The 72089-nt window shown below is 41.9% G+C and overlaps 1 protein-coding gene across 1 annotated transcript; it reads left to right on the top strand.

Moving 5' to 3' along the window:
- Nucleotides 1-30381: 30381 nt before the first annotated feature.
- LOC119914475 (protein jagged-1a-like) lies at nt 30382-64756 on the top strand. The gene is made up of 26 exons (XM_038733793.1): nt 30382-30716; nt 33125-33427; nt 43147-43204; nt 46392-46649; nt 47664-47724; nt 48942-49072; nt 49780-49899; nt 50153-50266; nt 50359-50472; nt 52095-52208; nt 52609-52655; nt 54064-54237; nt 55450-55600; nt 56346-56510; nt 56704-56817; nt 56899-57012; nt 57325-57438; nt 57519-57635; nt 59130-59157; nt 59685-59770; nt 60020-60133; nt 60401-60510; nt 61066-61296; nt 61716-61847; nt 62220-62370; nt 63275-64756. The coding sequence occupies exons 1-26, from the start codon at nt 30639-30641 to the stop codon at nt 63808-63810; spliced, it is 3735 nt and encodes a 1244-aa protein (XP_038589721.1). The 5' UTR covers nt 30382-30638; the 3' UTR covers nt 63811-64756.
- Nucleotides 64757-72089: the final 7333 nt, after the last annotated feature.

Here is a 72089-nt window from a genome sequence, read left to right as displayed (position 1 = left end):
AGGATGTGGAAAGTATTCCACTATCCTCATTTTGTATGGTTAGTTTATAAAATGTTATTTTGAGTTTATTGTGTAGAGTCCCAGATTAACAGTAAATAGTAGTATGTTTTTGTGACGACCAAAAGAACTAAAGGCTGCTCTGGTCTGTGCTCATGTAGGTGGAAAGTGTGAAAGCAACATAAAGAGTGAATGTTTCCAGTTGAGGAAGAGTGGTCATAGTCACTTAAATAATCAGGGCAACTTGCTCTTTTATAAAGTTGGGCAATAGAGAAGACAGATTCAAAAAGAATGGTCAAATTGAAGCAGCAGAGGTTGAGGTATCCTGATTTTTAGTCTATTGTTTGGTCGATCCTCAAAACCACTGGATTCCACATTTCCCATGATGCAATTCAATAGTCTCTTCATTAAATACTCCCAGCTTGTACAGGACATTTCAAACTCCATGCAGTTTGTAACACAGGTACAAAGAAGACATTATGTCAGTAGTGTCAAACAATATTTGCATTTTCTTTCAACAGCGCAAACTGATAAATTGGTCATTCAAATTTTTGAGAAGCAGCTGGATCATGATCCCTGTGTAAGATCACTTTAGTTTTTCGCTGTGCTTTATGCATGCAATTTAGCCAATAAAGACACAGCAATACAGTTGCACTTAACCTGCCAGTGTAGTCAGACCACATCTGGATTTTGGATGGTCGAACACCCCCCACCACACACATATTTTTCAGTTAGATCATGATATATTATGTGTTGAATATTAACATTATGTCCTTAAGTTACTAGAATCAAAAGCCTGGGAACATGTGTGCACTCAGTAAATTTCATGACAATCTGACCGTGAGATTTTCACATTTTGAGTTAATGGTTGCAGTAATGGAAAGGTTGACATTTAGGAAAATACGCGTATTAGCCTTCTTGCTAAATGTTAGATGAGAAGATTGATTTGACTCTCTTGTCTGTACGCTACATATGAAGCCGTCAACAGCCGACTCACTTAACGTAGCATAAAGACTGGAAACGGGGAAACAGCCAACCTGCCTCTGTCAAAATGTAACATAACCCACCATCCAGCACCGCTAAAGGTCTCCGATTAACATGCTATATCTTGTTAGTTTCATCTGTACAAAAACCAAAGTGAAAAATTGACAAATCAACTTTTTACAAGGGGGTTCCACCTTTAGCAGGGCAAAAAAGTACAGTTAAAAATGTACAACAAAATGCACAAAAAAAGAAAGAAATCTGTGATGAGATGTTGAGGAATGGGGCGGGGGTGCAGCCTCATGGATCATCCTGAGGAATAATTTAAAGTCTCTTCAGACAATAATGACTCTATTCTCCTCCCTGGGGATCGGTGATATGATGCCAGGCTCCCAACCCTCTGCTATTACACTGTTTGTTGTTGTGGAAAAACCACCTAACTGCAATATTGTGGTTTCACTTTTTCCCTCCTCAAAATAAAAGCTGACATGATGTGTTGACTGAGTTGTATGAAACTTATCGTGCCCATTGCATAGTGATTCAAAAATTCAATGAGAAAATACATATTAGATCCTTCATTCTTTGCTAATTGTACTGTGAACACACTGCATATGAGGTGTTTGTCTGACAGCAGTGCTTTGTCATTGTGCAGCTGTTTGAAGTTATGTGGGGGCTCTGGGCTCTGTTTGAGAAGACTGAACATGTTAAAATGAACAAATATGGTTTAGTTGGGCTTACTGCCAGCCGTCCCCCTCCCCCTTCTTCATCACCACAAGAACCACCCAAAACATTTGGCTGTATTCCCAAACCTTGTCCCAGCCATGCAATACATTTCTATCATGTAGGAATGCCACAAAGTCCCCCAGCAATCTCCTCCAATTAGAGTTAGATATTGGATGTGGTACAATACAGGGATGCTAAAAGAAAAATGTGATCAAGATGTGCAGCTGTACAGTAAAGATTCATGAGTGGAAAATCAGTCAAGTGTAGAAAAGACTTTTGTCATGTGAGATAGAGTCGCCTTTGAACAGCGTTGTTTGGCTGTGTGCTAAAAACTCTGTATGCTAAGAAAATGATTTATGTTGTGACACAATCTGCAATAATATAGTTTAAAGAGCTTGGGAATGGTTGAAGATTGTGGTCATGCTATCGATTTGTTTTTCTTTCCTCACATATTGCAGAAACCAGTCCACTGTGCGTGCCTTGTTGTTCTGTTCTTTACTAATCGAGAGACATGTAGGAGCTTGTTAAATGTCTGCCAAAAAAGATTATTTTCATACAGGGAGTGAATCATTGCACATACAAGAGGATGTGTCCAAAAAGGAAAAATGATACCCACAAAATGTTTTGCTTTCTAATGTGGCCTTGTGATTGAGGACTTTTCAGGACAAGAGACGAGCGGCCGTTTGTCTTTTCTGCTTTTCTTTTCTCTGAAGCTCAAGGCTCTGAAATACTGTCTGAGCTGAGCTTTAAATCTTAATATACACAGTGTCATGTTTTAGCAATCTGACTCACTGCCTCACTCAACCAGGCCAACCAGGAAACACCTGTGTGTGTTCCCCTGGTTTTTAGGGTGTTGGCTAAACAGCTAAAATGTTATTTTAACTCATTCTTCATGTTCTAACATAGCTTATTTTACACAGACAGTGAATGAGTGATATGATCAGTGTATGTAATGGGCTCATAAATTAAAATATTATATCAGTACTACAAGTTGTACCTGGATTATTTTTATGATTTGTCTTATTTCTTCCTGTATGGAGGACTGATCCTGACAAATTCAGAAATAAATACAGAAATAAATAAATGCTCAATAAATAAATAAGCATCCGATTAAATGCACAAAAAAATTAAATAAATGTTGGCAGTAATTAAATTATACAAGGAGACATACATGTTTATATCTATTTTAATTAGCTTCTTTACTTATTCACCTTTGTAATAGTTACCTTATTTATTTATTGTCCATTATAATCTTCAACTTTATTAATTAATTATGTTTAATGAATATATACACTACCGTTCAAAAGTTTGGGGTCACATTGAAATGTCCTTATTTTTGAAGGAAAAGCACTGTACTTTTCAATGAAGATAACTTTAAACTAGTCTTAACTTTGAAGAAATACACTCTATACATTGCTAATGTGGTAAATGACTATTCTAGCTGCAAATGTCTGGTTTTTGGTGCAATATCTACATAGGTGTATAGAGGCCCATTTCCAGCAACTATCACTCCAGTGTTCTAATGGTACAATGTGTTTGCTCATTGGCTCAGAAGGCTAATTGATGATTAGAAAACCCTTGTGCAATCATGTTCACACATCTGAAAACAGTTTAGGTCGTTACAGAAGCTACAAAACTGACCTTCCTTTGAGCAGATTGAGTTTCTGGAGCATCACATTTGTGGGGTCAATTAAACGCTCAAAATGGCCAGAAAAACAGAACTTTCATCTGAAACTCGACAGTCTATTCTTGTTCTTAGAAATGAAGGCTATTCCATGCGAGACATTGCTAAGAAATTGAAGATTTCCTACAACGGTGTGTACTACTCCCTTCAGAGGACAGCACAAACAGGCTCTAACCAGAGTAGAAAAAGAAGTGGGAGGCCGCGTTGCACAACTGAGCAAGAAGATAAGTACATTAGAGTCTCTAGTTTGAGAAACAGACGCCTCACAGGTCCCCAACTGGCATCTTCATTAAATAGTACCCGCAAAACACCAGTGTCAACATCTACAGTGAAGAGGCGGCTGCGGGATTCTGGGCTTCAGGGCAGAGTGGCAAAGAAAAAGCCATATCTGAGACTGGCCAATAAAAGAAAAAGATTAAGATGGGCAAAAGAACACAGACATTGGACAGAGGAAGACTGGAAAAAAGTGTCGTGGACGGATGAATCCAAGTTTGAGGTGTTTGGATCACAAAGAAGAACGTTTGTGAGACGCAGAACAAATGAAAAGATGCTGGAAGAATGCCTGACGCCATCTGTTAAGCATGGTTGAGGTAATATGATGGTCTGGGGTTGCTTTGGTGCTGGTAAGGTGGGAGATTTGTACAGGGTAAAAGGGATTCTGAATAAGGAAGGCTATCACTCCATTTTGCAACGCCATGCCATACCCAGTGGACAGCGCTTGATTGGAGCCAATTTCATCCTACAACAGGACAATGACCCTAAACACACCTCCAAATTGTGCAAGAACTATTTAGAGCAGAAGCAGGCAGCTGGTATTCTATCGGTAATGGAGTGGCCAGCGCAGTCACCAGATCTGAACCCCATTGAGCTGTTGTGGGAGCAGCTTGACCGTATGGTACGCAAGAAGTGCCCATCCAACCAATCCAACTTGTGGGAGCTGCTTCTGGAAGCGTGGGGTGCAATTTCTCCAGATTACCTCAACAAATTAACAGCTAGAATGCCAAAGGTCTGCAATGCTGTAATTGCTGCAAATGGAGGATTCTTTGACGAAAGCAAAGTTTGATGTAAAAAAGGTCTTATTTCAAATACAAATCATTATTTCTAACCTTGTCAATGTCTTGACAACATTTTCTATTCATTTCACAACGTATGGTGGTGAATAAGTGTGACTTTTCAGGAAAACACAAAATTGTTTGGGTGACCCCAAACTTTTGAACGGTAGTGTAAATATATGTTTTATTCTTCCGTTGCATTTTCTACCCTATTTATTTCCCCAATTGAATTTATTTCTGCCTGTCCTTTTTACATTTCTCTATGCATTTCTGCCTCATTATGTAAATGAGAAGGGGCTGTGTCTCAAGGGGTCATCTACTCTGCTATTGGTAGACCAGTCAGATGGGAGAGCTCTAGGCCTACTCTGCCTGCACACATCAACAAGCTGCTCCTCACACAGTCAGATGGCTTCCTTCAGTGCGCTGAGGTGTTTAGAAACTCTGAAGATAATACTACCAGCCATGTCTTCTTCCCTTTTCGTGTGGACGACCACTCACACCCACACCTAAGGACAATTTTGGGTCACCAATTACCCTAGTCTGCATGTCTTTGGATGGTGGGAGGAAGCCGGAGCACCCAGAAAGAACCCATGCAGACACGGGGAGAACATGCAAACTCCACACAGAAAGGCCGGGTCAACCGGGGTTTGAATCCGAGACCTTCTTGTTGTGAGGTGCTAACCACTGCATCACCGCGCCGCCCCAGGTGAATAAGTAAAGAAGCTAATTTAAATAGATGTATACATGTATGTCTCCTTGTATAATTTAATTACTGCCTACATTTATTTATTTACTTTATTTTTTTGTGCATTTAATCAGATGCTTATTTATTTATTGAGCATTTATTTCTTTCAGTATTTCTTTCTGAATTTGTCAGGATCAGTCCTCCATATCCCTGCACTCTGCACACTAAACTATAGCAACGTCACGCCATGGTGCTGAGCACCTGCAGTCAGTTTTAAAAGAGTAGATTTGTAAGTTCAGAAAGTTTATCTGAAGCTGACAGGAAGCTGTTTGTGGACACTTGCCATCAGATACACTGAAAGACTAATCACTGAGACACTCCAATACCAAGATGATGATATGATTTTGACAACGTCAAAATGATGGTTTGGATTTCTACATCTTGAAACAAGAGTGGAATTGAAATCCAGACACATTTTATCCTCTTTCTTTCTTGTTTAATTGCTCATTTTTAGCAATTCAGAAATGTCATAAGAAATCTGAGAAAAATAATTATGTAAATTGACTTTTTCTTTCATTACATCTTTTGTTCTTATGATACACTGGATGTTCCCCTCTTCATACCTCTACAAATCCTGTCAATGAGACAATCGTCGAAGGGACACTCTCACGTCTGAGGCCATAATCTGTGATGAGGAGTCACAAGATGGGTAAAATCATTGAGAACAACTGATCCGTCCAGTTCAGATCTTTAACCCAGGCGAGTCCAATTCCTTGACCCAAATAAAAATGGCAGTCAAACAAGTAAGCAGGCTTCCTTCTCCTCTTGTTACACTGTGGCATTTACAAAACTGATGTCTTTGCCTCTGAGTTTTCTTTTCCTGGATGTGAACACAGTTGCCTGCTGAGATTGTCTGTGACACATTTTTTAGAGTGTGTTCGTGTGTGAGTTGTGCAGATTCCAGAAGCCAAACATCTGGTGGTAATTAGCAGAACTCGCTGCAGACGATCATGTTCATTCTACAGAGTCTCAGTGGAAAACAGGAAAACTAAGTGTTTTCCGCTGGAAAGAGGGACTCACGTTTCTAATAGCATCAGGAGTGATGGAGGATGGACGGATCGGATGGTTGAAAATGGTAAGGTGCTTGGAGGTTTTAAGTAGGTCATTAATTTTGAAATCTTAAACTTAAAGTAGATTCAATTCAACTCATTAAAGCTTTTTGAAGTCTAAAATAATTTGTAGTCCGAGTAATATTGACAAATCAAGTTAGGCAGGCTATGGTTGCATGCCAACCTGTTCTTACTCCCAAGTCGTTACATATGGACGCAATGTCAGACCCTTTGGCGTCAGTTTGTATCGCACTGGGTATACACTTAGCGCCATAGTTTAATGCATTCGGGAAAGTCCTGTAGCCTTGTTTTGAACGCTAAATGTATGTGTATAATATATAACAGTAAAGACCAATCCAAGTAAGGAGGTGGTTTGGGTGGATGGGTAGGCCAGAAACTGGACTTTCATGCAAGAGACTGGTTTTGGTTTCCTTTCTGACACAAAAGTCAAAATTTATTGTTTTTATTTGTTACTAACATTGTTATTTTAAGCCAGACCATGTTGTTTTTCTAAACCTAACCAACTAGCTACTTTTGGTGCCTAAACCTAACCAACTGTGACATTTGACTTATGTTTCATAACAATAACAACATTCCCTTTCACAACATTAACCACTAGTTTTATTTTAAAAGGCTTAACAGAGGTAGCATATTTATTATAAGTAACTTGACCATGGAGCCCTACACGTGCAAAAACAACACTAAAGGGGCACCCAGGGTGTTAAAAAGCGACGCCAAGGGGTCTTGACCAAGGCCCTGCCTACACGAATACGGGTTTTTTCAAAACCTTGACTTTTTCTATGCGGTTTGGCCGTTCATCCACGCGGAAATACAGTATCGGGTCACTGAAACTGAATTTTTGAAAACTCCTGCCAGGGTGAAGATTTTAAGAAACTCTGGTTGCAGTGATGTCGTGTAGACAGTAAAACCGGAGTTTTTGACCTGCGACGTTGTCTGCTGTGTTTACAATTTTAGTAGGCTCTGATTGGCCAACGTGGCTTCCTGGTTAGGGTCATACCGCCGCCTGGTGGTTTGGTTGCTTGATAGCATGTTTTTGTGTTTTCACATAGACAGAGCTCTATGTCCAGTTATAAAAATACCCGTGTCCGTGTGGACTAGGTGTCTATATGTGAAGAGTTGGGAGTATCTTTTTTAACATTCATCTGCATAATAATGCTTTTAAACATTTTAATATCCTTTGTGGGGTTCATAAATGGTGATAAATAATCGAAGTATGTATTTTATGAATTTTTAGAGTCGTTAATATTTTATTAAACTCAGTAGAAGTAGTCTAGCATTCATTGAGATTCAGCAAAAATATGCATGACAACCCTGTTTGATCAGTGTGCAGAGCAAAGTATCTGAAAAGAACCTTTAAGAGGTGAATGCATAATTCGGCATAACAGATGATGAAGGCTACCTGCCGAGATTTGAATCCACCTCTTTTCTCAGCACAAATGAGCGTTACCAGCCGCGAGGAACATGAAATTCTTGGCCGGCATGCTTTTTTTTTTGCCTTTTTCGACAAAGGCACAAACCACCTCAAGCAAGCGTAAAAACTTTTTTGCGAAATTAAGGATTTTTTTTTAGAATTTTGCCACTTTTCTAATGCGCATTAAAAAACGTTGATGCAAACACGGCTATGGTTTCTCTTACGGTTTTTCACTGGTACTCCCTCTATTGTTCTTACTCACCTGTTCTCACTCTACATATTTCTCCGGGTTCTTTCACAGTTGTCACTCTGTTTTGTCTCATGTTGTTTTCATTCACTGGTTCAATCTTTGGTTCTCTCTCTGGTTGTCTCATTGATTCTCTCACTGGTTCTCATTCTGGTTCTTGCTCCCTGTAGTTCTTGTTCTCATTCTAACTAAATTACTCTTGGTTTTCTTATTAGTTCTTTAGTCTCTCTTTTTCTATGGTTCTAATTAACCGGTTCTCCCTCTGCTTCTCTCACTCTCTTTTGTTCTCAGTCACTGGTTCTGTCTTGCTCTTGTTCTGACTCTTGCAGGTTCCCTCACTTGTTCTCTCTATAGTGTTCTGTCTGGCATTTTGCTCTCTCTTCAGCTAGAAGAATCATGTCCTCAAGATCCCGAGAGAATCAGATGGTGGCCTGGTGGTTACAGAGTCAAACATGTAAGCGGACTACAACAAGTTTCTGTAACTTATCAGAGGTTTTGTAAAAGGCATTCTGGGAAACGTAGGAAATAGCTAACTGCAGTTTAGTTAGACGAGACAGGATGAAGGTCCAGAAAATGAAGGTCCTTCAGACACAGAGTCTGTCTGTTCAGGTTGTTCCTATGCTAGTGTGTCTGCAGTCCTCAGTTCCCACGCCATCGTCCATCATGTGATTCCTGATGGTGGGAACGCCGACACAGAGAGAAGGCTTGTGTCTGCTACCACAGTGCATTGTGGGAAGGATACGCATCTTCAGGGAGGACAGAAGGTTGATTCTCCCCTTTTTATTAAGTTAACATTTTTTTCCTTCCACTCATCTTCGGCATACTTGGAGTCAGGAAGGTGTGTGTTTGAGTGTCTGTGTTGCTTGTGGGAACCTCAAAGACAGGTTTGGTTATGATTCAGAAGAAATTATCAACACAGCAAACAGCTGACTGTCAACTGATACATTAATCTCCAGCATGTCTGTGTTTTTTAGCATTAAAAAACTACAACTTATTTCAGTTCGTCAGCATTTCCTCTGCACTGACTGCTCTGAATGTCACTCATGTTCTCACCTGAAACTCCTTCAGGACATTATTGTTCATTCCATTTACGCCTGTCAGAGATAGTTAGGGATGGGAATCCAGAATCGCTATCACTTTGGAAATGTGTCAAAATGGCAGAATTCCCAAGAATGGTTCAGTTACAACACAGTCAACCGAGCCCAGTCTCATCCCAGGGCATCTAATAACGACGCTTTGAGAGAGCCTGTCAAAGCGTCCGTATGAGAGTCAAGTCACTTAATGTACTTATTTCAACTCAAAACACAGTGTTTTCCTAAACCTAACAAAGTAGTTTTGTGTGCCTAAACCTAACCAATCTGCATATACCACATAATAAAAAAGGAATGTCTTACAGACGCTGAAGGGTACCTTGTGCATAAAGATATGAGGTACATTTTGACACTTTGTCAGGCTTTCTCAAAGCGTCAGTGTTTGACACCCTGAGATAAGAGCGTGTTGGTCAATTTGGCTTTATCAATCTGTGCAATAAATAACCTTCACTTACTTCAAATACTTCTCTTTCTTCCCCAGAGTCAGATGAGAGTAAGAATATTTGTTTCATCTCAGTAGTCCGTCCTGTAGTCAGCTGGTTTTGTTGACCTTAGAACAGAGCTCAAACCTGACATCCCCACTGTGAGTTCAGGACTTCAGAGTCAACAAATCGTTCCAACGCTAAATGCTGCTGAAACCAAAATCTCTCCTTTTTACATTTATATTTCTGCACCCGTCAATGGAAGATACTTTTTTTTCTTTGATGGAGCAAGGCTTGCAGTTTCCCCCTGCTTCCAGTATTTGTGCTAAGCTATAGGCTAAATACATCCCACACAGCTCCACACTGGATGCACAGAGATGAAACTGATTTGCATCTTCAAATCTTTTTGTTTGGAGAGGGCAGTGAACTACCTAAAATGTTCGTAGAATGTTTTAGTGTTTCTTTATTGATGAATATACGTTCAATAACTTTGTACAACCTGAGTCCAGCAGTTTTTTCTAAATTAGATGAAAATGACAAAATGAAAGCCTGATTACAAGAAAGGCTGGCAAAGAGAAGTCTGTCTTATCTCAAGCTATTGTCAGGAAAAGGTTCCCCTTGTCCGTTCTTGATGGGCAAGAGGAGGAATTCATATTTTACAGCAACTCTAACAATCTTTTTCATCCATCTGTGTTCATCCACATTGGACTGACAGATCCTGTACTGGTTTCGTCGCTTGCCAGCTGTGAGTCCCGCCAACCAATCTGGCCTTCTTCCAGCTGTTACATTCAGTTCCGCACTTTCATTTAACCACAGCACCTCTGGGGTTCGTGGGACTGTCTTTCCAGTGAGATTGCAGAATTATAATCGTACTTGCTGCCAAAATAAAGCACATAACAAAGCAAAAAAAGAACCTGTGGTATTCTGAGAGCATAATATACAGATTGAGCAATCACTGATCATTGTGTGCAGTTATTCTTTTTATGATGGAGGATAGGTTCAGTCAGAGTCGGGCCAAAGGGATTGCCAGTGATTGCTTTAAATGAAACAGCAGCTGTACTTAATACTAAGAGTTCCCTGAATGAATCAAAGCAGATCTGAGAGCATCTTGTTAATATACAACAAAAACATGATCCTTCACCGGCTTCCCACCAACCATCACTGAGTGTTGAATTCCCTAGAAAGTCCCAAAAGTACTGGGACACCCCTGTCCTAATAGTTTTGGTAGGGGCTGTTTTTTCATGGTGTGGCCTTGGTGAAGGAAATCTAAATGCTTAGACAATTGTTCTTCCAACAGTTTGTATTTGATCTCCATAAAGAAATGTTTTTTGGTGTGGAAGAACTTGACCAGCCCACTCAGAGCCCTGAACTCAAACCCTATCCAACACCTTCAGGTTGAACTAGAACGGAGATTGGGAGCCAGGCTCTCTCGTCCAACATCTGTCTGACTGCTCTTCATAATGAATGGGCAAAAACTCCCACAGTCAAACTCCAAAATCTTGTAGAACACCTTTCCTAGAAGAGTGGAAGCTGTCAGAGCTGCAAAGGGCGAACCAACTCTATATTAATGCCTTTGGATGTAGAATAGGATGTCATAAAAGTGATGTGTAGGTGTCCCGATACTTTTGTCCATAAAGTGTATGTACACACACACTGTAGTATATAGACTGAGTTTATTTAATTTTATTGTAATTTAAGTTTCCTACAGGTCTACTCTTTTCTGACAGTTCAGTTCACAAAAACTTGAGCCGTGAAAGAGGGACAGCTAACACAAGACAGACTCCCTCTTGTTGATAATGCAGGATGAACACAGTGTGAGAGCTGCCGATGACTCAGCAGGTGCTGAAATACAGGAAATGAAGCGTCTTATGGGAGTCAGCGCTAATATTAGCAAGATAGGCCAACTAGCTTCTACTTTCAGAGCAGAATATGAACTCGATGAGATGATGAATGTTATAAAGGGGCAGCCATCTTAAACTGACAGTGGTAAATAACCAATCCTATGTGGGTTGACTAAAAAAAAGAAAAGAAACTCCTTATCTGAACATTCTTCACAGTGTGATGTTCTCAATCAATCAATCAATAGTAGTAATAGTAATAGTTTTAAAATTTTTTGTAAATATGTAAATAGTTGAAGTTTAATTATTTTTTATATACCTTTCAGAAAAAGCAAGGATAATTCAAATTTCAGTTTGGCATTAATCTGAATCTTGTAATATTAAATTGACGTAGACAAACTTGAAGTATCTGTATTGCATTCATGTTTAAAGAGAAAGGGTGTGAGAAGAGAAAAAAATCACCACATTCTTGCACAAACAAACCTCAAAGGAAAATAGCAGCTGATCAACAGGTCAATGGTTCAAGAGCTGAAAAGGGAGAAGTGAAGAAGAAGCAGAGTTTCTCTGACTCTCGGCCTCCTGCTGCATGCTGACACAGATACTGTGTGGCCACAGCTCTCGGCCTGCGTGAGTGTTTTCTTTTGGCCAGATGAGAGACGCTGCAGAAGGCCTGAGAATGAACAAGAACTGACGATGGAGCTCTGCCAAGTTTTCCACATCGCACGCTGAGAACATTCCTGATGCAACTGCATCAAACCGCGAAAGTCAACATCAGATGATCTGAAACTGGTGGCCAGGGAACAGTTTTCTATACACACTCCCTTTGTGTTCTGTTAATGTCAGTTTACACAAGAAAACTTTGTAGATTATTCACTTCAGGATTCACATTGTGCTTGGGCAAAACTCAAAAAGATCTCCAGTAATAGATGAAACATTAAAATTACACAAGTTTCTCTTAAATTAAAATGGGTTAAAATACTACAGCTAAAAACTCCCCTGTAGGCCACCGTAGGATGATTTATGGGACCTAATGTGCAAGATTGTGCCGATTTGAAGAAAACACGAAACACAGCTCAAGTAAAATAAAAATCCCCAAACCACCACCCTGGTAAAACAACTTAACCATGTAGGTAGGAAGATGGTCTCTCTTCAGGCCTGCAGCGAGTTTCCACTGGTCTTTGACCCTGTAATTCCAGTTATGGTGATTTTCATGCAGTAAAAATTTTATTTTTTTTGTTTGTTACTTGAGAACAAAGTTAAAACATCATAAAAGCTTGAAAACCCACTGTGAGTGTTCCAACATGTACCAACATTCATCTGAGTCCAGACTAGTTCTACCTTTCATTAAGATGACGTCTCATCTTCCCAACTCTGCAGCAGAGTTTTCTCATGCTGTCAACAAATAATCCCCCCCCCCACAGCTAATCTGCGTTTGCAATTTTTACACAACTTTGAGCAACATTTTAGGCAAGCATACTTTGTGTCTGGAGCTGTCAGTATGAAGTCTTAATACAAAGCAAAGCACAAAGTGTCTAAAATACAACATTGTACTGGGGATTGTTCAGCCGGTTCTCATTCCAAGGGCATCAAATACCAATCCATGACCTTTTCCTAAACCTAACCAAGTAGTTTTTTATTCCTAAACCTAAAAATATTGACGTTTCACAACGTTAACCACTAGTTTTATTTTGAAAGTCTAACCGGACTTTGCGTATACATAATTACTAATTTGACCGCATGGCTTACATGTAGAAAACTTTGAAAAGTGATGCTAAGAATATTGACCAAGCCTCCATACGTAATGAGTTGGGAGTGAGAACGAGTACTTCATTGAGCTTCCAAAATAAGTGAATATGAGCGTGAGCGAGAACTGCTGCAGGAAAATCAGTTTGCATTACAGCTGGTATTATTTTCAGAAACAGAAGTATAACCATTCCTTATTAGCCGAAGTGGAACGAGCCGGGTTTACTGCAGTTCCTACATATGGATGTGTGGTCATCGACATGATGTTGAAACAATGTTTGTTTAAGCTAGAGATCTATAAATCAGCACATCACCATAAAGAGCGTAACGGGCTGTACTGTATCAATGAACCATTGAATGCTCCATGGAATCATTTCAGTTTTAAATAATCTCAACAAATCTTCTTCAAGTCTGCTTGTGTTTTCTCGCCATAAATTATTTATTGAATCTGATTACAATGGATGTTGATATAAAGCAGACAGAGAGAACTTTCACAACAAGCACAAAAGGAATCAGCCGGTGGATTTGTCTATAGAGGTTTAAAGAATTTAACCCAGTTTTTCAAGACTGCCGTCTGCTCCATCATTTTAATGTGTTCTGAAAGTTGAATTTCTGAATACTTGCAAAGTTCAGTTTTTCATTTTTTGATTTTCCCAAAAACTAGAAAGAGTATGATCTGAAATTAAACTGAATGTTGAAACTCAATACTTTATTAAACTGTTTAAAATCTGTCTTTAGTATTTAGCATTGAAAACTGTTCAATAGTGAAAGTTAGATGTTGAATAGCTGGTTCAATTCACAATCATGTTGATTTATTCTTTGATCACATAATTCTGATTCTTATAAACTATTTTGCCAATTTTAGACTGTTTTTCTCCTTAAGTTCTTATAAAGACATGTTTCAGTAAAGCGTAAATCACAAGAAAATGGATTGTTTTCCACTAGTGAACACTGAAAAGAAAATGTTTTTCTTTGACTCTGAACAGCTGACACTAGGGAGATATTCTGTTTTCTCCTACTATTGATTAAATAATACAAATGTAAATTTGTCAAAGCACTTTTTTTTAAATCACCCAAAAAATCAGATAATACGTAAAAGCTGCTACAAATCCAGTCTGTTGCCCTGAAGCAGCAACTCTTTCATTTTAAAGCTCTGACTGGGTTTTGAACTCACGTCACATTAACATCAGTAATTCAAGTGAAGGCTGCTGTTTACTGAGCTGCTTCATTTCACAAAGCAAAGAGCAGCTTCATCTAATTACATTTCCCTCAAACAAACAGGACAGTAAGGCATCTGTCAGTAAACAGAGGGCCGAGGAAGAGACGCTTCGGTCTGCAGGGTGGAAGAAGTTTTATTGCTGTTGTCACATCAGGATCCGGACTGGTCAGAGTTTCACTACTGGAACCAAAATCATATGTGATTCAAGATCTTAGTTTGAAGAATACCAACAACATAATTTTATTACGAAGTAGATATACAATATTGTAAATACATTTCGAAAATTTAATTTAAAAAACACATAATAGAAGATGTGTCACGGTGGTACAGTGGTTTGCACTATCCAACGAAGGTTAAAATCAAGGGCAACTGGACTTGAAGATACTGGTCCCTCATCCCTTTGGATGAGGGACAAAATGTCTTCCAGTATCTTCAACCAAGTCCAGTTGCCCTTGATTTTAACCTTCGTTGGATAACTATGACCTGGATGACTGAGAATCTTCATTGACAGTGGTTTGCACTGTTGCCTCACAGTACAAAGGATGTGGGTTCAAATCCCGGTCGCCCCAGCCTTTCTGTGTGGAGATTGCATGTTCTCCCCATGTCTGTGTGGGTTCTCTCCGGGTGCTCTGGCTTCCTCCCACTGTCCAAAGACATGCGGACTAGGTTAATTGGTGACCCTAAATTGTCCTTAGGTGTGAATGGTTGTGTGGCCCTGCGATGGGCTGGTGACGATTTACCGCACCTTTTGCCCGATGCCAGCTGGGATTGGCTCCAGCCCCCCGCAACCCTGTACACAGGATAAGCAGTTGATGATGATGGATGGATGGATGGGGGGGGATAATAGAAAATGTTTTCTAAAATCAGGCTCCTGGTTACGTATCTGATCAAAGATGATCTGACAAAGAACATAAAGAGACTCAATACTTTGGACACATTTCTTCCAGCTATCCTAATGCAGAGGGGGTTTGACACCCAGGAACCACGTTAGTTTCTGGATCTGAAGTGGATTTTTTGGGTCCTGTTTGTGAATTGGTCTGATTGAGAGTCATGAAATTGAAGAGAAACACCCTAGAAGAATCTTTTGTGTAATATAACCGTCACAAAAGTCGTCACATATGGACAGACGGTCAACACCCCTTAGCGCACTGGGGGAAGCCCTGTAGCTGTAAATTTTTTAAACGCTAAAAACAGGTGTAGTATATAAGGAGGTGGTCGGGGTGGACGGGTCAGAAACCGGACTCTCACCCAGGAGACTGGTGTTCGTTTCCCGTTTTTATTTATGTTGCTTAACTTATGTAACTTAAGTCACGTGAATAACGTACTTATTTTAACCCAAACCATGATCTTTTCCTAATTATTGCCAGTTGTGGAATCTAACTAACTATCTAACTCTCTAAGTACATTTACTCAAGTACTGTACTTAAGTACATATTTGAGGTATTTTACTTGAGTATTTCCATTTTATGCTACTGTCTAATTCTACATCTCAGAGGCAAATATTGCTCTTTTTACTTCACTACATTTGTCTGACAAATTTAATTATTAGTTACTTACAGTTACCTTTCCTGTCTATTGAAAACCATGTATCTCCAAATGTGGTGATTTTGAATGAGCATTTTCCTTATAAACTGAAAGATGAAGCATCCCTGTAAGGGTTAAGAAAATTATCCTAATTTTTAATCAAAATAAATTATTAAACCATAGATCGGCCGAAAATAGAGCTGTTTCTCTGAGCTCATGAGAAGTTGACTTTTTAGAGACCTCACTATGAGTACTTTTACTTTTGGTACTTTTAAGTACATTTAGCTTATAATACTTACATACTTTTACTTTAGTAAGGGTTTGAATGCAAGACTTTTAAGTAAAGGATCTGAATACTTCTTCCACCACTGATTATTCCTAATTAATTCTTGTTAACTTGACTGCAGAGCCCTACACGTGCAAAAACAATGCCCAAGTGTCCATATGTAATGAGTTGGGAGTGAGAATGTGTTGATATAACATGTTTTTTTCATTTAAAGCAATACTATGTATTTTTTTAAAAGAAGAAATAACATCCCTTCTTTTACAAATGACAATTCATAAGCAAAAAAGCACAGCCTTTCTGAATTCAACAAACTCAGGAGTGTTATCAGTACTGGTTACTGGCTACTGGTTTAACTTGTCGCATATAGAAGTAAAATAAAAAGTAATGGTCTACTGAAGATGTAAATCTTTAAAAACTCCTTAACTCCTTACTCCTACAAATATATAGTTTCATTTAAAAAAGCAAAAAGGATGAAATTGTATTAGTTGGGGACTATTTTCAGCGGCGGATGAATCCACATGTAGTGCTCTAGTGAGTATTTGAGGCAGCAGGATCATAAACAAAATAAATAATGAACAAGCAGCATATCAACAATAAATTTAAAGAAAAGTAGGACACGTTAGTCTCAGCTTGACAAACTGTTTCCTAGAAGCTGAGTTTTGTGTTCGCTGTGGTTACATCAGACGGGTATTTTGGTGAAGCAGCAGGGCCACTGATTAACCTTTGTGGTTGTTTCGAGGTTTCAGAGACAGTTTGTTTCGAAACTCTCCCTCCCTACGCCATCGACCTCGAGGTCAGAGACAGAGGAGGCCAGAGAGAGAGCGAGTGGGAAGCTTTCACACAGAACAAGGAGCTGACCTCACAGAGCAGCGATGGTTGTTCATTCACAGGACTTTTATACTACAGCGCCTGTCTAATCCAGGAAAACATACATATTTAGTTCATTAACTAACAAAACAACAAGTAGAAAAAGGTCCAGGGTCAAAGGTCAGAGTGAAACAAATATTCCAGAGTCTAAATAATGTCTGAAAAATGTTAGAGGAAAAATCCCCACACAAGAAGAAAAAGACTCACCATTAAATGTGTTCATATTCTGTATAACCGCTCTAAATAGGAGTTTCCATTGTTAGTGGCGGGGTGCCTGCTCTGTCTTCAAACTGGCGTTGCCACCTTCAGTACAGAAAAATAAGGGACGCCTGCCGCAGCAGGACCCGGCAACCACAGTCCCGATGGCGTGCCAGTGGTGGTATATCATAACTCAAAACATGTTTTCAGGAAAGTATTAAGATTGATACCAATGGACGTTATAATAAGCTATCTGCTATTGAAATCAGTGTGAACAGATGCACTCAGTTTCTCTCTATCTCAACTCAACGGACTAGTGGTTTCAGAGGGGACACGGGGGGTTTATCGAGCTGATGCTGGTGTTGTTTCAACTTGACCCTGCTAAGAGACCTGCCCTTAATTGACTCCGATTGGCCCTGAACCTGATGGTATTACTCAAACCAACCATGGCAACGAGCTTTACCCAATCAGGGGTTGAAAAGGACAAGTCTTCACAGAATGCGGGTGGGATTATTCGATGCTGCATTAAATACAACTCGGAAATACGGGACAAACAGCGTCCCGTATTGATTCAAAACGGGATGCGCTATTTAGATCTCTAATACGGGACAATTTGGTATTTTAAGGGACGGGTGGCAACCCTACTTCAAACTGCCCTCAGGCACGAGGGGCCTCCAGGAAAGGATGTGGCAGGTAATTCAAAGCTAGTGTTTGCAATTTGATCAGGTTTTGGATCGCTCAGGTGTCATTAAATGACTTAAACACACTTTGTTGCGTGCTTTAACTCTGGTTGGGAGAGGACCCAGCCTGCGCTTTGTGTTCCGCTCTGGCAAACTTAAAGCACATCTTGGTAGAGTGTAAGACCAGTCTGACGCAAGGCAGATACACCTGGCGACAAAACAAAATACTGCAATGCTTAGCAGCAGAATTGGAGACCATGAGGGTAAGCAACAATGCCTTGCCACTCAAAACCCAGGACAAAGTCGATATTTATACGGGAGGGAGAGAGGCAAGTTACACACCGCTCGTCTGTTAACAGAAGCCCACTTTATGGAGCCAAGGACTGGGAAATGCGTGCTGACTTGGGCCAGAGACTCATAGTTCCATCTGAGTTCGTGACTACCAACTTCAGACCAGATCTGGTCCTCTGGTCAAAATCCTGTCAGCGCGCCTTCCTTATTGAAATGACCGTGCTCAGCTGCTGTTCCACTTGTTGAGTGTACTGCCGAACCACCCGCTGCTTCCTGTCTTTGGTCTCTGAGTGACAACTGGTTTCCATAGTAGCCAAGTCCTGGAGACAGAAGAAGAAAAGTCAACTTGAAAATAGAAAGACGTTGCTGACGTACTGCGGTAAGTGACTCATTTCCGTTTCCAGTGCTTGTGTGTTAGTACCGTGTTGTGCTGCTCTCGCTAAATACCAGTAACATTTGTTAGATTACAGCAGCCAACTGTCCGCTATACACTTATTCTTACAGTAATTTTGCCTAAGCACTCACAGTTCTTTCCATCTTTTTGTGGACTGCTGTTCAATCTCATAGTTGTTCAAAAATTTTGGTAGCTGACGCTACTGTACTTTAGCTTAGCCGTTAGCGACTTTAGCTTAGCAGCTATCGATGGCTTCTCCTTCTACCTCTCTCTCTCCTACTTTCTCCTGCTCGGTGTGTCAGATGTTCAGTTGCTCCTCTGCCTCCTTTAGCTGTAATGGTACGTGTAACAAGTGTAGTTTATTTATAGACATGGAGGCGAGGCTCAGTGATTTAGAAGTCCGGCTCCGCACCTTGGTAGATCAGTCTTTAGCTACTGTAGCTACCCAGTCCCCGGTAGTCGGTGCGGAACGGCCTGAGTTAGCCTCTGGTAGCCGTCCCCCGGCATCTCCTGTGCAGCCAGGAAGGGGTGGCTGGGTGACTGTCCGAAGGAGGAATAGTCGTAAGCATTCAAAGTCCACGGGGCACCATCAACCTGTTCACGTTTCTAACAGATTTTCCCCACTCAGCGACACACCCGCTGAGAAACCAACTCTGATCATTGGCAGCTCCATTTTGAGAAACGTGAAGTTAGCGAAGCCAGCGGCCATAGTTAAGTGCATTCCTGGGGCCAGAGCGGGCGACATTGAGTCTTATTTGAAACTGCTGGCTAAGGATAAATAGTATATATATACAGTAAGATTGTTATTCACGTTGGCGGTAATGACTCCCGGTTACGCCAATCGGAGGTCACTAAGATAATTGTTGAGTCGGTGTGTACATATGCAAAAACAATGTCGGACACTGTAGTTTTCTCTGGACCCCTGCCAAATCTGACTAGTGATGACATGTATAGCCACATGTCGTCATTCCGCTTGCTGGTTGTCGAGGTGGTGTCAAGCAAATGATGTGGGCTTTGTAGATCATTGGCAGACCTTCTGGGGAAGACCTGGGCTGATTCGGAGAGACGGCATCCATCCCACTTGGGAAGGAGCAGCTCTCATTTCTAGAAATCTGGCCAAGTTTATTAGTGGACCAAATCCATGACAACCCAGAGTTGAGACCAGGAGGCAGAGTCGCAGTTTAACACACTTCTCTGCCCTTCTAATTCAGCAGTTACCCACCCAAAACCCTACGCAGAGTTGCAGTCTAACACACTTCTCTGCTCCTCCATTTCAGGAGTTGCTTGAAAATCCTATAGTGATCTCATAAAAATTAAAACCACAAGAGCAATAGTGCAAACGAATAGGAAAATTAAATGTGGACTCTTAAACATCAGATCTCTCTCTTCTAAAGGTGTACTAGTAAATGAACTAATATCAGATTATGATATTGATTTATTTTGTCTTACTGAAACCTGGCTGGGTGATGGAGAATATGTTAGCCTAAATGAATCCACCCCTCCCAGTCATATTAATACTCACATTCCTCGAGGCACAGGCCGAGGAGGTGGAGTTGCAGCTATCTTCGACTCTAGCCTACTAATCAGCTCTAAACCTAAACTAAATTATAACTCATTTGAAAGCCTTGTTCTTAGTCTTTCGCACCCAAGTTGGAAATCACTGCAACCAATTCTTTTTGTTATAGTGTACCGAGCACCTGGTCCATACTCTGAATTCTTATCTGAATTTGCAGAGTTTTTGTCAACTTTAGTCCTTAAAACGGACAAAGTTATTATTGTAGGGGATTTTAATATTCATGTGGATGTTGAGAATGACAGCTTTAGTACTGCGTTTATCTCTCTGTTAGATTCCATTGGCTTCTCTCAGAGTGTTCATGAACCGACTCACTGTTTTAACCACACCCTCGTTTAAGTCTCTGAACATTTAATAGTGTTCCCACAGAATCCCTCTTTATGACCACTGTTTGATAACTTTTGAGTTTGTACTGCTGAACTACACGCCATTGGGCAAAAATTTCTATACAAGCTGTCTGTCTGATAGTGCTGTAGGTAAATTTAAGGATGCAATTCCATCAGCTCTAAATTCATTATCAAGTCACAAAGTAACGGAGGACTCCTATGCTAATTTCAGTCCCTCCCAAATCGATCATCTTGTTGATAGTGCTGCAGGCTCGCTGCGAATGACACTTGACTCTGTAGCCCCTCTAAAAAAGAAAATACTAAAACAAAGACGATTAGCTCCATGGTATAATACTGAAACTCACAAATTAAAGCAAATATCGCGGAAACTTGAGAGGAATTGGCGTTCCACCAAACTGGAAAATTCTCGCTTAATTTGGCAAGATAGTCTTAAAACTTCCAGAGCAACGTACTACTCGTCATTAATAGAGGAAAATAGGAACAACCCTAGGTTTCTTTTCAGCACTGTAGCCAGGCTGACAGAGTCACAGCTCTATTGAGCCAAGTATTCCCATAGCTCTCAGTAGTTACGTCTTCAATGATAAAATTCTAACTATTAGAAACAAAATTCACCAAGACCTGCCCTTAACTGGCACCAACTTATCTCTAAACTCAGGAACCTTAGAAACAGCTGTAGAACCACATATATGTTTAGACTGCTTTGCTTCCCTCAATCTTTACCAACTAACTTCAATAATTTATTCATCTAAACCATCAACCTGCCTCTTAGACCCCATCCCGACTAGGTTGCTTAAAGATGTTTTACCCTTAGTCAGCACTTCTATACTAGATATGATCAATCTATCTTTATCAACAGGCTATGTACCACAGTACTTTAAAGTAGCTGTAATTAAACCTCTTCTGAAAAAGCCCAAACTTGATCCGGATGTTTTAGCCAACTATAGACCTATATCTAACCTTCCTTTTCTCTCTAAGGTCCTGGAGAAAGCAGTTGCTAAACAGCTGTGTAACTTTCTACAGAGCAATATTTTATTCAGGATTTTCAGTCAGGATTAAGAGCTCATCATAGCACTGAGACAGCACTGGTGAAAATTACTAATGACCTCCTTATTGCATCAGACAAAGGACTTGTCTCTGTACTGGTTTTATTAGATCTTAGTGCTGCGTTTGATACCACTGACCATCATATCCTGTTGCAGAGACTGGAACATTTCATTGGCATCAAAGGAACCGCTCTAAGCTGGTTTAAGTCCTATTTATTAGATCGATTTCAGTTTGTACATGTTAACGATGAGTCCTCCATGCACGCCAAAGTTAGTCATGGAGTTCCACAAGGATACTTTATATATGTTTCTTTTAGGCAATATTATCAGGAAATGTTCCATAAACTTTCATTGTTATGCAGATGATACTCTGTTATATCTATCGATCAAACCAGATGAAACTCATCAGTTAGCTAAACTTCAAATGTGCCTTCAGGATGGTAAAACGTGGATGACCTATAATTTTCTAATGTTAAACTCAGATAAAACTGAAGTTATTGTTATGGGGCCTAAGCACCTCCATGAGGCATTATGTAAAGATATAGTTTCCCTTGATGGCATCGCCACTGGCCTCCAGCACCACTGTGAGGAATCTTGGAGTTATCTTTGATCAGGACATGTCGTTAAAGTCTCACATTAAGCAAATTTCAAGGACCGCCTTTTTTCACCTACGTAATATTGCGAAAATCAGGAACATCCTGTCTAAAAATGATGCAGAAAAACTAGTCCATGCATTTGTTACTTCTAGGCTGGATTACTGCAATTCCTTATTATCAGGCTGCTCGAAAAAGACTCGACAGACATTAAGACTCTTCAGCTGATCCAGAATGCTGCAGCACGTGTTCTGACAGGAACCAGCTAAAGAGATCATATTTCTCCTGTCTTAGCTTCTCTGCATTGGCTTCCAGTAAAATCCAGAATAGAATTTAAAATAATTCTTCTTACCTACAAAGCTCTTAATGGTCAGGCACCATCTTATTTAAAGAGCTCATAGTACCTTACTACCCCACCAGAGCACTGCGCTCCCAGAATGCAGGGTTACTTGTGGTTCCTAGAGTCTCCAAAAGTAGACTAGGAGCCAGAGCGTTCAGCTATCAAGCTCCTCTCCTGTGGAACCAGGTTCCAGTTTGGGTTCAGGAGGCAGACACCATCTCCACATTTAAGAGTAGGCTTAAGACTTTCCTCTTTGATAAAGCTTATAGTTAGGGCTGGCTCAGGTGAGTCCTGAACCATCCGTTAGTTATGCTGCTATAGGCCTAGACTGCCGGGGGATTTCCCATGATGCACTGAGCTCCTCTCTCCTCTTCTTTCTCTCCCTCTGTATGCAACCTCATCCCATTATTGCATGTTACTAACACAACTTCTCCCCTTTCCGGTAGTCTTGTGCTTTCTCGTCCCTCTCCTCTCTCCTCCTATCATTTCCTGCAGGTTTTCTGACTCTGGAGCTGTGGAGTCTGGATCTGTGGATGCGGGTCACCTGCTGCCCCCGTGTTCCTGCTCGACACCCTCTGCTACAACAACTATTGTTACTAGTCCTATTGTTATTGGGGTGGCTGTGGCTCAGGAGATAGAGCGGGTTGGCCGTTAATCGGAAGGTCGGCGGTTGAATCCCTGGCTCCCCCTGGTTGCGTGTCAAAGTGTCCTTGGGCAAGATACTGAACCCCGATTTGCCCCTGGCGTGTGAATGTGTGTGTATGAATGTTAGTTTCCGTTTGAGCACTTAGGCTCAGTGTATGAATGTGTATGGCTGGTGAATGCAGATGTAGTGTAAAAGCGCTTTGAGTGGTCGAAAATACTAGAAAGGCGCTATACAAGTACGGAGCATTTACATTTATTATTGTAATTATAATCATTAACATTACGATTGTTATCAGTAACACTACTATAAATATCTATACCATTTTTCATTTAGTCTATAGCAACATCACCTTTACTGTCTGTACCTCTGTGTGTATATTGTGTAGGCTGCCTTCCCCCCTCTCTCTCCTTCCATCCCTCTCTTTTTCTCTTTGTTCCTCTTCTGTCCTCTCCCTCTCTCTCTCTCTCTCTCTCTCTCCCTCTCCCTCTCTCTCCTTCACCCCAACCGGTCGAGGCAGATGGCCGCCCACCCTGAGCCATGGTTCTGCTCGAGGTTTCTGCCTCTTAAAAGGAAGTTTTTCCTTGCCTCTGTCGCCTAGTGCTGCTCTTGGTGGGAACTGTTGGGCTTCTGTAAATAGCATCATAGAGTACGGTCTAGACCTGCTCTTTTATGAAAAGCGCTGTGAGATAACTGTTGTTGTGATTTGGCGCTATATAAATAAAATAAAATTGTATTGAACCGTCCCTTGGGAAGATGCCGTGCTATGCAGACTTGGCACCCGCGGCTGCAGAAAGAGGTTGGAAGGTGGAAGTACGGCCAGTGGAGGTGGGGCGCAGAGGCTTTGTTGCCAGTTTCACCGTAAGGCTGCTGAGAGAAGTAGGGGTCAGAGGAAAGAGTCAAAGGACAGCAATTAAAGCCCTGGCCAACGCAGCAGAAAGTAGCAGTCACTGGCTGTGGTCAGGAGGAAAGTCCTAACCTGGGCTACTAAATGACCACAAGCCAACCATGACACACAACCAAGGGCTGATCAACCTTTGGTGGGCCTGCCTCAAAAGAGGGTGTCTTGTGATAAAAGGCCGAAACACCCAATGACGTTGGGGTTCACAACTGATGATGTGTTGCAATGGTGGCTCTACCTGGTGGTCATATTCAAGACCGACTCCATGCTGCTACAGTGCTGAATCTTAGGGGATTGTAACAACATGTCCTATTTAATGAATCTGATAATACCAGGCTGGATAATATCACAACACTTCCTCATGACTAAATGATAAAATAAGTTGATTGTCAAGTGTCGGAAAACGACATACAGTATATGACAGTTTTCCAAAACAACATGTGTTGGCAAGTCACATGATGTTTAACATTTGGGTAATGGTCAGAGTTTGGTCAGGTTTAGCCAACAACACTACTTGGTTAGATTTTAGAAAAGGTCCTGGTTTGGGTTAAAATAGGTGCATTAAATAAGTTAAATTGACTTTCTTTCACACGGGACTCAAATGTCAGCGAGTGAATGTCCTGAGTTTACTTGAGTTTATCCACCCCACCTCCTTACATGGACTGGTCGGCTGGGTAGCATCACATTTCCTCCAAGCCAAACAAGTGGCTGTAAAATGGTGGACACATTTTTTGAGCATCACAACCCACCGTTGCTTGTTTCACTATCAGAATGTAATTCATTGGTCTGATAACATTTGGAAAGTCTAGAAGAGCCGCACAGTTATTATTTTACTTAAACGGGAAGTTAGCCTGCTCACCGGCAGAAGTGAACACAGTGGAACAAAGAAACCCTACCGCCACTAACATTTTGGCGATCACCTGACTTCTTCTGCCTCTGGAGGTTGGAGCCTAACAAAAAATTTATATGTTAATATGGGGTCATAATAAGCTGCTGCATAATCGATGTAAGCAGCTGTTTTTCTGGTAAGGACGGGCTGTACATCGCAAATGCTGCAGATGTGCAAGCTATCATATTGAACTTCAGAGCGGTGTTTGACATCAGAAGGGCGAGCTGTTTGGATCACTACATCTGTGAAACAGTAAGACAACATCAGCTGTCTATGAACACCCAACCAAAACTGATGTCAAAGTGCATCGACCAGGAGTTAGTGGATGGATAAAGGGGTGCATTTACATCTGGCACCAGAGACCGTCTTTGAAGAGAAACAATTTGACTTAACTTGTACAGTGTTATTATTGCTGATGGATAAAAGGGTTAGGGGTTAGATGCAACTGATAAAGTAAAGTACCTGATATAAAAACAGCTGTCTGCTTTCCATCAGCGACTCACAACCTGAGAAACACCAGATAAACCAGGTAAAATGTTCCCATGTGAATGACTTAGATAGCAGATTTTGTGACTCACAGTTTGGTTGTGGGAGTTTGTGTTGAATGACATGAGGGATGTGCTCTGAGTCACCAGTACTGTATAGTGGGATAGAGGGAGTGTTGGTGTGGGAGATCCTGGGAATCCAACTGGTGGATGACACCTCAAAGTCTTCAAGAACTCGTAGTCAGTCATTACCGGTAAATTCCACCTTGAAGAAATACTCAACATTACTTCAGATTAGGATGTTCTCCAACAATTTATGTGACTTTGTGATCTTTGTAGCTCTTTGTTTTGGTTTCCAGATTCCACAGTCTGCAATTATAAATTGTACAGATATTTATCCACAGCAGATAAAGACTAAACTTCTTGTTCTACGGCTCTACTTTTTCTTGGTCAGTTTTAGGCTAAACCATAGACGGTTTAAAAGAAGTGGGCGCAGCCACTGTGGTGTGGTTTGTGGACTACATTTTTGAAGCCTTCAGTTTGGCATTTTGGCCGTCCCCATCTTGTTTTTTTGGAACTAGACATGACCATATTTGAATGAGAGGGTGGAGCTGGCTAGCTTGGTTAGCAAGGCGCATCTGTAATTTACATTAACTGTGATATTAACTGGGATGCTAATTTTGGCTAGTGACAAACAGGCTTAAAACAAAACGTACCAACTCCTAAGAGTGTCTCTATCTACAACCTCATGCTGAACAAGACAGTTTTAGGACCAAAATGCTCCAGTCAACTTTGATGAAGTAAAAACACTCAAAGACTCACAAAAACGAAAACACCTACAAGTTCACGGCTGATTAAAATGTACTGTTAAATGTAATGACTTGTCAATGACCTTTTAGCCCCGCCCTAAAGCCTCCCCTGTTTGCTCTGTATCATGGTATTTGTGATGGTATTGGATTTCTTCAGAAACACATATGCCACCTTTAAGTGAACAGCACAGTATCTTTTAGGCAATCACATATGTTGTAGACAGTATCACAGCAAAATGTGAACAGGACATCAGAGGAGTTTGACGTATCTGTGATGATTTACTGCAGAGATGCTTACAAGTCTCTGAGCTAGAGTCCACGTCAAGTCTCAAGTCACTCGTGGTTATAATGAATGTTGTATCACCTGCTGTGTTCAATCCAGGCTGCTTATAAAACAGCATAGCTATAAGAAATTCTGTAACTGTAACCTGTTTTTCACTTACAGAGCACAACCATTTAATGTGCAATGCAACTAATGACAGCTTATTAACTACTGTAAGTCAGCACCAACCGCAGGCTCTCAAACCCAGTGTAACGTTAACTAAATAAAACTGTAAGGTTACATGATCAACAATAAACCTGTAACCTGTTTGCAGCAGGTGTTAACGTGATGGCAGCCAGCGGGACGTAAATGATTATGTTAATCTACCACCACAAGTTTGGCAAGTAAACAAACGCTCATTCATCTTTTCATAACAAGCGACAGTCAGAGTTATGCTGCATTCAGACCAACCGCAAATTTTTGCCTTGCGACGCTTTCCTTGCGTGAGTACATTCGCTGCAAGTATTCACACACAACGTGAGAAGGCGATTTTAATGCAATAGCGTGAATAAACACAACTCACCTTTACTACAGCTGTATGAACCCAAAGTAAACATTTTGCTGTGATTAAATAGCAATAAATGGATTAAACTGATGTCGAAATAACTACAACATGATGCAGATTTGTTAAACATATGAATTCATGCTTTGTCAGGTCTGTCAGCAAGACAACAACTTCTAAAATGTTTGTTTTCTGAATGGAGTTTGGATCAATCAGGGCTGTACTATGCTAACTTGGTCACAGTAATGTACAATGATAGCTGGAATAAAGTTACAGACACATGTTTTCTGAACTCACCAGGAAGTTCAACCTCCTCGCATTCTTTTCTCCCAGCAATGTCCAGTTTTGTCCGGTTTTTATATAAATATGAAGTCGTAGTCCGACAGAGCTAACGACGCTAACAACAACACTGGAACCAGATGTGCACGGAACCTAGCTGCTGAGAAGCTCCAGTGAAGATAAATCAATGTTTAAAACCCAAAAACTAAAGTAAAAAGCTAATTTAATAAATGCAGTTAACTCCGAGCTCGTCCGAGTAAACGGCGTTTCAGAGCAGAATCCGACCGACTACGGGTGTTTATTTGTCCAGTGTTTGCAGCGCAGCTCCCTGCTCCTCTCCCCCAAGTTTAGCAGCTCTCAGCCTGCCAGCAGATTTTCAATCCCGCGCTCTGCCCGGCCCTCTCCACACAACGCTCTGAAGCCTCGGTGATGTACGGACTATCGTGACTCAGCGTCATGCAACTTCTTCACTTGAGTTGAAAATATTCACTTCTTTGTTTGGGCCTTGTTGTATGGAGTTTTAAAGCCAAAGTTTATGATGAATGGCTCAGCAGCTGCCGGTGTTTGTTGTACTCTCCCACGTGTGGCCGGGCGCAGCTGATACTACGTGTTATGTAGGCAGGTTGTAGTTAACGTGGGGGGGGGATCACAGCACACTCATTAGACGCTTCCTAAAAATAAAAATTGTTCACGAGTCCCACACATCGAGTCCGAGTCAAGTCTAAAGTCACTGTGTATGCGTCTCAAACTCGAGTCCCCATCTCAAGTTAACTGGATATTGATGGTTGTCATTGTGCTTTAAACCAGTAATTTAATTTGTTGCAGGATGATTTACTTGTTAAAAATTCAACACGTGTAGTCGTCCATTATTGTTATACAGACCTGGTTTGTATGAAGGGGGAAAGTTTTGATTTATTTTTCTATTTACAACTCTAAGTTCATAGTCAAAAGTAGAGAGACATAAGAAACATGAGCTCATTGACAGTTTGATATATTTTGGATTTTACTGGTCTGTGGGACAACCCACAACCTTCAGCAAAAAATGTGTAATTTCCCAGAAAGCATGTCAGATGTTGCTGAATTGATGCAGATCAGGTTCTTGTGATTTTAGGGGGTCAGGAGTCTGTCTGATTATCACAGCAGCAGAGGGGGGTGGGGGCAGGGCTGGTGGTTAGGGTGAGGGGGAGGTTTGGGGGAGTGTTTTGTCTCCCTTTTCAGTGATAGCAGTCCAATAATCTATTCATGGGGATCCTCCAGGGAAAAGAGCCCAGCTGCTCTAATTTGAGAATAAAGAGGAGGCCACCTTTGTTCGGTCGCTCAGGCTCTAAATTCATGAAGGCACGTCAATCACCTCCCCCTCCTCCCACCAGCCCCTCCCTCCTTTAATTCCTCCACTCCCAACGCTTGGCACATTTAGATATTTTGCTCTGGCTTTCCATATAATCTTTTGTCCCAATCTCATGTTTTATTTTATACAGTGTGCTGCATTTTTGTTGACGATATTTCTGATGTCACCCTCCACACACTGAGTGATCTCCCCTTTCAGCTGCCTTTGAATACATAAATACATAGAAATAAACATAAAATTTAAATGATGTCTCTTATAATCTCTTAAACATGATTGCGCTCTCAAAACAGAAATACAATAAGGGTCATGGTGTTTGCAGCTGATACTGTTCTGGAAACTTCTTCTGCTGTTGCTCAGACAAATAATGAAAGAATGATATCTTTTAGGGAACTGCTGATAAACTGCACATAAAAAAGTCCAGAATGAGAAGTAACAGTACAGTAAACCTTAAAAACACATCAAATAAAGAATAAATGTGATAAATAACAAAGAAAATGTGTAAAAGAGCATTCATGTAAGTGACATTACCAACCTAGATGATGATGATGATGATGATGATGGTGATTGTGGTAGTGATGAAGGTGGTGGTGATGATGAGCCGTCATCAGGTGGTTATTTTGACAGGAACTGAAGGAATCTGTAGACGACTTGTTACACTGCAGAGGGCTTTTATTTTGAAAGTTATTCACTTTACACACAGCTCTGGAATAAGTTCCTTTTTTCTTTGTTTTGACCATGTAGACAGAGAGGGTTTAATGGGAAACCACAACACAGATGATCTTTCATAGAATTATTAACTTAACAGAAAATAAACCAATTAACAAAACAAACTGCTAACAGAACCAAAAATACAGTTTTTGGCAAATAAGCACAAAAGAAACATCTTTTTACATATGCTCATGGTTTGTTCATTTCTTTTGAATATGTAGTTTTGATTTTGCTCATTTATTCCCCTGAAGTCCGAAGGATGTACCGTTTGCACAATATTTTATAATTTATGATTTTATTTTCCTAATGTACATCAACCCAGAACATATCACACACTATAACAAAAGTACAGAAGTCGTAAGAGGCCATACATTCATACATTTTATTTACTCCGTTTTCCTAAGTTAGTTTAGTTTGTTTTCTTGAAATGACAAATGTTGTTTTCTCAAGATAACGGGATAATATTTTCAAGATCTCGAGATAATGAAACTTTATTTTCCTGAGATAATGATATAATTAATTTGAGGTCTTTTGTGAATTTATGTCCTCTTAGAGCTTCCGTACCAACGACTCCACAACCAACCCAAAACAAACAACAACAAAAACTTGGTATAGATATATAAGGGGAAAAAAGTTTTATCCTGTTTGCAGAATTAATATGTAAAAATACACCATTGTCTTGTGGGATTTCGGGGTTCTGTATATTATGGATTTTTTGTATTGAGTGAAAAAAGGTTTTGGTCTCAGTGAAATGTTATTTTGTTTCGGCGTTTCCGAGCCACCGTACATTTGCAGCATGACTATTTATATTTATTTATATGAATATTATAACATTACTGAGAAAACTACAGAAAATATCAGAAATAAGTGCAGAATTTAAATAATAATTTAAACAGTAACCGCCAGCAGGACTTTACTTTCTTCTTCTTCGGTTTCTACAATTATCATTCAGACGTTAAACTCCTCTCATGTCAGTTTTGGGGTTTTAGCCTCCATGTGTGAAGGCACTCCTGCACCTCCATGTGAACTGACTGTAAACAAACCGCTGTTCATTAATATTCAGCAGTGGGCAGGGGTCTGTAGCAAGGCCACGCCCTATTGCTGGTTGATATTACCCAGCCTCCTCCGGGTCCGACCAAAGTGCTGCTCGCAGTCTGTGCACGCTGTGTTCCCTGGGAGAGGTAATAAAAGGCAAGCAGGACAATAGCAGACAAAAGGTTTCCCTGCAGGACGGATCTCTTCTGTCGGGACTTTGTGGAGATCTTTAATAAGGAAAGCTGCAGCGCTGTCTCCGCCCGTGCATGTCCCATCCAGAGGAGCCTACACCCGGAGCGGAGGGTCGCGCCGACTATCCCTGAGCCCGAAAGCCGCCAGGCAGCAGCCCGCCTCCAGCATGACCCTCACCCGGAGCTCCGTCCTCTTCCTCGCTGCCGTCAGCCTGCAGCTCCTGCTGCTCTCCGCCCGCATCCAGGTACACCAGACTCCCGCTAATATTTAGGCTATTTAAGTTTCTCTTGAACAGCAGCTGGCTGAGTTTATGCCCGAAGAGACTGAAACGTGGAGCAAACCTTTCTGTCATGTTCTGGAGACAATTCTGTTGATTTATCCTACTGATATCTTCATAAATGAGCGGATACGTTTGAGAAGGCGAAAGTTTTCATTTTCAACTCTCTCAAATTGTTTCTACTGGCATTAATGACTCAGGCTACAGAATCTGGAAAAATATTAAGAGAAAGAAAGTTTTTTTAAATGTCATAAATGCTCTTCAGTCTTCTCTTACAGGAGGAAAATCACTGTTGAACTCGCTTTGGAAAGTTCCTTAAGTTAGTTATTGATGAAGCTTAAACATTTTAAAATGTTTCACACAAAGCTGAATTCATCTGGAATAAGAGCGATAAAGGAAAAAACAGATTTTTGATGCTTTACAAACCAGATGTTGCTTTTGCTCCTCAGTCTGCTCACATATCAGTTATTCAGGGATTTTAATTGAGAAGTGGGACTTTAATCAGTGAACTTAAAGGACTATTAATATTTAGTGTTGTGTACATAAGTAAGTCATTTGTAAATGGCATTGGGACATTATGTTTTGGTCAGCTTTGGATCACATGTACTGCCTTTTGTGTTTCCTGCTGTCACTTCAGCCGCTTGAACTCTTTGACCCCGTGCTCATTCAACAACCTTTTTCGCCTGGTTTTCTAAACTTTGTCTTGTCATTGCTTATATTTGTTCTTTAAACATTTCCAGGACTGAGCACGTAGCATTAGTTTGAAGCAGGAAAAGCATCCAGGTGAAAAATTTGAACTCTTTTGACTCTCTTCATTGAGAAAAAGCATCAAATCCTCACATTTAAGAAGCTGGAGTCAGCAGATATATGACGACAGCTTTACTCTGCGTTACTTTTGCATAACTTTATTTTTAAATTGTAGTGACCAAAAGTTTCCAAAGCTAACAAATAATTCAGGTTCTTTAGGTTGAAAACTTTTCACTCAGTGTCGACCTCATACAGCTGCTCCGTCGCAGGTTCAGTTCGCTCGTCATGCAGAGCAAGACTCAACCTGTGAACAGTTGGATGATGTCCTCTGATGATGTCATAGTGATGTAATCTGGGCTTTAAGACAAAAGCTGAATTCAAGTTTCCACACTCACGGACCCACGGACTTTGAGGCGTGTTCCCGGTGTTTAGGGGTGTCCCACTGTCAAATCATCAGGTGCACGAGGGCTCTCGGCAGTCTTTGCCTGAGGGAATTACCCACAGTTCATAGCATTGTGACATTAAACATGGGGTTACCGGGGTAAGCCGGCATTAACAATAAAAGGTAAACAAACATGGAAGGAGCAACTACAAGGAAAAAAAATTTATGTCAAATTACATGTACGTTTACGTGTTAAGGCTGCAACTAAACATTATTTTCAGTGTCATTGATTCTGTTGATTTTTTTCCCTCGACTAATGGATCAGTTGTTTGGTCTTTAAAATGTCAGAAAATTTTCGATCACTGTTTTTCAAAACCTAGAAGACGTGTTGTTTTGTCCACTTCCAAAATATATTCAGTGTACTGTAACAGAGGAGCAAAGAAACCAGAAAATATTCACAATCAAGAAGCTGGAATCAGAGAATTATGACTTTTTCTCTTAAAAAATGACTCGAATGATTAAACGGTTATCAAAATAGTAGCAGATTAATTTAATAGTTGACAACTAATTGATTAATTGTTGCAGCTCTACACAGGTAATTTTCAGATATTCTTTAAAAATTCTTTGGCAAGAGCCTGGAATACGTTGCGATCAGACTATTGGTCCCTTCTGCACCTTGGTTGTGAAGAAAGTAAAAAATGTAAAATAAAAACTCCCAAACCCCAAATTTTTCTTTACGTCTGTGTGGGCTCAGGGTGGAGACTGGGACTGGGCCAAAGTCTGTAATTTAAAACGAGAGTTTTAAAGTTTAGAGTTTTAGAGTTTAATGGACGTGGTCGTTCCCCAGGTAGGGAAAGACTTAAGCCAAGATGCTTTATGGGAAATGTAGGCTCTAGCATTTTCTCAGCTGGACCTATAAAAGTCAGGATATCTTGAACTCTCAAATCTTGTTGAAGTGCAACACTGTGGCAGAGTTTCCCTTTAATCCCACTACAGGGGGGATTTTTTAAGAGGTTAAAGGGACACTGTTCCATCATCACATGATGCTTTTCACCATCATCCATTTATTTCTACTGATATTTTACACAAACCTGAGACCTGCACCAATATAACAGGATCCTACTTGGGTCTGATTGGTAACTGGCTTTGGTCTGAGGAAAACCAGTGGCCCTGTAATTTGTAGACTCTTGTTGCTCTCATTTGTTGGTGTACCTGCTGTGAACTCACCTGTCGGCCGTCTCTGCAGGTCTCTTCAGCTTCGGGATACTTTGAGCTTCAGATCTTGTCGATGCAGAACGTTAACGGGCAGCTTCATACTGGCGCCTGCTGTGACGGATCCAGGGACGCCACGGATCGGCGCTGCACCGCGGATGAATGCGACACCTACTTCCGGGTGTGCCTGAAGGAGTACCAGCTGAAGATATCCTCGGCCGGGCCCTGCAGCTTCGGCGCCGCCTCCACGCCCGTGCTTGGTGGGAACACCTTTTCTGTGCACAGCGCCAAGAGCGACAAAGCCAGGATCGTGCTGCCGTTCAGCTTCGCGTGGCCGGTAAGTTCTAAAGGTTTAGATGTGGGAGAGTTTTTTGATGCTTCTGTTGCTCCTTCATGCAGATTTTCAGCTCCTGAACTAAAGATATGGTTTTAGTCTGGTGTTCAAAGACAGCTGAAGCTCTGATGTTGACTGATGCGGTGTTCTCCTCAGCTGCATCATCGGTAAAAACAGCAAGTAGAGCAGCGTCATCTACTGCTCATGTGACTTTAGATATTTTACCTTCAGCAGAAGGAGCTAGTGTGAAAAGAGGCAATTTACAGTTGAGAGTTTGGAAATGCAAAAGACAGAGTTGTTCTATGGCTTCAGGAGGAACCAGTAAAACAGGTCTGCAGCATCCAGACATCTGTGAGACCCTTAACCCTTTTATGTAAATGTTACAACCATTTTCAGCCGATATCCTCTATCCATCCGGTACAGCATAGTATCGCGATATTTTCTGTGGCAATACTGTATCAATACATGGACGCCAAGTATCCATCTTTTATTATATAAATTGTACATGAGAATTTTAGTTTTTGGTAAATAAATAAATAAATAATAAATAAAATCAATTGCTTTTTCAGTCTACAAGAAGAGTTTTCCTTTGGGGACACCATGTGAAGTTGGAAAAAAGCTAATAAATTCCAATACATCGCAATGTTTAAAATCGCAATAGTATCGTGACATAAATATTGTGGGGCCTCTGCTGATTCATCAGGAGCTAGCTGGCTAAAGTAAAGAGAGTTTGAACTGCAGCTGACAAAGTGACTTTTACAACGGCTGGACTGGCTGAGGTTGAAAGAAGGGAGACATTTTAAAAAACTGCACAGATAAAGATGTTTTCATGAAGATCTTTGACTCAGTTGTGATAACAGATGATAAGTGTTGGATGTTTTTTCTGCGGTGTGTTGCTCGGTACTTGATTACATGTCCTTTACCTCAGGTTCACTGCCTCAAACTGTTACCTGTAACTCTACTTGACCTCGTGGTTTGATAGTTTTATTACTTTAATTCGGAAGTGTTGTCAGATTCCTTGTTATGTAACATGTCTGTTGATTCTTGAACAATATTTTCACATTTTTATACTTCTGATCTCGTATTTCTGAGCTTGTGAAATGTTATTATGAGATGCTGAGTCATAAAGTTGACTTGTAAGCAATAATTATTTGACTAACTGATAATTAGGAGCTACTCAGAGATTTTTCTCAGATCTGTTTTCTTGGTGGGGTCGAGCAGCAGATTGGAAGCAGCTTGGTTTCTTACTCTGATCGGCCTCCGGGTCAATGTGGTGTGAGTCCAGATCTCTGCGGTGTTCATCAGACACCGGCTGAGGTTTCTTGTGCTCATCAGTGGCTGCTGAGGTTTCTTGAGGAAAGGACGCTGGCGGGCGGGCAGCCGGGCCGAGGACGCCTTTATTTCCTGCCTTGTCGTCTGGTTGTCTCCCCTGACCTCCCAGCGTGGCGGGTGATAAAGGCCAGTTGTTGGCGGCTCTGCTCGGCCGGCTGCAGGACATTCCTGCCGCTGCCCCTGGTGACTGGGGTGTTAAATGAAGCCGTGGTGGTCGTCTGGCGGGGTGAAGCTTTCTGTTGTTGTCCTCAGTCTAAACTAGCAGGACCAACCCAAACAGCCTCTCTGTGTGCGTCAGTCGTGTTCATTGGCGCTCAGGATGTGTCAGGTCGTGCCAAACCTGCAGCGTTTCACCCGAGACTCCACCGCTGCTTCATCCCCCCACCTCCATTATTTCAGTAGTTTCACCGTGCTTGTACTTCAAAAATCCTTTCCCTCCTGCCATCTTGTCTTTCTTTTTGTGTCCTAAAACCTTTTGTTGTGGTGTCTCACCCTCTGGTACCTTTTTCAATTTCCTGCTTTTTCTTTCTTTCTTTGCTTTTTCTTTGGTTTCTATCAGGAGGGCACTAGGAGAACAATGGGCGGGGACCTGGCTGGGCTGCAGCCGAGGCTTATGGGACAATGCCGGGAGGTGTGTGTGTGTGTGTGGGGGGGGGGGTTGGATTGTGCACCGTGAGCGAGAGGGTAGTGGAGGTGGTTTAGGAACATGCCAAACAGCAACCAGAGCAAAGTTAGTGATGCAGCTCAGCAGCATCACCACCACCACTCTCATGTCACTGAGTGCCACCAACTACATTATAACATTTATAATATATCCAGGATTCAAGCATTAACAGGAGTCTTTGACACTCAAAGTCCAGCTCTGATGAATATTCACAGTAACCTTCAAACTGGAAAAAGTTGTGGAGTCAAATTCCTTAGTGAGACAAAGAGTTGGTTTTGTTCTTTGTGTTGTTTTTTAGTTCAGGCCGTGTTGAAGTTGTTTGGAGGTTTCAGGGTGTGTTCACTAGCAGCAGTAGTAGTGAAGAACTCTGGATCCAGACTCAGTTAAGCTGCTTGTTTTTAGGCCTCTGCTCCTCAAAAATACAAACTGTTAAACGCTGAGGGTTTTGTTGGAACAAATGATGTTGTCTTAACCAGACCACCCCGAAAACACACACACACACACACACACACACACACACACACACACACACGACACGAACCAGTCATCCATGCCGGGTTGAGCTGGATGGATGACTGGTTTCCCAACAGTCAGTGTCTGAAGTGACCTAAATTGAACTGGAAAACAAATAATGAGCCAGCGAATATTCATATTACTAATTCAAATAATAAAATGAAAATAATAAACCTGCATTGCTTATAGATCAGCTGCTGTGTAAAATGAGATTGGATCAGATTTAGAGTTCAAAACTTTTCATCTGATGTTCTCACAGCTGCAGTGACGAGTCTTGCATAATCGTGCACAGCTGTGGCTCTCAGCTAAATGCTAACCTTGTTTAGCAGGTTTAACAGGCAGCGTGCAGCTGAGGATGATGGGAAGTGTCATCAGCTTTGCAGATATTTGGTCATAAATCAAAGAGTTTGACACAGTAAAAGCTTGACCTGATGATGGCATTACAGTTCATCCTGAGGGAACAAACTTGGCCGTCTCTGAGGCTGGAGTGGCTAAAAACGGTTTCAGTTAAAGGCAGAGTTACGTTTTCGCATTTGTGATCCTGATCACAGCCTGAATAATACAAAAGGGCGGTGACCGTCGCGGCGGCGACTCAGACTCCGCTTTTTATTGACAGTTTCGGTTCAGTCAGAGGCCAAACCAGAGGATGTCTGTCTGTCCTCTTCTGTCCTGTTGGTATATCCTGAGTTCGACTGCATCTCAACACGTTTCCATTCTCCTGTAACAGACACAACCACAGGTGTCATTCACACTGGGGACACTGGGGGACATGTCCCCACCACTTTTTGAAGCATTTGTTAAAAATTCTGAAAAATAGCAACTAGAAATGTTAGACAAATGAAAATGCACAATAAGAAAACATGCAAAGTAAATATAGAAGAAACAACAGTGCATGGTCCAAAAAAGTACCTTGATGAAAAAAGCTACTGCATTATGTTACACTACATTTTTATATTTTGAATTGTTACCTGTCTCCTGATCTTTGTGCTTCCCTTCATATGAATATTCCACCAGAATGCAGGAAATTAAGTGTTAAATGCTCGATTTTCCCAGAGCCCCCACTCAGATATTTCAGTGTTAAAATATCTTGTTCTGGTGAACCTAATAATGTGTATCGTCACACTGAGCCCTCCCACACCCCCCAGACTGAGCCCTCATGTCCCTCCACAACTTGTCAACACACAGCGACGCCCCTGGACACAACTCATTAAAATGTTTAGAAAGAAAGGAAAAGAATGAAGGAAGGATGGAGAGAAAGGAAAGCTTAGCCTGACTGATGACTGCCCCAGTGAATTATGGGGTTAGAGGGAGCAGAAAGGACTGCTGGGATGTTTTTCCCCATTGTGCCATGCTCCAAGGAGTCCAGATGTACCCGACCAAACATGGACATTTCTGAGTCCCGCTGCGGACGGACGCTGGAAACATCCAGTTGCTCTGTGATTAGTTTCCCACCCTTGCTTCCGTCTTTCCTTTCTTTCCTTCCCTCCTCACTGTCTCTAGTTCCCGTGTGATATCAGACGGGTTCTCACAGGTTCAGGTTCATCTGTTACCGCACAGCAATGATGTGTCAGTACACGACTGAATGAGACGGAGGAAGGAGGTCTGAGAAGATCATCCAGGTCAGAGTTATCCAAGGAAGGCTAAACTCAAGGGTAGCTGGATTACTGACAACTGATTTTAACCTTCCTTGGATGCCTGGAAGGAAGGAAAGACTGACGGGATTATTTAGACGTCTATTACGATGTAAAAGTCTTAACAAGTAGAAACATATGTGAACAAATACAAATGATTTCAACCTTGAGTTCAAAACATTTTCTAGAAACAAGCGTCTCGTTCTGTTTGCAGCTTCTCTGCTGTGAGGATTTGCTGTTTTCTCAGTTTTCTATCATGTTAAACTGAATATCTTTGGGTTTTGCACTGTTGTTTGGAGCTTGAAGAGGTCATGTTGGGATCCGGGAAAGTGCACTAGATGGATTTGATAGATTAAGTGATCAGAGACTTTCCGATACTGCGTCTTCAGTGCTTTGCGGTGGATCCCCTCAGGCTGCCCTGAATGCTCCTGATTCTCACTTTTTCGAGCCAGTGGTGCTTGAACTGCCTCATATCCTCATCATGTTGTCAGTCAGCCTGGTTGAGGCAGATAAACCACCAAACAGAACATGAACAGAGGAAGTTTTTATTTATTTTTCGGGCGAGTTCAGAGCACCCGCCCTCCCTCCTCCCCGCCTGGATCTGCCTCCACATGTCGCCTTGCTCTGACTGCTCACAAACTATTTTCCCACACTGCGCCTGCAGGCTGAGAAAGCAGTTCCACCTCCTCAATCAAACAATGAAAGTGTCAGGGAGTGATGGGAAATCACCAGCAGCCTGCAGCCGAATGCTGGTAGATGTGAGTGGAACCTGTTGGCAGGTAACCAGCTGTCAGGTTCTCGTTCTCTCTCGCGTCTGAAATTTAATTATCTGCTAAAATGTTTTTGGGGTGCCACCCACTGTGTTTGGTGGGCAACTCGTTTGTTTTTCCTGCAGCGTCAGGAGGCATCAGTCCAACGCCCAGATCTGGTTTCAGCCAGAGAAGTGACGCAAGGATGTTGCAAGAGTTGTTGAGAGTCACAGCTTCAGCACGTTGGCTCGGTTCTGGATTAGTGACCGTAATGTGGCGTTGGGGTAAACAGCTGTGTGGTATGCTGGAGACGTGACAGGGTTTTCAGATTGTTTTGGGCCTGGGGTTGAGTTTGGTTCTGATTTTGCTTTAGGGTTAGATTCAGCTTCTTGTCAGTAAGAAAATAAAATATGTTGGAAGCACAAACTTTATTTTCAGTTTGCAGTCATTTTGTGACTAAATAAAGGAAACTTTAAATACCCATCTTGACATGCACACAATCAAACACAATGGATCTACATACCTGCTGCGTTGGAGACGTCTCCTCTGAGTTAGAGCGGTGATTACATGTTGCTGCTGTCTTTTGGTGAAGCTCAGACCTGCTTGTATTTGTAACCATCAAAGTAGACAAAAGTTCAGCAGGTCCGAACTTCAGTGACACCAAAGCTGCACTGAAAATCAGTTTCTTAAAGAGATATTTCAGCATGTTGCCATGTTCATAAGCAGTGTAATCACTACGAAGCAGTCAGACGATAGTTGGAAACAAACCAACAGGTTAGATAAACTTATTTTAACTATAAAACCAACTAACTAGAAAATTATGACCCAAACTGCCTATTGTAAACATGTATACAGACTAGGGCTGCAACTAACGATTTCATTATCTACTAATCTGCTGATTATTTTCACAATTAATCAACTAATCGTTGAGTCTATAATAGCAGCTGTTTCTCACATTTAAGAAGATGAAACCAGCTACTTTTTCACATTTTTGCTTTAAAGAACGAATGAAATGATTAACTGATTATCAAAATAGTTGTCGATTAATTTTCTTACGACAGATTAATCATCTAATTGCCGCAGCTCTATTCCAGACTTGCTTCCTGCTTTGACTTTGCAGATCTGAGATGATGATGATGATGATGATGATAACAATAATAATTATTACTGATAGAAATGATGGACAAAACTATCAAAAATTAAACTGAAGTTGTGATAAATGTTATTTCTCTATAAAAAAAGTCTCAGTATTTGTACATAGACTGTACAAAACATGGACGTTCCTTTTAATGACATCACCCACAGGTTTCCGAAGAGCCGCTGTGAAGCTGTGTGAAGTACCTGAGACGACACCCACCTGTCCCTCAAAGCGACCATGGCCTTAATTAGGCATAACTGTAAGCCGTGATATAATTTTAAAGGGAAATATAGAAATTCACCCCCTGTACAGTTTCCAAGTGGGAAATTAGCTATAGAGACCAAACACGGTGATTTACTGCTGTAAAGTTGGACATTGGTTGGACAGAATTTTTCAGTCCTGGAGGTTGCCGCTTGATAAATACAGAACCAGTTTTCGATGTGTTTGTTCACCGGGGTTCATGCCAGATGAAGAAGCCTGCGAGTCACTAAGGTGGAGATAAACACTGAAACATAACACCAAAAGCAAAACTGCCTCCCAGAACTGTTTCCCACATGGGGAGGACAGAGTTCTGCCGGGCGTGAATCAGTCCGGCTACATGGCTGCACGCTCTACGAAGAACAAAGCCGAATATAAAGCCTTTACTTATCTGTTAGTGTAGAAATCCACCGTGTAGCTCCAGCGTCAGTGGAAGCAGAGAACACATGAAACATGTAAGACACGAACGATGGCGTTTGTTACGGCTCGTTATGGTCCCGTCATCCTGTCAGCAGCTCTGAGCGCTCGATAGCCTGACATCACAGCCGCAGCTAACCACTAATCTGTAAACTACACGGGCGGATTGTGGTTTCCTGCAGAGCTGAGTGTTGGTAGGAGAGAGTTTATCTAGCTGCTGTGGATCTACGCCAACATCAGCAGGGTTTGATAAATGTGGACAGAGTGATGTAAGACCACCCAGGTGGAAGTTCAGGCACATTTAGAGCAATTTAAAGTTTAAATCAAAGGGTCTGATGGGACATCAACACCACAACAAACAGCGGAACCTTCAAGTGATGTCACCAGGGTTTTCCACTCGGACTTGCTCGGCTCCGTGGTCTGTGGTTAGTGCTGAACTCTCTTCACACAGCAGGACGCCCTCACTGATCTCTGTAGTCACTGTGATTTTGTTCTGTGTGTGGTGAAAATAATAATAATTTTTATCAGGAAAAGAGAAAGCAGCTTAGAACCACAGACCTGGACCTTTTTCAAGAATTTCCTTCTGGGAGTAGAACCACACTAGTACCTGATGAGATCAAAACATCTTGACCTGGTACTTGTTGGGCTTGACTTGCCATTTATTATTTATTATTGGCATTTTACTGCAAATAACTGATTATTTTCATTGTCGATTTAATCTGTGGATTTTTTTCTCGTTATGTCCACAAAGTTGTGAAAAAAACGTCATGTCTTCTCTTGACCACAACCCAAAGATATTCAGTTTATTACCACAGAGGAGGAATGAAACCAGAAAATATTCATGTTTAAGAAGATGGAATCAGATAATTTGTCCATTTATTTCATTAAAGAAAGGACTCAAAGCGATTAATCGATTATCAAAATAGTTGCTGATTAATTTAATATTTAACTTATCAATTAATCGACTAATCATTGCAGCTATATTGGGGTGGCGATGGCGCCTCACTATGCCTTTGGTGTGAGAGACCCGGGTTCAATCCCCCACTCTGACCCATTCACCAATGTGTCCCTGAGCAAGACACCTCTGACATGTACAGCAATTGTAAGTCACTTTGGATAAAAGCGTCAGCTAAATGAATTAATGTAAATGTCTATTGTTGTCTTTGACTTGGGATGTGACTTGAGACTCGTCTCAGGACTTGTTGAACTACCTGAGACTTAAGATTTACAATTTATTATTTGTGGCTGAAACACTTTGTCCAGGGTCTGAACACGACTTTACAAATTCTGCACTGTTGTTTCTTGTTCCTTATCAACCAACAAATATATCAACACGATATGCAACATGTCCTCATAACTAAAGGACAGAAAAGGTTGATTTCCACTGACTCCCAAAATGACGTTTGACTGTTGGAAAGTAGCAGCGACAGGCGTGCTGGACCTTTTTATTACGTAACGTAAGTCACAGATCTATTTTCTTGTAGCTAAAACAGAAGATTAGTTTGACATACGTACACTGTATTATCACACAGGTGAAACACGGTGTTCGTTGGGATGGACTGTCCACAGTCTCTGCTGCATGTCTGTTTTGCCAAAAACAAAATTCCTCTTGTGGAACTGCGAAAACTTTCTGCAGCCTGCAGCTAAATCTGAACTTGAGTCTAACATTTAAACCAAGTCAGAACCCCCAAACCACCCACTGAAGAAGTGAGGACCAGACAAAATGTCCTCCATCAGTCTCCAGGTTTAAAACTCAAACTCTCGACACCCTCTGCTACAACTATTGTTACTAGTCCTATTGTTATTATAATCATTAACATTATGATTATTATCATTAACACTACTTTAAATATCTGTACCATTTTTCATTTAGTCTATAGCAACATCACCTTTACTGTCTGTACCTCTGTGTGTGTGTATTGTGTAGTCTCTCTCTCTCGCTCTCTCTCGCTCTCGCTCTCTCGCTCTCTCTCGCTCTCTCTCTCTTTCTCTCTCTCGCTCTCTCTCTGTGTGTATTGTGTAGTCTCTCGCTCGCTCTCGCTCTCGCTCTCTCTCTGTGTGTGTGTGAGACTCCTGCTCTTATTATTTTATTATAGTCTTGGTGACGTCGAGCTCAGAGTTTGGATGGTGTGTGAATGTTGGAGAGAGTGTCCTCAAACCACAATAACACTCTCAGACACTCTCTCTGGCTCTGGTCTGTCTGTCATTCGATAGCGGTGAGAGCGACAGTGGCCTTAAGAGACAAAGAGTTTCAGAGTGGAGCTGAAATAATGGGGGACACACTGAGTGTGTGAGTCTTCAGGATGTTTCAGCGACGCCTGCAGCTTCTGTTTCTGTTGGTTCTCTTTTAAAAGCTGTTGATTTTAAAACTTCTGTTGGGAGTTAAAATAATAGATACGTTCTTTAAAGTCGGGGTGGGTAACGTTTGAGAACCAGTGAGAGACCGCTTGGGTTTGAAAGCATCCATCCCTTCATGCCTCCCTCCAAAGCCACTCACTCACCTCTCACTCGTTCTTGTGCAACTAGCTCGCTACTTTCAGCAGCTTGTCTGCCCAGCCTTGTGTAAGACTCGATGAGCGCAGTGAGCGCACGGGCCGGTAGGCCAGCCATGGTTGGCCATGCTGATCACAGTCCTGCCATGGCCACAGCTGATTTTTTTTTGCTTCCAATATAAACTATCGCAGCTTTAATATGTTTTGTTAACGCTGAAACTTAAAGTTTTTTAGGACCAATGAAGGAAATTAGATTTTCTTGCTGAGTTGCCCATCATGGATTCTGATTTAATCAACTTCATTCATCAATTTCATTGAATTGGGAGATCAGTGCTTTACTGTTTTTACCGTATTGACCATGTGGCACCTTTTTTAAAAAGGCAAAAGTTTCATAACAGTACATTGTTTAAATAATATTCAAAATATCCAATTCATAAAAACCTCAAACAACAAAAGCAGCAAATCTCTCACACTTCAGAAGCTGTTTGGGATTTTCACTCGCTGATTGATTTTTCTCTCTGTGTGCAGAGGTCGTACACGCTGATCGTGGAAGCCTTGGACTTCAACAACGACTCTTCCTCTGGCAGTGAGTATCACCATCATCATCGTCGTTCATCCTCTGCTCTGTTTAGTTTCCCTCCTACTGAATCTAACCCGGTCCCTGACCTGAGAGCTGCACAGGCAAACAAAGGTGAATCCAGAAAGACATCACTTCTGCGTGAAAAGTGACTGCAAAGGAGACGATCAGCTTCACTTTGTTCAAATGCTGAAAGAAACTGTTGGTTTGAAAAAAGTCATAAAGTTGAGTGATGGATTTGAGGACTTTGATGTATGTGTTTTAGACCAGTAGGAGTCAAGACAGACGATAGAACAGTTATAACAGTTATATTTATGCCTCAGCTCTGAACATGTAATGAGACGTTTGAGCGCAGTGTTATTTTGCAAGAAATTAAATGTATGTTAATTGCAAAACTCAGTTTATGTTTTTATCACAGCACTAAACCCCCCCTTTGCAACAGCCTGTGGAGAGGTTTACATACCCTTGATGAGTCCCATTCAGAAATCTGGCTGTAGAGAGAGTGTGAGGAGAGTTTAGTCTAACCGGTCAGCCAGGCAGTCGGAGCGAGAGTGCTGGCTCGGTGCTGTATTTGGCGCCCCGCAGGGAACCATTATAGACCCGGTGTGAAGTAGGTCGACCTCAGCCCAGGTGGGATTCAGTACAGGCAGCTAGGAAGGGGAGTGGGGGTGGGGGGGTCATTTGAGTTTTAATCCAAACATGGAACCAGAAATATGCCACCTGCCAGTTAAAGTTGAAATGCTGAAATGACTGAGATTCGTAGGGTTTGTTCAGAAACTTTCAGCATACAGGCGGAGCTGAAGGGTTGAAGCTGTAACTGCCGTCAAGCCAAATGAGCACAGAACAAATATTGACCGTCCCAGTTTAGCAGCGCTACAGACGCATGGCTGAAACGAACGCCTGCATCACTCTGTTACTGCGGTTCAGCTCAGGCTGCAGCCAGCCTCCACGGACTGCTGGAGGGTTGCAGCATGATTATTTTGCTCATTATGATTACTATGGTTATAAACTGAGGGTTTCATGATTTTGATTCTATATTAGGGCTGGACAATAAAACAATAACAATAATTATCGCAATATAATTTTTTTCAATAACAATATAACAAATGTTAAAAAAACATTTGTTTTTATTCACTTGAATCAACATGAATTAGGACTTAATTTTTTATTAAGGTGTTTATTTTGTTGAGGAAAAAGGACTGAGAAAAAGCTTTTACTTAATTTTACTCATGCATATTTGTTGACAAAGATTTTATCATAATTGTTTTAAATGTTCTGCCTCAGATTTGTGAAGTGATCCACTGTTTGGCCTCAAGTGTTGACCATAAAGAAGAGTTTAAAACACAATCATCCATCAGGTTTCTTCAGCTTTCACTCAGGAGCAAAAATCAGCCATTAAACTAGAAAGAAATAACGATTTGATACTTATCGTGATAATTATCGATAGCACAAGAAATGAAACTTTTTATCGTGGTAGCATTTTTGGCCATATAGTCCAGCCCTATTCTAAAGTCCTCCTGTTTACCTGAAGTCAACAGTGGGGTAACATTTTGCCTTCCTTGTGAGTTTTGTCAACCATGCGTCATTGACAGAAAAACTATAGTTTGCAGGCTGTGCTACACACAGGTACCACCGGGGAGGAAAGTAAAGCTGTTGGAAAGTAAAGTTTATTATTACATTTAAATGAAAAACAAATTTGGCAGTTATGTCACAATTAATACCATAAAAAAGAATCTGAAAAGTGTCTATGACAGTTCACAAAACAAATGATTGGTTGATCTTTACAAACCAAGACTCGGTGGTCTAACAGTGGCGTAGCCGTCAGTGCTGAAAACAAAGTTTTAAATCAAATAGAGGATTTGGAGAATGGTGACAGCCCTATTAGGGGGTTTGGGTTTGGGATCAGTGTTTCAACCAGCAGAGAAGAAGAAGCTGTGAAAAAGCCGCGGTACACGAGCTGCTCAACGGCAGACAGCCGGGAGACTCAGTCAGAGAGCAGCTGGTGAACATAGTGCAGTGTTTAGCAGCTAAACAGCCAGATGTTTCCCTCTGGAGCTGGTGGAGACCAAACACAGAGCTAACAGAGAGAGAACACTGGACTTCACCAGGTGACACATGATGCACAAGACTATGCCTTTGGTGTGAGAGACCCGAGTTCAATCCCCCACTGTGACCCATCTACCATTGTCCCTGAGCAAGACACCATTTATACTCCTGCGCAGGGTCTACGTGCGTACCTACGCCGTTACACTTTACCCCTAGTTGCTCCAGAGGCGTACGACATATGTAGCAATTGTAAGTTGCTTTGGATAAAAGCGTCAGCTAAATGAATAAATGTAAATGCATCGTGTTGCTCTGTAGCTGCTGGAGGAGGAAACAAGCTGCTGTTGGCCGACATGTTAGACGCCACTACTTATCAGCTTGTTCTGCTGCTGCCAAAACATTTAAAAAAGCAGCTTTAATATTCAAGTGTCAACATGTTGACAGACATCTGCCGGGGTCGAGACGCTCTCCACTGCTGTCTGTAATAAAGGCAGAAATCAGTATATTTATGCTCCAGTAACAAAGATGGCAGTGAACCTGAACTCCAGGCCTCAGATTGGCCCTTCAGAAACATGTAGAAGAGTCCAGTGTTTGGAGATTCAGTTGCAGCTCTCAGCAGGCGTTGGCTCTTGAGCTGAGGAGGTATTCATCAATAAAGTGCCAGGTTTGAATATTTGCTCAGATACCCTGGATGGAGTGGATCCAGCCTTTTGGGAGGTTAACAATTTTTCAAATCTGCTACCTCGGTGCCATTTTCAGCACCTTTTTTATTCCCCATCCTGATGTGAAGTGTCACAGTTTGCTTCCAGGTCGATGGTGTTACCCGCTCGCATTCACGCTGACTTTCTTTTCAGCTCCTTCAGTCTCGCTGCTCGTCGGTTAAACGTACGGCGTCACCTCAGCCCGAGCACACTTTCCACCCTGCCGGTGAAATACCACAGAGCAGCTCAGCATTTTCATTCTCTCTGGAATATTACAGCAGCCAGCCTCCGTCTGCAGCTACAACTACCTCTGTTCTCACAAACCCTCACTCCTCACAAACCCTCGGCCCTGGATGTTTTTTTTACTTTGAAGCAGCTGCACACACACAACTAAACATGTTCATCCCGCCTCGTCTGTGTTTTTCTGTCTGACTAATCCGTTGTGTTTACAGGCGTCGGTGGGTCGGTGATTGAGAAAGCCGTGCACTCAGGGATGATCAACCCCAGCCGGCAGTGGCAGAGCCTGAAGCACAACGGCCCCGTGGCTCAGTTCCACTTTCAGGTCCGCCTGGGCTGCGACGAGCACTACTACGGCTTCGGCTGCAACAAGTTCTGCCGCCCGCGAGACGACTTCTTCGGCCACTACGAGTGCGACCACAACGGCAACAAGACGTGCCTGGAGGGCTGGGCCGGTCCGGACTGCAACACTGGTGAGAAGGTTTTATTTATTATTATTATTATAATAACAGTATTTTGGTGATTCTGCCTGTTTGAGCTCAATTAACTTTTGTATAGTCCCCAAATCCCATAATCTTTATTTATTTTCCTTCCTTCCAGGCATATTCAAAACAAACTTTTAGTTACAATTCAACAACACGGAAAACGACACAAAGTCTTTGGGAACAAAACCATAAATCAGTTTCATATACTCGAGAGCCGTCTCTCTGTGGCTCCACTTTAGACTAACATTAATCACCATCAGGCATCGTGGAAACCGTCTTTCTAACCAAAACAAATTTCAGTTTTGAGCTGACGCACCTGATTAAACCACAGATGTATTAATAGTTCACTTGGCTTATATGCCAAAAAAAACTCTGCAGGCTTCCTCATTTGAGGGCCCGTCGAGCATGCTCAGTAGAGTCTTTCTCCAGTCGAGAGAGACTTTCAGAGCAGACTTCAGAATCAGAAAGCTTTATTGTCAACGAGATTTTAGTGCAACTCCCCACAATCTGGAATCAATAAAGATAAAAGATATAAAGGTAAACAATAAAAGAATCGACGTTCGGGTAAAAACTAGAATCAGCAGTAGTGAAAGGATACTGCACAGTTAATGTCAAAAAAAATAAACCGCCACAGAAAGACTTGTAAATATGCATCAAACAGATCCACTGTTTTTTTTCCCAATCTTTAGTCTCCAGTTTAATCTTCGTGTGCAAGTTTTCTTTGTTCATTCTCCCTACAAAAGGTTCTAAAAACAGAATTACAAAATCAACGTCCAGATCTGAAACATGCGGAGAAAGATGATCCATCACAGTCAGCCTGTAGTTTCTACAGTTAAGCCAAGAGCCGGGGCTGTCTCTAAAAACTTTGTTCAGATGCTTCTGGGAATCTCAAGACATCCATGATGGCAGAGTTGGCTGCTGAAAGAAATTAGAAAATTCTTATTATTCTTTTGGCAGCATCCATGTTTGCTTAAATGTCTGTCTCTCTCTCTCTCTTTGCAGCAATCTGCAGACAGGGCTGTAGTACAGAACACGGATCCTGTAAAGTTCCTGGAGAGTGCAAGTGAGAACCAACATACACAAAAACACAAGCAGCACACTGTTAATGGGCTTTTTGTCTGTAGTTTTTATTTATTTTTTTCAAGACATGCTCAGGCAGGAAAAGACATATTCCATATAGGTCAAATTACAAAATCAATTAAAAATAAAATGAAAAAAGAAGACATCCAAAAATAAGTAACAAAGAAAGCTATTCTGAATCATCTGCCGTTGCACCCCCCCCCCCCCAAAATAAAATGTTTGACTTTAATAATTATTTAGTTAGGACAGATGTAGTTGAAAATCTGAGTATTATTTTCATATAATATCCAGGAGAAGGTGCCAATATAGAGTCTGACATTTCATCTAACCTTAATATTATAAAATTTGAAACCGTGATTTCTTATTTATGTTGTTAATTGTCTTCCAATTACTTGCTATAGCTCTTTTTGAACTCATAAATCCAACTGACACTCTTTTTTTTTTTTTTTTAATTATGGCCAGATTTTATCATCCATATAATTCAAAAGGCATCATTTGGGATCCAATGGGATATTTATTTTAGTGATCTTAGATAACATGGCACTGTTTCCTTCCAAAATATTTGAAGATTTGAACATTTCCATATCATTTTTCATCACTTTTTGTCTGTATTTGACGCTGATAGTAATGATAAAGACAGTAAACATGACCAACAACACAAACAAACAACAACATAATCAGAATCAGAAATACTTTATTGATCTCCGAGGGGAAATACTTGTCACAGATGCTCACATTGCACATGAAAGTATAAAGAAATAGAAATAATAATAGAAAGTTGGTAAATAGAATATATAGATAAATATGAAAATATTAATAAGTGTGGAAAATGTACAGTATTTTACAGTAGGTCATGTGACATAAGTGCAATGCCAAATAAATATTAATTGTAGTATTAATAATGAGTACAATTACACATATGTACTGTAGATATATAAATGCAGAACATTATGTACTTTGTCACAATATTATGTCTATGTCCCAATACAACAACAACAAAATATTTATCTCATAGCTGAAACTTTATTCTCATTAAATGATGGTATTATTCCCTCCAGTAGTCGCCCTTATTCTTCATCGGAATGTACTCAGGCTGGGTTTTTCAATCAGTATACAAGAAATTAAAGTTTTCTACTAAAAGATGATGACTTCATGACTACACACATAGATTTATAGTAACTGTGACTGTGTGTGTCTCAGGTGTCTGTATGGCTGGCAGGGGGAGTACTGTGATCAGTGCATCCCTCATCCCGGCTGTGTTCACGGCAGCTGTGTGGAGCCCTGGCAGTGTCTCTGTGACACCAACTTTGGTGGACAGCTGTGTGACAAAGGTACACAAACACACTTTAACATAGACTTAAGCTGCGTTTCAACCAAAGGAACTAAACCCCGGAACTAGAAACCTTTGGAGGAACTCACTGTTTTTCCACCAGAGGGACCAGGGTCTAAATGTAGTTCTAGGGTCTTCATAGTACCCGCCTTTCGTCCCTGCTCGGGGGGTAGTACTTCCCGAAAGTACCGGTACTTTGGGGGGGTGGGGCAGCCAGCGTGCAGCGGTGTGTTTACAGCGAACAGCTGATGGGGTTACGCTAAATACTGGGTCTGGAGTTGTTGTTTTAAGTTTTCATCAGTAATGAGGTTTCTGCACGGAGCTGAAGTCGGTCTCCTCCTCTCCAAAACAAGCGGAACAGCTGATTACAGCAGGTAATAAAGCTCGTTAAACTTCCCGTTCCTCTGACGCTCAGGCGACACAGCTGATCTGCAGCTCTTGTCGCTGGAAATGTTTTAATAACCTTATAAACTGTGTTTCTTTGTACTGGAGTTAATTTACGTGGTTGCATTGTCCAGTTTGTTATTAAATGTGTAACAAATTGTATCATTATGTTTTCTGTCCATACTAGAAGGAGAATGAGTATCTGCTGCTGAGCTGTGTAGATCTTAACACCATCTTATTTGAACAAAGCACAGGTTGTTCTGTGAACTCCTGTTGCCGACTCTGCAGAAAGTCAAAGTTTGTTTTCCCGTCTTTGTCCTGCAGATCTGAACACTTGTGCGACGCTGCAGCCGTGTTTGAACGGAGGAACCTGCAGCAACACGGGGCCTGACAAATACCACTGCTCCTGTCCTGACGGCTTCTCTGGGGTCAGCTGTCAGAGAGGTGAGAGGGTTCATGGTTCGATTCCCTGATGGCCATGAAAATCCCTGTAAACACCCTCAACTCAGATCTCATATCTAAACTTAATTTTTCATAAAAAACGTGCTTGTACATGAATATGTCATGCAGAACTAAAACATAAAGGGAGTGAAAACTGGAGCTAAAAAGGAAAAGGTTGAAAAGTCTCGTCTTAAAGAGTAAATAAATCTTCGCTGTCAGGATCCTAAATGAACCATCTCTGTCCCGTCTGTCTCAGCCGACCATGCCTGCCTGTCCAACCCCTGTCTGAACGGAGGAAGCTGTGGAGAAACCAGTCTGGGTTTTGAGTGCCGCTGTGCCCCTGGATGGACCGGACCCTCCTGCTCCATCAGTAAGACCTGCTGAAAAGCTTTCCTCTTTGAACCTTTGTGTTTCCACTGAAGCTCCATGAGCTGGTGGACTTAGTTTTTCTGTCTCTCTCAGATGTGGACGAGTGTCTGGAGAACCCCTGCAGTAATGGAGGAACCTGTCAGGACCTGGTTAATGGTTTCAAGTGTACCTGTCCTCCTCAGTGGACCGGAAAGACCTGCCTTATCGGTCAGTGCTCCTTTAACTCAGAACCAATTCAATTTTATTTATATTGCGCCTAATCACAACAACAGTTATCTCACAGCGCTTTTCATAAAAGAGCAGGTATAGACCGTACTCTATACCAGAACTGTGTTGCTCGGCTCTTCTTGAGAACATTTAAAATTAGTGGTGGAGGTTTGAGAGACTGTTTAGGAAACTTTTTGGTGTCTCTATTGAAGTTATGATTCATCTCTTCCAATGTGGAGATTCTCATCAGTTTTATGTACAAACAGATCCATTTCCTCATCTGAAGCCATGTTCAAACTTTTCCTTGGGCGTTGTCAGTCCGGCAGGTCGGAGCACCGTCCTTGGCCTCCTCCCGCTGGGACTCCTGAATTTTTTTTCCCTAATCTCCAGGATGGTCCCTGGAGGAGCGGTTGTGGTTTGGAGGGCTTAGTGCCTCGGATCGCCTCACCACAGCACTAATCCACCGCTAACCACCAGCCAAATACTCCTCAACCTTTCTTTGTGGCTGGTTAGTTTGGTCTGCCAGGCCTCCTTTTGGAGTCTGTTTCCCACTGCTGAATGAGTTTAGGCTTTCACTTGGTGCTCCTACCATCAGACCCAAAGCTAGACTCATAAAAGCAACTGAGGACTCCAAATTAACGCTCTTTACATTTCATTACTCCAGTGACTCAGGAATGATATTTATCCCATTTGTTGTCAGGGGGCTGTTACTCCTGACCTTTGACATCTGAATCCCTGGTTGTTCATTGACTGGTTAAATGACATGAAAGCTAAATAGCCACGATAAGCTACTGGTCGTACGGGACCGAGTAAGGCTTGAGCAACCAAACCCCTACAGGTGTTGTGGTATTTAAAGTGGTTTTAAAGTTTAAAGTTTCAAGGTTGTGGCTGATAGGAATGTCATCAGTTCTGCAGGTACAAGTGTTGGACACATTAACATTTGACCTGATGATGGTGCTAGATGGAAAGTCGGAGCATCACCAAAGTTATTAAAGTCCATCCTGAGGGGAACGTGAAGGTCTGGACCACATTTCTATCCAATAGTTGTTGAGACATTTCAGTCTGGACCTGGAAAGCAGTGGAGCCACCGGAATTGCCACCCATATAGCCATACTGCCAACATAGCTTAAAATACAACCACTTCCAACTCAAAGAACATCCCCAATCTCCCATGTCCACCCAAAAACCAAAATAAGAGCAGGTCAACGACCACAATACAAGGTGGCTTTTATAGAAATATGTTTCCATCCTGTAACTCTGTCGCCTGTTCCTGAAGAGGAGACACCCCCAAAAAACAGATCTGCAAACCTGTGACATTCAGAATTGTTGTCTTTTTGTGGCGTCCCTCGTCTTTCAGACTGAGTCAGTACTGGCTGCTGCCTTACTGCTGTAAAGATTTAACGTTTAGCATCCAATGAGCCTCACCCTTAAATCTGTCTGTCGAATTATTCACCCAAATCTCATTCCCAAACACATTTCAGGACTGCAGCAGTTTTATTGCCTTCATATTCCAACATCTTTATGTTGCTTAATGTGAATTTAAGGAACCTAGTTAGCTTTATGCCATGTATCGCTCTGTAAACGCCGTACTTTCTCTCCCTGTAACGTGTTTATTGTTTCAGACGCCAACGAGTGTGACGACGACCCCTGCGTCAATGGCAACTCCTGCCGAAACCTGATTGGAGGATACTTCTGCGAGTGTCTCCCGGGTTGGATGGGCCAGAACTGTGACACCAGTGAGTAAAGATGCTCCAAGGACACAATGATCTGTTTAACGAGGAGGAGATGGTCATAATGCCAGAACATTCAACCCACCAGCAGTCGAAACTGTTTAAAACTTGGGGAGTTTTGGCTCTAAATGATAATTGTCAGATGCATAACTGGGTGTTTCCCTTCGAGCACTGATGTTGTTTAATTAGTTGAATCTGGTAAAGAGTCATCAGTCATTTCTGGTATGTTTTGAGCTGTTTTGCCAAAGGAAATCATCCCCACTTTTTTAAAGAGTCTGACATGTCTTGTGTCCACAGCAGCCTGAAAATGACCTCTAACATATAGAAAACAGGTAGAGAGAGGACGAGAGCAGCAGGTAGTAAAGACAAATGTGACCTAACGAGGAAACTTGAATTGTTTCTGCAGATATCAACGACTGTCGAGGCCAATGTCAGAACGGAGCAACGTGCAAGGTGAGCTTCAGTTGATTCACACACTTTAACGAGCCTTTACTCTCTGCAACACATCCTTTATCTTCACCGGAGCTTTAAACAGCAAATCCTGTGTGTGTGTGTGTGGCCTCCATGACAACCGCAGATCAGATTTCTCAAAACTCTCGTCTCCAAACACAAGACAAACAGTCTGTCCTCGTTCTTTTCAAATGCTGATTGCTAGTTTTCTCCTCCTCACAATGGTTTATTGTTTGCAGATACAAGCCAGATTACATTACATTAGCAGCATTATCTGTCAGCGTGCATGTTCAACGCTCACAGCTCAGGTTGATTTACTGCAGAAGTTTTTAAAGTGTGAGGTGGGTAGTTTCAGGGAGGCTCAGTGAACGGAAATGAACAAAATATTATATTAGTTATTACATTAGTTATCAAAAGATACAAAGATACCGTAGTTTTGGGGAAGTTTATTGTCTTTCCCATTTTCCAGGACTCAAAGGATAAAACATCCCTCAGGGCTGACCGCTTTTATGTATTTGGTGGAGTCTGAAGATACGTCAGAATGCAATATTAGGCTGTCTTGGCTCAATTGTTGATTGTCTATCGTAAACAGGATCCCATAGGCATCCAGGAAGTGAGCAAAACTGAGCCAGTAAACAATGGGGGGTGAGGCCCACAGTCTCAGACTTTGAAAACCACTGATTTACAGTATTTATGAAAGCTAAAGTGCAAACCAGCTATAGTGTAAATATCTGTGTGCTGAATTTACCATTTTTAAAACGTGTAATTCCCTAAAAAAGTTATTTTATAGAGTTAGATGTATTTTGACCTCCTTAAACATTGCTGCTTAGTTTGGCAGAAAGCTTAGAGCTTAAAGCAGATGCGAACGTCAGTTTCGGGCTGTTTATTGTTGCCTCCTGGAACATAAATTTTTCTTTCGTCTGAAGGGGGGGTGTTTGAGAACCACTGGTTTAAAGTGACAAATAAATTCTACTTGTACAAGAACATACAAACAAACGCACAATACAGAGTTATAAAGAGCTCTGGCACAGTTAATCTGACCACTACAACTTAAATTTGGCTCATTAGCTCGATGCTAATGGGATTTTGTATTATTATCTTTGAATAAACAGCTCGGACCTGGACATTATTTTGTACGTTAAATATTTAATGGATCGTGTAAAGAGATAAGACTGTCCCAACAGTCGTCTCTTCTTCTTTTGTTTTCGGTTAATGTTGTTAATGTAGTGTTGCATGTTTTAGCCTGTTAGCTAATGGACTATAATTGGATTATAAAGCCAAGATAACTTAATGCATTTCAACATGAACCTATCCCCAAACTCAAGGTGACTTTCAGACTTTTTAATGAGCGCCTGTGTCCAGTTGACTTAAATATAAATATTAACGTGGTCTTCGTTTCTCTCTCATTCAGGACCTGGTGAATGGTTATAAGTGTGTGTGCGCTTCCGGTTTCGGCGGCAACAACTGTGAGAAAGACGTGGACGAGTGCTCCAGCGGGCCGTGCCTCAATGGCGGCCGCTGCCACGACGAGGTCGACGGCTTCCACTGCCTGTGTCCGTCTGGTTTCTCTGGAAGTCGCTGTCAGGTGAAATTACATTAAAAAATGCAATGAGATGCAACTCTTGTTATGAATTAGTGTTATATAAATAAAACTGAATTGAACTGAGCGGTGGCTGAGCTACGCCTGCTTTTACTGGCCCAGTGAACAGAAACAGGAAGTGTTCTTTGTCCACAAACTGATCTTGGGCTTAGACTTCTTTCCGGTGCCATAAATTACTCCAGTGATCAATCACATGAACTAAAAATGAAACTTCATTTGTACAGCTAGGCTAACTTGCTAGCTTATATTGCTGAAGACAGTTTAATGTTGGCTGAAGACGATCTCTCAGAAGTCCTGCAGTAAAAATGTAACAATGCTGCACTAGAAACAAGTTCCACCTACTCTGACGTGTGAGTGAGTAGAGCTGCGCAATAAAACCATTATGGCAATCATCGCAATATGATTGAATTGAACTGCACGGTGCTGCAGTGGTTAGCGCTGTCGCCTCACAGTGTGGAGTTTGCATGTTCTCCCCGTGTCTGTGTGGCTTCCTCCCACCCTCCAAAGACATGCAGGCTAGGTTGATTGGTGACCCTTGTCCTTAGGTGTGGATGTGAATTGTCTATGTGTGGCCCTGCGATGAACTGGGGACCTGTCCAGGGTCTACCCCGCCTTTTGCCCGATGTCAGCTGGGATTGGCTCCAGCCCCCCGCGACCCTGTACGCAGGATAAGCGGTTGATGATGGATGAATTGAATAGACTTTATTAATCCCATAAAATAGGAAAACCTTTCCGAGTCCTTTGACTCCACCAGCACTAGTTTGGTTGTTGTGGCCTGAACAAGCTTCCTCTTCTTGCATTGTTGTCTGTCATTTTGTCCTCTTCGTATTATTTTCTAAGTGCTGTAACTTTGCACCATGTCTTTGTCTGGCTGGTTAAAACTCTGAACAGCTGAAACGTCTGACCCAAATATTGTTTTCCTGGACTGATTAAATAAAGCTTTTAAAAAAGAGATCTTGTATATCAGGGACCTGAAACTGTCTTGCACAGAGGAGCAGCATATTTTACAGATAGTGACAGTTATACTGATGTATTAGCTACTGTTTCTGTCTATCAATGATGTCATCAACATTTGAATCAGTTGACTTGTACTCATGTTATGGTTACCATGGTGATGTGTATACAGGTGTCATAGAAACAGTAAAAGCTGAGAATCGTTTTTCCCCGCTGAAGCTGGATTCTTCTCTCTGCCCACAGTTGGATATCGACTACTGCCTCCACAGTCCGTGTCAGAACGGCGGCGAGTGTTTCAACCTGGTGACCGACTACGTCTGTAAATGTCCCGAAGACTACGAGGGCAAGAACTGCTCACGCCTGAAGGACCACTGCCGCACCACGCCCTGCAAAGGTTCGGGTTCAGTCCATGTTCATCTCATTATTCATTTCTAAAAATCTGTAACTTCTGTGGAAGAAACTGAAATCTTCCTATAAATTCATAGGGAGTTTGGCGCTAATTACAATTATGATGTTCAATCAGTCCGAAAGTGCTTGTTTTTGCCGCTGACAGGCTCGGACTGTAATTAGTCTGACAACATTATGGAAAGGATCCCTGCAGAGAGAGACCTTTTTAAAAGAGTAAGATCCTGTTTGTTTACCCAGAAACAGTCACCATACCGTTCTGGTCAAAGCCACTGGACTCCATTAACATAAACAGTAATTTTACCACTCACTACACTGGACTTGCTGGTCTACCGCTGCCTCGACTGGTTAGTTAGCTTGTTTGATTTTGGTTATGTGATTAAAGGGTTAAAAATGCCAAAGAATACACAGAATGACGCAAACCATCCCACCGATTGAGGCAGTGGTTGACCAGCAACTTTTTTTTCAAACTGTTTTTGTCAGGGGAGTCTGGTGGCTTTGACGAGAGCGATATGGCGACTGTTTCTGGTTAAACTAAAAAGATTTTATTCTTAAAAAGGTCTCTCTCTCTGTAGGGATCCTTTCCATAATGTTGCCACACTCTTATAATCACATAAGAAAGGTTGAAAAATAAGTTGCCCTTTAACTAGTCACCAAGTCCGGCACATGACCTAAAACAATACAAACAAAGAGTCCATCTTCATCTTCCTCCGTCTCCTCCTCCTCTTTCACAGTGATTGACAGCTGCACAGTGGCTGTGGCGTCCAATAGCACACCGGGCGGGGTGCGTTTGATTTCGTCCAACGTGTGCGGCCCCCACGGGCGGTGTCGCAGTCACGCTGGCGGACAGTTCAGCTGCGAGTGTGAGGAGGGATTCACCGGCACGTACTGCCACGAGAGTGAGTACATAAATACTTCTCTAATGAGTTTGCTGTTTCAGACGACATTTATATTTATTTTCTTGTTAAATCAAAATACTCTCGTTAGTAATGTGGGGATGTTTTTGATTTAACTTAAAGGCTGGATTAAAAACGACGTATTTATAAAGTTAAATAAAAATAAAATGTCATCTCCTTCCTTTCTGACTCTCAGATATAAACGACTGTGAGAGCGCCCCCTGTCTGAATGGAGCAACCTGTATCGATAAAGTCAGTCAGTATCAGTGCATCTGTGCTGAAGGCTGGGACGGACCTACCTGCCAGAACAGTGAGTCCTCCTCCTCTTCCTCCCTCTTCATCACGGTGTTGGGCGGACATGTTGGAATGATGTTTTGTTTTTGTCGTGCAGACATCGATGACTGCAGCGCGGCTCCCTGTCAGAACCGCGGCGTCTGTCGGGATCTGGTCAACGACTTCTACTGCGAGTGTAACAACGGCTGGAAGGGAAAGACCTGTCACTCGAGTAAGTCCTGCATGTGTGTGTGTTCGACCACTTTCACTTTGTCTTTTCACACATCAGGTTACCTCAGATTCCAGACACTAACAGGGCTTTTTAGATTTTCTTTACACTTTCTGGGATCTGTTTTTTCTGCCTCCAAAATGGCTGCCTTCATCATACAGAGCACCTTTTACGCAAAGCGCTGAATAGTTTGCCTCTCATTCACCATCATCGGGCTCAGTGAACCCGGGGAGTCCTCATGGTGAGACAGAAAATTGCCACGTGAATGTGTGCGTTGTGTTCCAGGTGTTGAAATGTAGTTCTCTTTATTTCCAGGAGAGAGTCAGTGTGACGAGGCGACCTGTAACAACGGGGGAACCTGCTATGATGAAGTCGACGCCTTCAAGTGTGTGTGCGCTGCAGGCTGGGAGGGGGCCACCTGTAACATCGGTCAGTACCGCAACAGGTCGTACTTTTTAAAACTTCTTCATGTCAGTTTGGAGGCTAACAAGTCGCGTTTGTGACTCCAGCGAAGAACAGCAGCTGTCTGCCGAGTCCCTGCGAGAACGGAGGAACCTGCGTGGTGGACGGAGACTCCTTCAGCTGCGTCTGTAAGGAGGGCTGGGAGGGCGCCACCTGCAGCCAAAGTGAGTCACGGCACCACACCTCACAATGTAAATGAGTGTGGACACATCATTAGATCGGTTAGATCCTCCACAATTCAACAAGCCCCAAAGTCTGAGTCTTATAGATTTACCGCTGTAACCTGCACGGTACAAGAGATGGAAAAAGTGCCAACTCCCTTTGAAGCCTCATTAAGTCCGAACGTGTCCGCTCCTTGATTATTTATCTTCCTTCAGTCTGGAAGGGTCCACACATCAAAAGAATCACAACAGCTTTTCATAAAAATTAATCCTTGTTGTGAATCCTGTCATGTGAAGTCCATCGCTCTCTGTCTGCTAATTTCTGCCACACTTCTCTCATCCTGCTGTTGTTTTCGTTACGTTGCTGCCTTTTTTATACAAGTAGTATTCTGTTTTGAAATAAATAAACTGTTTCATAGTAGCCTGTTTCAGTTTTGTGGCCTGTTCCAAATATAGGCAGGGTCAATTCAGTTATTTTAGCAATATTTCAAAGTTTCAACGGTGACTAATGGGGACAAAAATAAATTGAATCTGGTCCCGTGTTGATCGAGCACGCTGTAGTCACGGGCACGCCCACTAAAGAGCTTGATTTTGCTATTACAGGTGTCTGACAACATTCCCAACAGAGATAAACCTTTCTTTAAATAGCAAGATCCTTTTTTGTTTAACCAGTCAATTCAGTACTCTTGTCAAAGCCACCAGACCCCATTGAGTAAAAACAGTAATTTAACCTTGTTTTTCGTACATCCACTAAAGTCTTTATTTTTATTATGTGTTGTTATTAATAAAAACATTAATTTTACCTCTCTGGTTTGTGTTATTTTGTGACTTTTAAAGGATTAAAGTCACACAATAACGCAAGAAGAAACAGCTGGGGCAGCAGTAGACCAGAGAGATAAAATTCCTGTTTTTATCTGGTGACTTGGATGGGAGCGATATAGTGACTGTTTCTGGTGAAACAAAAAGTCTGTCTTTGTAGGGATCCTTTCCGTCATGTTGTCAGACACTTTGTTTATTAACAATCTGAGCCTGTCAGCGGAAAAATCAAGCTCTTTAGAGGACGTACTTTGACGGTGCACAAAAATTACGTAACAGCCCTGTTTTGCTGCTGCCGACTGCAGCATGCACGCTCAATACTGGACCAGTTAGTCACATAGACACAAAAATATAGAACATTGAGTGGATTCTGGAGGATTTCACATTCTGTGAACGTCACAGGATGTGTGAGTTTTACTGCTTTGTTAAATTTTTGCTTATTTAGCATCAAATGTTTCACATGATGAAAAGCTAAGCGCATGCTTGGTTAATATGCTCTGTAACATTACATGGATGTAACAGTTGGTGTGTTAACAGGCTATCTACATGCATGTTAATGTTAGCAAGTTGCTGGATATATACAGTAAAGGAACGCTATCCAGTCCGGAGTCGGCTGAAGAGATCCAACCCTGCGAGCTGTGAACACAGTGAGTCTAACACGTTTTCTTGTTTATTTTCCAGATGCCAACGACTGCAGTCCTCATCCCTGGTGAGTTAAACACACACAGTCACAGTGAACAGAGTTACCTGACTGCTGCTGTAAACACAAGCACAAAAAAGCCCTTTTCCACTTAAGTTTACTGTTTCTGACTTCTTAAATATAGTCTTTGAATGTTTTTTCCTTTCCTTGGAGGAGCATTTTGTCCGATCTTTAAAGTGATAAACTGTCAGATGCTACATTAAATTCCTCCTCGTCATCTGTCCATTCACCAAATCACATCTGGAACAAAACAACTCCCTGTTTATCTGCTCAGCTCTCCTCTCCAAGCCACAGCCTGAAAACTGCTTTGAAACACACGGATTCTGTCTATAATTTAAGATGAGGGTTAGACATGCGGCTCCAGCTCTGTTAGGTCAGGGTTATTGATTTACAGCTGCAGGGAAATTACGATGAATTCAGATTTTTAACATTTTTTCCTCCCGACCCACACGGGACAACATTCTGTTGTTGTTCTAGTAATAAGAGTCTTGTTGTTGGACACAGTGTCGATATCAACATGCATCTCTGTCCTGCAGTTATAACAGTGGGACCTGTGTCGATGGAGACAACTGGTACCGATGTGAATGTGCTCCGGGGTTTGCTGGCCCAGACTGCAGGATCAGTGAGTGTCGACCTTTGACCCCTTAACCTTGCCTGCACCTGTCCCTCTGCTGCCCTCTCTCTCATTTTCTGCCTCGCTCTTCTTCTCTCGTCTTTACAAAATCCAGTCTCTCTCTGCCTGAGTGCGTTGAAGCTCAGGTCAGCAAGTGTTGGACTGAACATTAAGAGACCGTGTAGCTTAGCACGAGCCTTTACTGAAGACGCATAAATGTGATTCATATTGTTAAAGCTGTCACTTGTCTGCTTTCAGACATCAATGAGTGTCAGTCGTCGCCCTGCTCCTTCGGCTCCACCTGTGTGGATGAAATCAACGGTTACCGCTGCATCTGTCCACCAGGAAGGACCGGGCCCCGCTGCCAAGAAGGTAAAACACAATCTTCACCATTAGCCACTATTCACTGCAAAGCAAACAACAGCACTGATCAATAAAGAAATGTAATGAACTTGTGCTGGGCAGCTGTCGTTTGGTCTTCAACTTTTATTGGATAAATCTGGCTGAGACTGACTGAGAAAACTAGATCCTGATTCAAATCACAAACTAATGTATGGGAAAGCACATTTGGACCACTCTCACTGTGAGCTCTGATGAAACGTGGGTGCTGACGGTGCTCCTGCTGGTTTTGTGCTGCAGCGTCGGGGAGGCCCTGTGTGGTCGGAGGGCTGGTGGCTCTGGACGCAAGCACGTGGGACGAAGACTGCAACAAGTGCCGCTGTCACAACGGGAGAGTCGTCTGCACAAAGGTAGAACTGAGATCTGGATTCATGTGTGCAGAGAACGTGTATGTTTTAATTATGGTCACAATCAGAACAGTTCAGATTGGAGTCACACAGCAAAACTTGTTTCTCTAGAAAACCAGCAGAAAAAGAAAAAGACAACATTTCGATTTTAGTGAAACAATCTCCTTTATTACAGGAAGGTTTTGGTGCTGTGGTTACTTTAGTTAAATGTTTGCAGTAAAGCAGTACTAACACTATAGATTCATCATCTATTAATGTTGCTTTCTGAGATGCACCCCGTTTTATTTGGTTGTTTTGAAGAAGCATGACGTCAAAATGTAGAAAACTCAAATCCATGCAGGATCTAGAGCAGGGTTCTTAACCTTTCTGCCACTCCGAGACTTTTTGAGGTGTAAAATATTTATTGTCTGTTAATACAAATACAAACCTTTGTGTGTGAAATCTGTAAAGTTTCTGCAGCAGCAGTCAGATAAATGTAGCTGAGTAAAAAGTCTTTCCTTCTGAACTGTAAGGAGGAAGTATTATCTGCCCTCCTTCACCTTCTCGTGTCTCTGACAGCTTTGGTGTGGACCTAAACCTTGCAGCCTGCACGGTCAGACTCGCAGCTCCGAGTGTCCAGCCGGGCAGACCTGCGTCGCCGTCCGGGACGAGCGCTGCTTCATCAAGCCCTGCCTCAGCCAGGGGGAGTGCTGGAGCCCCGCCCACCGGGCCCCGCCCACAGCCAGGTGTCACCCGGAGAGCAGCTGCGCCAACGTCACCTTCACCTTCAACAAGGATGTCATGGCAAAGGTCAGTTTGGTCGCCAGGGTCTTTTCCCACCTTTTGAATTCTCTCTGAGCAACTACAAAAATATTAGTTCCATCGGTAGAAAAGGCTTAAAACTGTGGGAGCCATCAGCCTGATCATGATTTACAACAGAGTACATGAATGAGTCGTTCACAGCTGGCGTAGTTACCAGAGGTGAAATGTATTCTTGCTGCGTTGCAAGTCCACGCTGCCACATCTCAGAGGTTTTACTCCACTACATTTATCTGACAGCTTTACTAATTAAGATTTTAACATATAAAATATTTACAGGATTTTGACAGCGTGGTATTAGTACTTTTACTGGAGTAAAGGATCTGAATACTTCCTCCACCACTTGCTATCGTACAGAATATGTGATCCCTTCGTGCTGCTGACGTGGTTCCTCTGGTTTGGTGTTACAGGGTGTGACGGTGGAGCAGGTTTGTCGTGTGCTCAGGAGTCTCTACGTCGTCCAGAATCTGTCCTCCGACTCCTCCGTCTCTATAACCTGCGAGCCGTCGCTCAGCACCGGTAATGAGATCAACGTCGCCATCGTAAGTCCCGTCTGCTCTGAGAATGTGCTGATTATGGAGCTGCGGAGCCGCTGTCGTCAGCTGATCTGATCTGATTAGGATTTCATTAACATTCACCAAAAGTCTGGGATTAGAAAATGGGAAAGAAGCAGGAGTTTGGAGATAAGAGCACAGACGGGGTATAACACTGTCGCTGCCACAACTAGAGAGCTTAAAGTTTCAAACCGCTGCTGCTGCAGCCAGAAAACTTAAATGCATCATGGGCGCCGGATGATTTTTTTGTGGGAATGGAAAAGCTTTCAGGAACTATTGTGTTGCATGAATCAGTGATCAGAGGGAACCAACGGCAGCGTTTGTTTAGACTGAAATGAGTTTTTCTGCTGAATATTTCAGTCGACAGACGACCCGAGGAAAGGTTTGGCCTTCGTCAAGGAAATCACGGACAGAATCATGGACCTGGTCAGCAAGAGGAGCGCCAACAGCACCATCATCAGCGCCATCGCCGAGGTTCGAATCCAGAAACGACAGAGCCACGACGCCAACGGTGAGCCGCTTTACAGCTCTCTGTGTGTTTGAGCAGGGAACTTGTAGTTTGGCAAAATAATCAGGAGCAGATTAGACTTATTGTTTCGATCTCCCCCCACATTCGACCTCTTGTTAGCTGAGACGTGGTTTATAGCTCCGGGAAAAATCTAGGAATTGGCCGTGGAGTGCATGTTCATGTTTTTGTTCGGTGAATGTGTGAGTGATTTTTAAGTCCCACTTCTGACTGATGAATCATGGTTTTTCCTTCTGATTTCAAACATGTAAGATATCCCTGTAGAGTTGGGTTTCCTGTACACTGCTACTTGGCTCCATCAAGAGGGAAAATCCACCTTGTCAGTTCCAGTTTATTGAAGCGATGTAAAAATGAAATCATTGTAGAGGTTAGCGTTGGAGCTGCTTGTTAACCAAGAACAGCTAGGAGCACTGACTGCACACAGCATCTCTGAAGTCCAGTAGCCTAATCCTAAACTACGCTGTAGAATGGATGCTTTTTGGTTCAGTCCCGCTGCCTCGTTTAGAGACAAGCTAACGTTCCTGTAAGGGAATTTACAAAGTCAGCAATCCGGCTCTGTGGTGTCGAATGCAAAATGCTTCCACACATTTACGTCTCAGACGGTTTAGCTGCATGATTATTAGTTCAGCACGAGTTCCCTCCATTTTAGAGAACCCGCTTCCTGGTCGGTCAATGGGGCGCAGTGGGTCAGATGGACTACCATTCGGATGTTTGAATAAGGTGGGAGCTAGGCTAGCAGGCTTTGTGCTAAACTAGACTTTCTTATTGGCTAACGCAGCAAACAAATTCCCATAATGTCAGACAGTTCCTCTACTTTTCCGTCGTGGTTGGTGTTTTTCATGAAGTGTCCTGAGCCGTTCACTGACCTCTGTTTTTCCTCTCCTTCCAGCCGACCACCTCATGCCTTTGCTGGTTTCCGCAGTGATAGTTGTCTGGGTGTTGGCGATCGCCTCCATGTTGCTGTGGTGCGTGAGGAGGCGGAGGAAGCAGAGCACCCACGCGGGGGTCAGCGCGCAGGCGTCCTCTTTGGCGTCCGTGGTTGAGGACAACAACACCCTCCATAACAGTGTCAGCACCGCCCGCGAGCAGCTCAACCACATCAAGAACCCCATCGTGAAAAACCCTGGGATCCACCACCATCAACACCACCACCTCCTCCTCCTCCATCACCACCTCTGCGAGGACAAGAACTCCGTCAACGCCAGGATCAGGAAGTCAGATACTGGGAGCCAATCGGACGAGGACGAGATGGACAAGAGGCTGCAGAAGGCGAGGTTCGCCAGGGCGCCACAGTCGTACTCGCTGGTAGACTGGGAGGAACCACCCCCCCACCATACGACAGGCAAACCCCCACACTGGACAAGCAAACAGGACAACAGGCAGCTGCAGTCACAGAGCGTCAACAGGACGGAGTACATCGTATAACCACCAGGGCTCAGAATGACTGGCTGCCCCCCCCAGGTGGTGGAGGACTTTTGGTCTTTTTTTTTTTTTTTGGTTCAGACTTGATTTTCAAGATGTTTTCTTGCTGTTTAATTTATGTTTTGACTGACACTGGTCTGACCGGTCCACGGCGGTTGGCTGGATCTTCGGTTTCGTGGACCCCGTTTTTTGTTAACGACGAGAAATTTGGACACGCAGGAGCCTCACGTGCACTACCAGCATCTTTCATTCAAGAATGAGTTTTGCGTTTGAATGCGGATGGATCTGGAAAGAATTTATTTATTTTGGGTTTTTTTGGGGGAGAAATTTCAGCGAAATATGAAGAATCGTCCGTGTTGAATGTTTCTGTACAGATGTGTAAATAATGTTTTAATTAATCAATGTATATTTGATTTATTAACTTAACGTCAGGAGCCTTAAGATATTCTTTTTTTATTTTTTTTATTTTTTTTATTTATGAGTATTGTTTAGAGTTGAAGGTTTGTAAGCTCACGATTTCTTTTTGATAAAACGCCAAAAGTGTTCTTGAAAGAATAGTTTATTTTTAGCCTTTTGGATTTGGGCATTTTTGTGCCTCAACTTAAATGTTTTGTACATTGTCTGTTGTTCCATGACGTTCTATTGGGATGTTCTCCAGGATGTTCTGTTGTATTTACTTTAATTGTAAATGAAGAGGAGAGGCGGGTGAGAGCTGGGGGTTTGGTTTAGCTGCTGCAGGGTTTTACACAAACCAACATGGTGGCAGACATTTTGCTTTTGCTACTGAAAACAAATTCTTCAAGGGACGCAACTTTTTTTTGTAGTACTTTTTGTATTTTGTACCGTGTATAAATATGCTTTGGATCCTGATTCCATGTTTGTAACAATCTGAATGATCAAACCTACGTCATTAAAAGCATAATGAGTAGGATTTTCCTAAAAAAGAAAACGTGTACAAAAAGAATCTCAGTCTTTATCAGATGGCGCCTTTCTACTCTTCCGACCACTGAAAGCGCTTTACACCACATGTCACATTCAAATACACTGATGGCCGATGGCATCAGGCTGTATTACAACTCAAAAATTTCTGGACTGAACGCTTCTCAGAGTCCGAGTTCCTACTTGTGAACTCGGGGCAAATCCATCTCCCTCAACTTCAAGAGGCAGCGGAGTCTGACGGCACACAGCAAAGGCTGCACCATGGAAGCATGTAATGTAAACCATCAACTAATAAGCAACATTAAGTATATTTCCCTGGATTTCATTAAAATACTACATACCTTAATGGATGTCAACATCCAGTGTTATCAGGTAGCTGGTTACATTAAAAACCTCTGAAAGTCGTCATCTCTGCACAAGAGATATCGAGGAAAGTGTTACAAATGTGAAAACATTAGGTAATAGACAACCTTTACAGACTTTTACACATTACCAACAGATGTAGCTAGACGGGAACACAGTTAACATATATTTATGTCACTCGTTTTCATAAAATGGCTCATTTGAATTTATGTTAAGGTCACTGCTGAGAGTTCAATTGTGTGTACACTTGACAAAGAAAGATCAGTCTGTCACGGTCAGCCATATTGTTTTGTTCCAGTTTAGTGTTGTGCACTTTCAACTGTGACTGGAAAGCAGCATAATCCCATTCGCACGCAGATGGCACTGTAGGGAGGGGCTTAGGTATTTTGCCCAAGGACACTTCTACATGCAGGAGGAGCTGGGGATCAAACCTGTATCAGTGAGGTCTAACGAGGTGAATTTTCTTCCACATAAAACATTTGCAAAGCCGATTTTTAAAAAGTTGAAAATTTTAAATTGTAGGCGACTTCTTTCCTGCCTTTGCGGACACGTTGCTGCGTTTCTTCAGAAGTTAGCGGCACCTGCTGATCAGTGGAATAGTGGGACGCCATGTGCAGGAATTTATTTTCTTGTGTGAGCAAACAAAACTCTGTACTAGCAGTCTGAAACTCCACAGGGAACCTTCACCTTATGAAAAATCTTGATCTTTTTTATATTTTTGGAGATTTTGGTTATATATATGTGGTATTACACAGGTGGCTAAAATATCTTGATAACGAACCCATTACTGTGATCCAGTTGACCCTGACCGTTCGATAGAAACAATGCTCATATCATTCAACCATTGAGAGTCTATTCAAGGATCAAAAAACTGCAAGAAATACAAACCGGGGTGTATATGTTTTTTATCTTTAGCACTGTTTGCCACGCTTACCCGACGTGGCAAACTGGAACGTCTCTATGAATGTAATGACTTGCATCGTTTGTAGTTGCAGGCTAGTTTGCAATGTGCTAATTGTCTAGATGTAAGCTAGGAGCACATATAGTGAACTTTAAAATGTGACTTAATTTAGAACATAGTCCAGCAGTTAAAACCTCCAGAGACACACAAGATCATGTAGGTTCTTGGTCCAGTGCAGAAAAGCAGCTCTCTGAGCTATCACAGAGAATAATTAGATCTGCACTGTGGCTCAGTTTGCATTCTTCCTCTTTTCTTCAGCCGAAGCTCCGACGGTAGGACCACAGCAGGCTGGATGTCACACAGCAGGCCTGAAGTAAGAGCAGCTCCTCGCTGCTGTAAGCGGGTCACCTGTTGCCGTTATCAGGCTGTAATGCGAGGCCATTGCAGCTCAACCATAGCATTGCATACGATGGCGATCACTGAAACTTATGATCATGTTTGAGCAGGATCTAGGATGACTAACTTAAACATTTAAAGGAGATGTGGTGCGCCAGAGCAGTCTGTGCTGTCGCAGCAGAGCATGCACCAGTCGGGTTCCAGTGCGTTCACACTGACAGCTGCGGCAAAATGCAGTGCACCACGAGTACCCTGATGGTGGAACAGGTTGGTTTTTACCCACTGAGCTCTACTGTTCTGCTGCAGATAGGACATCCGGATATTTATTTGATTCATTTGGCGGTAAGGCTCTGTCCGGTTGCAATTAGCCATTAAAACGAAGAATATGCGGTCAAATGCTGTGTCATTGTCATTTTACACTAAGTGCACCGCCGTGTGTACAGTGGACTACAGTGAAGTGTACTAACAGCAGGATCTGAACTGAGACAGCTCTGGAGTTCAGCTTGCTTTATTGGAAGTACTTCAGAAAAGAGAAAAACTCAAAATGAAGTCTTCATGGATAAACAGGCTAACCGCTGACGTCTGGACAATGTCGGCTAACACGGAGCTCCTGCTGTCCCTGAGTCACTGATGCCCTTCCAGAAATTTGGAGCCCTTGTTGAAAAGAAGAGTCTTTTCTGTAATTTCATGTGTTTGGTTGATGTGGGCCAAGGGCTTCGGATTGTTGCTCTTTTGACCCAAACATCTCTCCTAACAAGGGCATTTATCAGAGGTTGCTTCGTCTTTCAAGCCGTCCTCTGGTTTTCATCTGTTTCACACGCGTTTATAAAGAGAACACAATGATAAACAACATTTTGAATAAAGGCTTTTCCTTCAGGAATATTTCCCCGATACCCAAACGTTCCGTGCTCCTCTTCAGTTGTGGTCGGCTCGGAGGGGAAGGCTGTGTTTATGTGCATTCTTCTGAAGTTGTGCAAACAGAGGACGAGGGGAATCCGAATCAAAAGATTTTTTTGTGGCCGGTTACGACATGATGCCAATCCCCTCCCTGTTTGTAAAACCCTCTCATCCCCTTCCTCTCGCTCTAACATTATGGTCTCGCCTCTGTCCAGACCACAACGCCACTCTCAGACTCCAACGGTCACGTTCTTCCTAAAAAATCAAATTCAGAAGAAAATCCTTTTTGTACTGTCTAATGTTTAGTTCAAATCATATTTGTTCTACAATCCTGTTGACAACATTTCTACAATTGAAATGTCAGTGCAGCTGCTGGATTGACTTCATTTAACCGGCAAACTCAAACATGTCCAATGACCTGGCTCAAAAGGCCGCAACAAAAGGGAGACACACCATGGTAAAAGTTTAACAAAATATGTTCATTAAACCAAAATTAACCAAATTAAGGCTGGTGCAAAGGAAAAGTGAACAAGTATGGGGTATGAACATCAGTGGTTTCAGTCGGGTCAGGATGATGGATGCATGGAAAATGTGTGTGAGGGTGTCGTAATGTGCAAGAAATAATAATAACTATCAACTAAAACAACATATCCAGAAACCAAGGCGAAGGTGGAACCTGTGGAGCGAAACAGAGGATGGCAAGTTAGCTGAGAGGTCTGTTCGTCCTCAGCCCAGCAGCGACCTCCCCCTAAGGATGAGAATAAAATGTTAACTACTCTAGAGGGCAATTAGCCCAGGTGCCCAAAGTTACTGCAATCAGCTCTTCCTCTACAAGGAAGAGAGAGAGGCCACACCCACACATGACCTCACAGGGCGTCACAGATACATAGATAATCCATCACAGTATGCATTTATGTGAATTATAATGCGGCAGGGAACGAGTGTTAAACTGAAGTGTGCGTGAATCACCACACAACGATAATGTCTTTAACAAAAGCAGGACTAAGTCAGATCTCCTGCCAGAGTCTCAGAGAGGCTGCAGCAGAGCTCATTGCAAGAGTTTGAATTAAAAAAATAGCTCATGAAATCTGAACCCTCTATTTCAGTCTAAAATTACTTTTTATTGTCTGAGAAGGCTGTGACCTGAAAACGAGATGAACAGCAGAAGAAATTAAATGTTGATTAAATGTATCCGAATCGTTGAGATAACAGCTGGACTACGAGCTGCTATATGCGTAAAATAATCAGAATCCTTTATTGATCCCCGAGGGGAAAATCTTTAGGAGACTCCAATTACTATCGATCCACCACAGAGTCCACACGAGGCTCAGGATGTTTAAAGCACTGGAGGTCCAAGAAGCCCCTAATATTAAAAAGCAATGGTGGACAAAATATTCAGATCCTTTACTTTAGAAAAAAGAACTAATATCACACTTTAAAACTACTCGGTTACAAGTAAAAGTACTGCAAATGTGTTAAAAGTATTAAAAGTTAAAATACTCAGTGCAGAAAGAAAAATGTTCCCTGTGATTATTCATATTAGATCATTATTATTCCTCATGCATTCATGTAAAAGCAGGATTTTACTTTTATTTCATTTTTAACAATTTTGTACCATTTAATGATTATTTTCATTCTGGATTAATCTGCTGATTATTTTCTCCATTAAATCGATTTTGAAAACATTGTGTGAAATGCCGTCACAGTTACCCAAAGCCCAAAGTGACACCTTCACAGTGCTCACATTGTCTAACCAACAGTACAAAACTCAATATTATTACCAAAAAAATCTAAATAATTTAAAGGAAAAGCAGCAAATCTTCACATGTGTGAAGCTGGAACTATAAAATGTTTTTACATGAAAAATGACTTAAACCATCCAACGACGGTTGAGGGCAAGAACAACTGGACTTGGTTGAAGATACTGGAAGACGTTTCGTCCCTCATCCAAAGGACTTCTTCAGTTCTGACTGACTGGCAGGGAAACTCAGCTATTTAACCTCAGTGGGGTTGTTAGCCCGGGTCATCGATACCGCTGGTTCGTTAGTGTTCCTTGTTGCTGTGACGACAGTTGTTACAGTCGTTAAGACTACCTGTGGCCAAGACTGAACGACCATCGTTGGTATCTTCACCTGAGGCCAATAGGTTCCGTTTGTTGAGTTTCCTGGGAAGTGATGAAAGGACAGCATTGTAAGTGGGGGATAAGTGGTGGCGTAGACCCCCTCCCCTGTTCAATGACGGCTTCTCAACCCTGGTGTAGATGGCTTCCTTGACACCTCTTTCAAACCATCCATCTTCTCTGTCTAAAATGTGCACCTGGTGGTCCTCAAACGAGTGTCCTCTGTCCTTCAGATGTAAGTAGACTGCAGAGTCTTGACCTGAGGAGTTGGCCCTTCTGTGTTGAGCCATGCGTTTGTGTAGTGGTTGTTTAGTCTCCCCAATATACAGGTCTGTGCATTCCTCACTGCATTGGACCGCATACACTAGATTGCTTTTCTTGTGTTTGGGTGTGCGGTCTTTGGGGTGTACCAGCATCTGTCTTTGCGTGTTCTTGGGTTTAAAAAGCACAGGGATGTTGAGTTTCTCTGATACTCCAGACACGTATGGAATCACAATGTTGTTGCGTTTGACCTTCTTTTCCTCCTCCCCTGTAGTTTTGTTCTTTTTGGATCTTGTGGCTGTTTTCACAAAGGTCCATTTAGGGTATCCACAGGCTTTAAGTGCCCCCTTCAGGCGTTTCTGCTCCTTCTCTCAGGCTTTTGCATTTGTTGGTATGTTGTCTGCTCTGTGGTGATCTCTGATGCCAACGATGGTCGTTCAGAGTTGGCTACTGGTGGCTCTAACGACCAAGACGACTGTCACAACAGCCAGGAGCACTGACGAACCAGTGGTATGGACAATCCTAGCTAACAATCCCAGGGGTTAAATAGCTGAGTTTCCCTACTTTTGGATGAGGGACGAAATGTCTAGTATCTTCAACCAAATCCAGTTGCCTTTGACCTCAACCTTCGTTGGATAATTATGACCTGGATGACTACTTCACAGACGAATTTAACCATCAAAGTTGGTGCCAGTTATTTTATTGTCAAACTTATAATCCTGTCAGCTGTACTTGTATAAACGGTTGGAGTATTTTTTAAACTCTTCATATGTGTAAAAATCTGACTTTGTAAAGTAACTGAAGCTGTCAGATAAATGTAGGAAAGTAAAAAGTAATAATCTCCCTCAGAGATGGAGTAGAAGCACGAGAAGAAAATACTGAAATAAAGTACAAGTACCTCAAATTTGTACTTAAGTACAGTACTTGAGTAAACGGTGGTGGATCGTAACTAAGTAAATAATACTACAAAGAGTACATTCTAGACCTGCTCTACATGAAAAGAGCAAGGAGATCACTTCTGTTGTGAATTGGCGCTAGATAAATAAAATAATAATTTTGAAGTGATGTTAAAAAAGTAATGAAAGTATCTCTTCCATCGTTTGTTGCTGTAAAAAGTGTAGAATATAAAAGGAAGAGGGAAAACACACTAACTTTAAAATCATAAAATGTAAAATGTTTCTTTCACCACATAAATCTTTTCTATGTAACAGACGACGGGATGCTTTTGTTTCGGTTTATGTGCTGTCTCTGCAAAGAGTCCCATTTTGGTCACAAGTTGCTTATGTCATTAGCATTAATGATCTAGAGCTGATATTTGTCATTTAAACTGGAATTTTCCACCTGGAAATTTTGTACATCACAGGCCTTTCACTCTGTTCCTTTCTGACAAAAAAGAGAGATAAAAGATTCAGTTTAGGAGCCTTAATAAATGTGTGTATTTTAGCAGCCGATGCATTTATCTGCCTGCATGACCACATTTAACTGAGAGTAACACTCAAGTTTCAGGCACTTTCTCTGGAGGTTCTGGGAAAATATAAGAAATTTTAAGTAGAAGGAAAACTGTAATCCAGTAAACCCAATTAAAAGGAATCAAACTGATTCTAACAGTGAAACAGAACAAAGTTTTTAAAAAATCATGTAATACCGATCAGTTTCGTTACTGTTTGACAGCTCCTTCACTGTGCTGCTCGCAGTAAAACGTTGTAAAATCAATGAGTCGATCATCATGAATCGTCACAAATGCTTCAATGTAAAATTCACTCAGCTGCTTCGAGCTGAATTCCTATATTATAGAATGATGTTTTGTTTTTATTCTTGGTTTATTTTATGGTTGATAATTGTTTTGTTTCGTCAATCAGCGTTGGTTGATTAGGATTAGGATAGGAGGAGCACTGTGCTATGTTCTCTACAGAGGAACACATTTAATTCAATTCAATTTTATTTATATAGCGCCAAATCACAACACTTATCTCACAGCGCTTTTCATAACAGACCAGGTCTAGACCGTACTCTGTGATGTTATTTACAGAAACCCAACAGTTCCCACCAGCAGCACTAGGCGACAGAGGCAAGGAAAAACTTCCTTTAAGAGGCGGAATGTCGAGCAGAGAGAGAGGGGAGGGAGGGAGGCAGCCTACACAATATACACACAGAGGTACAGACAGTAAATTTAATGTTGCTATAGACTAAATGAAAAATGGTACAGATATTTACAGTAGTGTTAATGATAATAATCGTAATGTTAATGATTCTAATAACAATAATAACAATAGGACTAATAACAATAATTATAGCAGAGGGTGTCGAGCAGGAACACGGGGGCAGCAGGTGACTCGCAACCACAGATCCAGACTCCACAGCTCCAGAGCCAGAAACACCTGCAGGAAGTGATGGGAGGAGAGAGGA

Source organism: Micropterus salmoides, unplaced genomic scaffold (assembly GCF_014851395.1).
Source record: "Micropterus salmoides isolate LMB-PRFRI ecotype aquatic unplaced genomic scaffold, ASM1485139v1 Ms_hic_scaffold_1, whole genome shotgun sequence".
Taxonomy (NCBI): domain Eukaryota; kingdom Metazoa; phylum Chordata; class Actinopteri; order Centrarchiformes; family Centrarchidae; genus Micropterus; species Micropterus salmoides.
Note: the sequence above shows the minus strand (reverse complement) of the source record. Positions and strands in the feature narration are given on the sequence as shown.

Bases quoted from the DNA above. Each gene is read 5' to 3' on its own strand.
- LOC119914475 (XM_038733793.1), top strand. From the start codon at position 30,639: ATGACCCTCACCCGGAGCTCCGTCCTCTTCCTCGCTGCCGTCAGCCTG. The intron at 47,725-48,941 runs GTGAGAACCAAC...TGTGTGTCTCAG, and splicing joins AAAGTTCCTGGAGAGTGCAA to GTGTCTGTATGGCTGGCAGG. The intron at 60,134-60,400 runs GTAAAACACAAT...TTTGTGCTGCAG, and splicing joins CGGGCCCCGCTGCCAAGAAG to CGTCGGGGAGGCCCTGTGTG.